Below are 72,089 nucleotides of genomic sequence, written 5' to 3'. Positions count from 1 at the left end.
GCCTCAAGATGGCAGTATTAACAACCCCAAAAAATGAATAATACCACCTTTTGGCAGGTTGGGCATCATATTTCATATTACCTACTATGATAAGAGTGAAAACTACTGGTAGTTATTATTGTTAAATGACAACAGTGTACTAATACTTCTGCTCAGTCCAGGAAGCAAGTTGATAACCTCTTTGAACGAAGTTAGATATCTCTTCCTGGTGTTGAATCGACCAACATTAGAATTTAAGGATGTTACAAAAAAGAAACCTGGCCAATATTCAGAGGTGAAATGTTTAGAACAAAGAAATCTGTTCAGATAAAAATGTTACTAATACAGCTGACAATCCCTAGTCTACCTGACACATAATCATATCTTCTCCACAGTTTCTATCTCAATGTTCTATTATGTGGCACCGACCTGAACAGGCCTCTGATGTTGTACTACTGTAACTCCAGGAACTGTTCTAATGATCCCTGATGACAACTCACTAAAGCACTTGTGTCCCAAATGGCACCCTATTCCCTGTACTATGTCTGTCCCAAATGTCATCCTATTCCCTGCATAGTGCATTACTTTTTACCAGGGTATGTTTTTATCAGAGATTTACCCCCAGTGGTTTACCCAAAAGGCTCATACTTTTCTGTAGTAAGACATGGCAAATTTTCTGGTTGATGATCACCAGTCCTCAAGAGTGCCCCACTGACAAGGGTATGTATGGTGAGGTAATGTCTAGTGCAGGGCTCTCCAACCCTGTTCTTGGAGAGCTACTGTCCTCTAGGTTTTCACTACAACGCTAATCTAGTGCACCTGATTCTAATAATTAGCTGGTTAATATGAATCAGGTTAGTTACAACTAGAGAGAGAACCCAGAGGGTCGTAGCTCTCCAGGAACAGGGTTGGAGAGACCTGGGGCCTTATTTATAAACCGTGCGTATGTACAAAATGTAACCTCCCCACAAACTTTAGACCAGGAGTATTCAACTTTTACCCTACGAGGGATGGAGACTGCTGGTTTTCTGTTCAACCTGATCATTAATTGCACACACCTGTTGTTCCAGGTCTAAGTCAGTCCCTGATTTAAAGGGCAACAATGAAAAAATGCTGTGGAACTGGCTTCAAGGTCCAGAGTTGAGTTTGAAGGGTTTAGACCAGGGCTCTCCAACCCTGTTCCTGGAGAGCTACCATCCTGTAGGTTTTCACTCCAACCCTTATCTAGTACACCTGATTCTAATAATTCGCAGGTTGATAAGCTGAACCAGGTTAGTTACAACTGGGGTTGGAGCGAAAACCTACAAGATGGTAGCTCTCCAGGAACAGGGTTGGAGACCTCTGGTTTAGACCATGCGTATGCACATCTGCTAATGGTTGAAATATTGTATTGCAAGCTGGCAAGTAAATATTTTGTGCAAATAGGGGATATGATGATAAGCTTATTCATGACAAACTAAAAACAGGAAAACAGTAACAAGAATTCCATTAGATAGGAGTGAAAATGTATGTGTTTTACTTTTAGACCCGTGTTCAATCCCAGGCTGTGTCACAACTGGCTGTGATCGGGAGTCCCATAGGGCGGCACACAATTGGCCCAGCGTCGTCCGGGTCAGGGGAGTGTTTGGCTGGGGGGCTTTACTTGGCTCATTGCGCTCTAGCGACTCCTTGTGGTGGGCCGGGCGCCTGCAGGCTGACTTCAGTTGTCAGTTGAACGATGTTTCCTCTGACACATTGGTGCGGCTGGCTTCCGGGTTAAGCGGCCGGGTGTTAAGAAGCGTGATTTGGCGGGTTATGTTTTGGAGGACGCATGACTCGGAGTTTGCCTCCTGAGCCCGTTGGGGATTTACAGCAATGAGACAAGATTGAAAAAGGGGGTAAAAAAGACAGGAATTTTTTACTATTTTATTTTCATAACCATTGCAGAATATATTCCTCACCTTTCTGGCTGTGATGGGTTCATATTCCCAAATGAGCCATAGCCTAAAACAAATGACCATGCACATCTCTCATTTAATTGGACCTAGTAGCCTAGTCATTAGAGAGGCTAGTTCAAGTTTGGCAATATTATTTGCAGCACATTGTATAATATTTATAATACTGGTATACAGTTGAATTTAACAGCTGTTCTTTTACATTGAAGTAGGCATATGTTTCAATTTTGTATTGTCATGTGCACAAGTATAGTGAAATGCCTTTCTTGCATGCTCTTTCCCAACAATCCAGTAGTGAATATCAGTAGTACTATATATATAAAAAAAAACAAGTCATGTAGAACAAAAATACATGAGAAATATTACTGTAAGATATGTAATTGCATTTTTTTGAGTAGCCTGTCCTGCAGGACTATGATTCAGAATTCGCAGGCAGTCCATCATATTTAGGTTGGCGGGAAAAGTCTATATTAAACATTGTTGAATTCAAACATTCTGCTGACAGGTCCACAACAATTTGCCATTGTTTTGATGTTTAGAAACCATCGCTGCGGGAAGTAGAAGCACTGAGGGTGCTCCAGCTCTACCTATATAATCTCAGATCCTATACCAAGGTAGAACATAGAAACCCAATAAATCTATTGAACAACTGTTGTCTTTTGCATGCTATGTCCTAATAATGCCAACAATGGTTCCAAATTATACAGCAAATAAAGGGCGTATTATGAATGAATGGAGGCGTTTTCCAGGCAGAGTTTTAATGCTTGTTCACAAGTGCACAGTTTTACAACAGGTCTGATTTATAACGGGAAACATGCATGCGCCAAGTTTATCAATCTCAATATTTTTGTATGTGTGCAGACTTTTCCGAAATTTACTCAACGATTATACATTTGGCCCCTGGTCTGGTGACTCAAAGGCAGAAACTCTGTGGTCTAGTAGTGTAATACCTCGCCATAAACTTGTCAGCGGGTGCTCTTGAGTTCAGCGCCAGAAAAGGGTGCATTGATTTTATTCTAGAAGAGACAGGGCAGTACTTTAGAGGTACGTTTTATTTGAACGAATGTTCTGCTAGTTAATCGATGTCGAGACGTTTAAGTGGCAGTGTTGGCATGAATTATCTGTAGAAAACGTTACGCTTAGCTACGCAGCTAACGTAAATGTGAAAGAAAGTGTGCATGAACATCACTTAGGCCTACCTGAACCAGAGACGTTGAATATGGCGATTCTCCTTTAAGCCTAGGAAGCAGCCATTCAACTTGCCATTCACCAGGTTTTCAAGCTTAATAATGTCAAAGTATGTTCGGTACTTACCAAAGAGTGGAGTTTCGCTGATCAATTATTGTCATTACTGCCGTCAGGGCTGGTATGTACTTCCAAAAAAGGTCTAAATAAAAAGTTACATGCTACTAAAAATGTCTTGTCTGGAAATAATCAAAGTTTATTGCGGCAAATTTAAGTGCGCCAAATCCACCTTTTCTGCACTTCCAATAAAATCAGTCATTATTGCCATTGTAGATTTCAACGCGCATACAAGTGCACACCAAGGGGCCAGGGTTCTGGTCTAGAAGCACGGTTTCAACCGCTCCTACAGTCTTGTTTCATACTGCAGTTTAACTGACGACTGGTCCAGAAAGACCATTTCCATGGATGGCCACAAAGAGAAATCAGATGAGAAATCCTTCTCCATAGATGCTGTATACCACATTTTGTAAAGACTGGTCCTGTGGTTCTGGAGAAAGGACATTATAACCACTTTAAAAAAAAAAATCCTAATAAATCCATCATTGGGGAAGTTAGGTACTGGTAAATGTATTCCTTTTATGGTTTTGACCCTTTTGCCTGTCCACTACCATTCTCTTGCCTTACCCTATTGGATTAATAAATATCAAGGTCTCACCTTGTGTCTTGATAGTACGAACTGGCCATGACAGACCCAGCAGACTTGGACCAGCTCCGCCAAGCTGTCTCCTTGCAGGGAGCCACCATTGAGAGACAGGAGTTGCTACAGGGCCTTTTGGAAGGGCTCAGTTCCTTGACGGAATGCCACGACCATGGGTTAAAGGCTATTCTGGAGCAAATCAGGGCGTTAGCTCAGAGACTGTTTGCCACCTCTGAAAAACCCCAATCACCCAGTAATTTTTTTCCCTATCTGTGGGGAGTTTGTACAGCCTATATCGAGTCCCCGTGAACCCCGCTTACCTCCTTTCAGAGCGATATTCGGGGAATCCTGTTACCTGCCGGGGTTTTCTTTCTCAGTGCTAGCTTATTTTTAAGCTACAGCCATCTTTGTTTTCTTCAGACCAATCGAAGATGGCATCCCTGTGGCTCAGTTGGTAGAGCATGGTGTTTGCAACACCAGCATGGTGTGTGCAACGCCAGGGTTGTGGGTTCGATTCCCACGGGGGGCCAGTACAATTTTATTTATTTTTTAAATAAAAAAATAAATGCATGAAATGAAATGAAAATGAAATGTATGTATTCACTACTGTAAGTCGCTCTGGATAAGAGCGTCTGCTAAATGACTAAAATATAAACATTTAAAATGATATTATTCCGCTAATGTCGGGAAGGGCACTCTCCTGGGCTACGGCAGTTTGGGAACAACAATCTGCCATTTGCAGTCATTTGGAGGAATTCATGGCAGAGGTGAGAAGTTTTTGAATCTCCGGTATCTGGGAGAAAGGCGGACAGTAAATTTCTTGACTTACGTCAACTTCCGTAGTGTGGCAGACTACGCGGTGGACTTTCGCACATTGGCTGCCGAGAGTGCCTGGAATCCGGAGTCTCTTTTCGATACTTTTCTGCACAAATTATCTGAGGTGGTAAAGGATGAGTTAGCTGCTCGGGAACTGCCGGTGGACCTCGACTCTCTTATTGTCTTAACCATTAAAATTGATGGACACCTAAGGGTGAGAGGAGTTCTGGTCTCGGGCACACTCATGCACTCCGACACCTCCTACGGAATCCGGAAGTTTCCGAAGGCAGCTCTTCCGAGAGGAGTCGATGTCACCCGAGCTCTTTCGTGAATCTACGACTGGTGAGTTGGATACTCCTGAGCCAATGCAGTTGGGAATAACTAGGCTATCAGTTTGGGAGTGCTCACGAAGGATGAATAATAACTGTTGTCTGTACTGTGTAGGGGCAGGACATTTTATAGCTACCTGCCCTATTAGGAAACCCTTGTCTCTAGTGGGTACCAGTACTATGGTGAGTCAGACTGGGAGTTCCCCAATTCCCATCACTCGCATACCCCTTTTTGCTCTTGTGCTGTGGGGAGACCAATCTAAGTCTCTCCGAGTGCTCATTGGGGTTACTGAATGTCTTATGGATGCTTCGGAGCTTGGTATTCCCACTTAGCCTCTCTCTGTGCCCATGGATGCTAGGGCACTGGACAGCCCTCTATAGGGGAAGTCACCCATAGTACTGTGCCTGTTCAATTACATGTTTCTGGTAACCACAGTGAGACCATACAGTTCCTCTTTATTGCATCTCCCCATGTTCCGGTTGTTTTGGGATTTTCCTTGCTCCAAAAGCACAATCCTATGATTGACTGGACCACAAGCGTCATCCTGGGATGGAACCCATTTTGCCATTCCCACTGCCTTCAAGCAGCACAGCCTTCCCCTGGTCGTCTTCCTCAGGAGGTTATCAAGACGGTGGATGTCTCTGTTATCCCCACGGAATACCATGACCTCCTGGAAGTGTTCAGTAAGGCACGTGTTACTTCCCTTCCCTCGCACCGTCCTTATGATTGTGCCATTGATCTTCTCCCAGGCACTACACCACCTCAGGGTCAGTTGTACTCTCTGTCTGGAACAGAGATCATTGCTATGGAGGAGTACATAGAAGAGTCTCTGGCCACTGGGCCCGTCCGCCCTTCTGCATCTCCTGCCGGCGCAGGTTTTTTCTTTGTGGAGAAGAAGGACAAGACCTTGTGCCCGTGCATTGACTACCGGGGACTTAACGATATCACTGTCAAAAATCGTTATCCCCTACCTCTCCTCGGCATTTGAATCTCTCCAGGGGGCTACCATGTTTTCCAAGTTGGACCCTCGGAATGCCTACCACCTGGTTCGGATACACGAGGGGGATGAGTGGAAGACAGCCTTCAACACAGTCAGTGAACATTATGAGTACCAGGTCATGCCATTTGGACTCACCAATGCCCCCAGTGTCTTCCAGGCTTTGGTCAATGATGTGCTTCAGGACATGCAAAACCAGTTTGTGTTCGTCTACCTGGACGACATCCTGTTTTTTTTTCCTGACCTGCCCAAGAACATGTACTCCATGTCAGACAGGTACTTCAGCGCCTCCTGGAGAACCAATTGTTTGTGAAAGCCAAGAAGTGAGTTCCACTGCTTTTCTATCACCTTTCTGGGATATGTCATTGCTGAGGGCAATGTTCAGATGGATCCTGGAAAGGTGAAAGCAGTGGTGGATTTGCCTCAACCAACATCCAGGGTGCAGTTGCAATGGTTTCTTGGTATTGAAAACTTCTACCGCCGTTTCATTCGGGACTACAGCACCCTGGCGGTCCCCCTCTCGGCACTCACCTCCCCCCAAGGTACCGTTCAAATGGTCTCCAGCTGTCGACAAAGCCTTTGTGGACCTGAAGCATTGGTTCCCAACAGCACCCATCCTCATCCATCTGGACCCCTTACGTCAATTTGTGGTGGAAGTGGATGCTTTGGATGTTGGCATGGGGGCCATCCTGTCCCAGCGATCTGCCCAGGACCAGAAGCTTCATCCCTATGCCTTCCTGTCCCATTGTCTCAATCCTGCTGAGATGAACTATGATGTTGGCAACCGAGAACTCCTGGCGGTGAAGATGGCGTTGGAGGAGTGGAGGCATTGGCTGGAAGGAGCAGAACAGCCATTCCTGGTCTGGACCGGCTATAACCAGGAATATCTCCGTACAGCCAAGTGCCTCAACTCAAGGCAGGCCCGGTGGGCCCTCCTGTTTACCAGATTCAACTTTACCATTTCCTACGGTCCTGGGTCAAAAAATGTGAAGCCTTATGCTCTCTCCCGCCTATACAGTTCCTCTGCCACACCCTCGACCTCCGAAACCATTCTTCCTACCTCATGCCTTGCTGGCACTGTGGATTGGGGTGTTGAGAACCTGGTTCGTGAGGCGCAAAGCTCCCAACCTGGATCTGAAGGGGGCTCGGCTAACCGGCTGTTTGTCCCTAACCCAGTCTGGTCCCGGGTCCTGGACTGGGCTCATTCCCCCAGGCTGACCTGTCATCCAGGGTCCCGCTGTACACTAGCCTTCCTTCGACAACGTGGCCCACAATGGTCCCTGATGTCTCTGCCTTCGTCACTGCATGCACTGTGTGTGCTCAAAGCAAGACTCCACGGAAAGCTCCCTCTGACCTCCTGCAGCCCCTACCGTTTCCTCATGAGACCAGAGACGATATCTCTGGACTTTGTCACTGGGTTCCCTCCGTCTGATGGCAACACTGTCATTCTGACGGTAGTCGACCGGTTCTCCAAAGCCGCCCATTTCATCCCTCTCCCCAAACTACCTTCTGCCAAGGAGACGGCTCAGTTTATGGTGCAGCATGTCTTCCGGATCCATGGACTCCCGGTAGACATGGTCTCCAATCGTGGTTCTCGTCTCAGTTCTGGAAGGCATTCTGCACCCTTACTGGGTCGTCGGCCAGCCTGTCATCGGGATTCCAACCCCAAACTAACGGGGCAGTCGGAGTGAGCCAACCAAGACCTGGAGACCACCATAAGGTGCCTGGTCTCAACCAACCCCACTACCTGGAGCCGTCATCTGGTCTGGGTGGAGTATGCCCGGAACACTCTTCCCAGTTCTGCCACGGGACTCTCCCCTTTCGAGTGCTCCATGGGGTATCAGCCTCCACTCTTCCCTGAGCAGGAGGTCAGCATACCCTCGGCCCAGATGTTTGTCTGCCACTGTCGATGTACCTGGAGAAGAGCCAGGGCGGTTATTCTCAAGACCAACTCCAGATATCGTCGACAAGTGGACTGTCGCCAGACCCCAGCTCCCCGCTACCGCATTGGGCAGAGGGTATGGCTTTCCACTCGGGATCTGCCCCTTCGGGTAGAGTCCCGCAAGCTGTCTCCCCATGGGACAGGGGTTTCCAGTACCTGGTTGACTGGGAGGGTTATGACCCGGAGGAGAGGTGCTGGGTCCCTGCTAAAGACATCTTGGACCCGGCCCTCATCGCCGATTTCCAACACCCCGGTCAGCCAGGTGGCGTCCCTGGGGGTGTGTGGGGGGGTACTGTCACGTCCTGATCTGTTTCACCTGTCCTTGTGGTTGTCTCCACCCCCTCCAAGTGTCGCTTATTCTCCCCAGTGTATTTAACCCTGTGTTTCCTGTCTCTCTGTGCCAGTTCGTCTTGTATGTTTCCAAGTCAACCAACGTGTTTTTCCCGTTCTCTTTTTGATAGTCTTCCCGGTTTTGACCCCTGCCTGACTCTGGACTACTTTCCTGCCTGCCTGCCCTGACCTTGATTCTGCCTGCCCTTCGGTACCTTTTGGACTCTGAACTGGTTTTGACCCTTTTGCCTGTCCACGACCATTCTCTTGCCTTACCCGATTGGATTAATAAATATTGTAAGACTCTGCCTCCTGTATCTGCATCTGGGTCTCACCTTGTGTCATGATAGTAAAAGCACATCGACGAAACGGTAAGCAAAAAGTTTAAATTTGGTCATAATGCAAAATATATGCCAAGACCATTGTGAAATAAGGTGAGCTGTCACCTGCTTTTATATGAAGCCTTGAGGTGGTACCACCCAGCATCTAGAAGGGAGTGTATTTCATACCGAATCCCTCCCTTGAGATGACATAGAGGCACGTTCTCAAGGTGCTTCTAGGTCACAACTTCAATGGTAGAGTTGAACCGCTAGGGGCAAAAAGAGAAATGTATTACTAAAAGACTAACATATATCACTTTTGCAACGAACTGTCAAAATGAAGACCAGAATTGATGTATTTCACTAACTAAGCCTAAAATATTTGATTTTCAAAGTTACCGCTTATATCTTTTTGGTCTTTAGCTATAGGCCTACCACTAATATTTTTATTTTCCGTGGGATAATGCCACTTGCTTTATATTTAAAATTCAGGGTTTTTATAGGCCTACCATGAACCCATGTTGAGGCTGAGCAAGACCTGTAATAGGAGAGTAGACTATGCAGAAAGCTTTTCAGAGTTAATCATTGTTATAGCCTAGATCTATCAGAATTCAGGATAAGACCCAGATGCAGACAGTTTGAATCACAGACGTTTATTTATATAACAGGAGGCAGGCAAACGACAGGACAGGCAGAGGTCGGTAATCCAGGGCAGAGTCTGTAAGGTACAGAACGGCAGGCAGGGTCAGGGCAGGCAGAGGTCAGTTATCCAGGGCTGTGTCAAAGGGTACAGAACGGCAGGCTCAGGGCAGGCAGAATGGTCAAAACCAGAAGAACTAGAAAACCGGGACTAAGGAGAACAGTACGGAAAAACACGCTGGTAGGCTTGACGAGACAAGACCAACTGGCAACAGACCAGTCGCGATTTTAGCATGTAGATCTTGGTGAGGCAAACTCAACAACAAAAAAGTTAGATGCATGCCAGCAAAGACACTACACAACACTAAACAATACATTTATTGCACTATGGCATAAGGGAACGATGAGCGGATAAGAGGCATTCCGTAATTTCGATTAAAACATTAATGAGGGAGCGACGATGGACGTAGTCAATATAACTCTCCCTTTGTTTGGGTACAGCCCAGTGTTTTAGTATACGTGTTTGTTTTGGGTGTATTAAAAAAAAACTATTGTGTATTCCTGCACCTGTCTCCAAATCCTTTATACCAGCATGGCAATGCCAAAATAACATGCAAAACAGGCAAGCCCCCCCCACAATTTTTTCACAAATGTATAATTGTTTTGCTAAAAATGTGGGGCTCAAGAAAACCCTGGAACGAGTAGGTGTGTCCAAACTTTTGACTGGTACTGTATATCAGGGTAGCCTATTAAACTCTTACACTACGAGGTCCGGAGCTTGCTGGTTTTCTGTTCTGCCTGATAATTAATCGGGCAGAAGTGTGAAGTGGAAATGTCTAAGAGCAACAACGGCTCAGCCGCGAAGTGTTAGGCCTCACAAGCTCACAGAAAGGGACTGCCAAGTGCTGAAGCGCGTAGCATGTAAAAATCATATGTCCTCGGTTGCAACACTCACTACCGAGTTCCAAACTGCCTCTGGAAGCAACGTCAGCACAATAACTGTTCGTCAGGAGCTTCATAATCAGCCGCACACAAGCCTAAGATCACCATGCGCAATGCCAAGCGTTGGCTGGAGTGGTACAAAGTTTGCCACCATTGGACTCTGGAGCAGTGGAAACTCGTTCTCTGGAGTGAATCACGCTTCACCATCTGGCAGTCTGATGGACGAATCTGGGTTTGGCGGCAGCCAGGAGAATGCTACTTGGCCCAATGCATAGTGCCAACTGCAAAGTTTGGTGGGGGAGGAATAATGGTCTGGGGCTGTTTTTCATGGTCCGGTCTAGACCCCTTAGTTCCAGTGAAGGGAAATCTTAACATTACAGTATATAATGACATTCGAGAGATGATTCTATGCTTCCAACTTTGTGACAACAGTTTGGGGAAGGTCCTTTCCTGTTTCAGCATGACAATGCCCCCATGCACAAAGTGAGGTCCATAGAGAAATGGTTTGTCGAGATCGGTGTGGAAGAGCTTGACTGGCCTGCACAGAGCCCTGACCTCAACCCCATAGAACACCTTTGGGATGAATTGGAACGCCGACTGTGAGCCAGGCCTAATCGCCCAACATCAATGCCCAACCTCACTAATGCTCTTGTGGCTGAATGGAAGCAATGTTCCAACATCTAGTGGAAAGCCTTCCAAGAAGAGTGGAGGCTGTTATAGCAGCAAAGGGGGGACTAACTCCATATTAATGCCCATGATTTTGGAATGGGATGTTCGATGAGCAGATGTCCACATACTTTTGACCATATAGTGTATTTCACCTTTATTCAACCAAATCGGTCTAATTAAGATGAAAATGGAATAATAACTTATTTAATATTTTTTTTCTCTTAATCTTAAATGTAACTAAATGTAATCTACATAATCCCCAAAAGTAATTATCATGAGGGCCATAAACAATAACTAATAATACTGCATACATAAGGACTGACGCCGGAGATGAGAAGCAGGTACGGGGAGTCAACATTTTAAAAAGGAACAGACATGAAGCAAGGCAGGCACAGCGTTAGCACACGGGCAAAACAACGACAATCGACAATCAATGCAGCAGCGGGGAACAGAGATGGGGAACTGACAAATATAGGGGAGGTAATAAACAGGTGATTGATTCCAGGTGAGTCCAATAATACGCTGATGCGCGTGATGGGGAAAGGCAGGTGTGCGTACTGATGGTGGCAGGAGTGCGCAATGCTGGGGAGCCTGGCTCCTTCGAGCGCCAAGGAGGGGGAGCGGGAGCAGGTGTGACAGCATAATCCAAGAAAAGTTAAAATCTCACATTTCTGGTAAAAAAAGGTGGTGTAGTCACTTTTGAAGTGCACAGTACAAATATGATAAAAATATGAAATATTTTATCTGATGTATTTCGTAATCAACAAAACTGTATGAATAAGACTTGAAATGACATTTTCATCTAAAAATAGTGTAATTGTGATAACATACAAAAACTCAAGTCCTTTTGTTCTTAAGACGTACCTCAACAGCAAATACCGACCGTATTACTTCCCAAGAGAAATCTCTTCGGTTATAGTCAGAGCCGTGTATACAGTGAGGGAAAAAAGTATTTGATCCCCTGCTGATTTTGTACGTTTGCCCACTGACAAAGAAATGATCAATCTATAATTTTAATGGTAGGTTTATTTGAACAGTGAGAGACAGAATAACAACAAAACAATCCAGAAAAACGCATGTCAAAAATGTTATAAATTGATTTGCATTTTAATGAGGGAAATAAGTTTTTGACCCCTCTGCAAAACATGACTTAGTACTTGTTGGCAAAACCCTTGTTCGCAATCACAGAGGTCAGACGTTTCTTGTACCCACACATACATCATTAATCTTGCTTCAATAGGTCCTTTTTCAGAGACAAAAGCTTGGGTTTAAGCATTTTCCCATAATCCAAGCCCATCAGGACTTTCTTTATGAAGTCAAAAGTGTGGATCAGCTGCTTGGGATAACTCAGATGCAAGGTGTAAATCAAACCAAATAACAACATAATGCATCAGCCAACCTGGAGACATCATTCATTACAATGTCACCTTCTAGCTAGCACAACACCAATCCTTGCTGAGTTGAACAGGACATGATCAGTTTAGTTCTCGCTGACGACTGTGAGGAGAGCGACAGGTGTGTCTGTAATGTCTGGCTTTTCAGTTTCCTCCACCTGAAAAATGCATAAATGTAAGTGTTTTACCATACAAGTGAACAAACTTCAGATGTTAACTGTTAAGACTGTATGCAGGAAATACTTACATTCCAGTGGTTTCCTCAGGAAGGGAGATGGGGAGACCACAAAGGGCAGCAGTGCGCCTGGTGTTCACGTCAAGTTGCTCCTTTTATGAGTGACACACATGGTGTAGAGTTTAAAATATAGCTTGTCTATGGTCATGCACTGTTATGGTGAATACAATAAAATGAATGTTTGAATGCTCAGAGTGGTATTACATTTTTACCTACCTGGAGATCATAGATCCTTAAGACGCTTCTCATAGCCTCTGCTGCATGGCCTGTCCGTGCTGCCCTCTGCCTGAACAAGGCAATCAGTCGGGGGGGGGGGGTGTCTGTCTAGTTCGGCGTTGAATTGGCTCTTCAGATTGATGTTTGTTATGCGGTGGAACTCTGCATACACCTGCAAAAAAATACAACAAACCGCAAACAAAAGCCACAATGAACACAATGTTTAGTGAAAAAGATCTTACAAAGGGGAAGAGGGTTAAAGGGTAGCGAGACAGAAACAGAGACAAAAAGAGAGAGGAGTATCAGCTGTTTTACCTGAGACTCAAGGTGAAGGGCTGGCCAGTTCTCTAGGAACCCTTTCACTGGCGGTCCATCATTGATGATCTCATTTCGTCTGCCTCAGTTTGCCTTTTAATGTTAGGTTTCTCTGTCTTTGAAACTTTGTTGATGATTTGCTGTCTCAGCTGCTTAAGAGACTCTGGGTCTTTCCCTCTTGGGAAGTATGGCAGGAAGTTTACCTCACCTCGTCTGGGTCTCTTGATGTTTGAGGAGTGACTCTCTCTCTGGGTTGTTTATGCTCCTCTTCACTGTATTCACAGAGACCTCAGGAACTCCAGCTCTGCTCAACTTGGTCCGATAGTTCCCCATCTTGAACTTCTGACTAGTCATCCATGCATACCATCCGGACTGACTCCCTGCTTCTTTGAGACATGGGTGCTTGGTAACAAGCACTTAGGCAGTCTTGCCTATTTCTCCCCCACTTGGATAGGCCTTGAAACTGTGTATTGCTTTAGCTACAGTATGTTCTCAAGAATGCCATGCTTCTGGGCTCTTGTTGATTTAAGGGTCTTTCGAGTTCTCATAGCAAGTATTTCCCTGTCTAAGCAGGTGCTCAATATCATAAGAAAAAGCCATCACGCCACTTCTCTGGGCGCTCTGGAGACTCTCTGGCGTGGGGCAGTATCTCTGTTTCCAGTTTCGGTTGAGCTGGCATCACTTTCTGATCTGATTACCTCCAGGACAGCTTTCTCAGGAAGCTCCTTAATGTCCTCTAGACAGCACAATTGTCCATCCAAGTTAGGGTCTTCTTCTTGAAGGGTGAAGTCATAGTCCAAATGAGTTTGTTTTGCATGATGATCTTCAGGTCATCCGCCGACTGTGGACAGAAGGGTCATCTTCCTCACCATATCCGTTGCTACACGGACACAAAGTAAGGTTTGGGGTGTAGGTTCTGCCATCTGAGGGAGGAAAAATATACATAATTTTATGCTCCATCATACTCCATTTAACAATTCCTTTTTTATGAGTAAGGGAAAATATCAGTCACCTTTTCAGTGTCAGTAGCAATCTGAGCCGGTGTTGTATGCTGAGATGGTGGATGTATCGTTGAACTCTGATATTGAGTGAACCGACAGATTGCCTGATGACAGTTCATAGGACCGAAGATGTTCCACGTAGCGGGACTCATACTTTCATCAGAGAAAGGAAACATTATTATTCACAAGGAAGATCTGTTCAATTCTGCAGAACTGAGGGAGTCCTACATCCAGTCCCACTGATACAAACATGCCATTGACATAATCAGTGCTATCAATAGTGACTTTCGATGTGCAGTAAACAGTGTTGCTTTCTGTCTCTTGTTCAATGAAGTCCTTAGCTACTTCGGGTAGTGTTGAAACAAGGGCAGAGGTGACACTAGTCTGTATGTGGTTTGAAGAATGATAATGCACTGAGGTAATATGCCATCATGTGTCTGTTGACATATTTTTCAGGACATTCTTCAAGTTCTGAGAGTCATGCACAACCCTTTTGAAAAAGTGGTGTTTACCCTCAAACCTCATGGTCCAAAGGTATACAAGAGGCCCATAACACTTGATGAGTTCAGAATAATGCTCAACATAATGGTGCTTGGGTCAAAGCCTAAACCCAGGAAAGACCTCTTGCAGAGTCTGTCTATGATCACTGATTTTAGATTGCAAATACTGGACAGTTTCAGCTGTAAATGTTGGTGACGAGCTCAACGAATGCTATTCATTGACTACAGCTCAGCATTCAACACCATAGTGGCCTCAAAGCTCATCAATAAGCTAAGGACCCTGGGACTAAACACCTCCCTCTGCAACTGGATCTGGACTTCCTGACGGGCCACCCCCAGCTGGTAAGAGTAGGTAACAACACATCCGCCACGCTGATCCTCAACACCGGGGCCCCCCAGGGGTGCGTGCTCAGTCACCTCCTACTCCCTATTCACTCATGACTGCACGGCCAGGCACGACTCCAACACCATCATTAAGTTTGCCGATGACACAACAGTGGTAGGCCTGATCACCGACAACGATGAGACAGCCTATAGGGAGGAGGTCAGAGACCTGGCTGTGTGGTGCCAGGACAACAACCTCTCCCTCAACGTGATCAAGACAAAAGGAGATGATTGTGGACTACAGAAAAAAAAGGACCGAGCATACCTCCATTCTCATCAACGGGACTGTGGTGGAGCAGTTTTAGAGCTTCAAGTTCCTTGGTGTCCACATCACCAACAAACTAACATAGTCCAAGCACACCAAGACAGTCGTGAAGAGGGCACAACAAAACCTATTGGGTCCTCAGATCCTCAAAAGGTTCTACAGCTGCACCATCAAGAGCATCTTGACTGGTTGCATTGCTGGCTGGTGTGGCAACTGTTCGGCCTCCGACCGCAAGGCATGACAGAGGGCAGTGTGTACGGGGCCAAACTTCCTGCCATCTATACGAGGCGGTGTCAGAGGAAGGCCCTAAAAAGTGTCAAAGACTCCAGCTACCCTAGTCATAGACTGTTCTCTCTGCTACCACACGGCAAGCGGTACCGGAGCGGCAAGTCTAGATCCAAAAGGCTTCTAAACAGCTTCTACCCCCAAGTCATAAGACTCCTGAACATCTAAACAAATGGCTACCCAGACTATTTGCATTGCCCCCCCCCCCTTTACACCACTGCTACTCTGTTATTATCTATGCATAGTCACTTTAATAACTCTACCTACATGTACATATTACCTCGACTTACCGGTGCTCCCGTACATTGACTTTGTACCGGTACCCCCTGTATATAGTCTCGCTATTGTTATTTTACTGCTGCTCTTTAACTACTTGTAACTTTAATTTCTTATTCATATTTTTTAACCTGCATTGTTGGTTAGGGGCTTGTAAGTAAGAATTTCACTAAGTTCTACACCTGTTGTATTTGATGCATGTGACTAATAAGATTTGATATTTCGAATCCATTAACACTGCCCGCTCCCCCTCTCCGGTGCTAGGCTGCCCTTCATTACGCACACCTGTCACCATCATGAGGCGCAGCTGAGCAATATTGGACTCACCTGGACTCCATTACTTTGTTGATTACCCCCTCTATATCTGTCTGCTCCTCAGTTTGTTCCCTGTGTCAGCATTGATGTCGTTATTTTTCCCCTGTTCCTGTTCTGTTTCATGTCTGTTGTTATATAGCTGTGCACGTAAGCTTTGACATCGGTTTTTCACAACGCCGTTAAATTATAGACATCGGGCCGATACCAATGTTGGCATTTTTTGCTAATATTGTCTGATTCCGATATGTTCAATATTTTGTGCATCCCTATTTTCTTGTGCTAGAAGTTGACATCTCTGCACCTTCAGCAGTGGCAAAAACATTGCTGTCCATGGCTGCCTCAACTACCTCGCAGCATCAATAATGGTGTGTTCATTTTTCAGTAATACATATTTTATTGCTTCCTTGACCAGAGGTTGAGAAAGAGAAAATATATGCCCCAAGTGCCTAACTATTTCCTGTTGCGCAGTCAGAAACATGGAGAACACTGTATTTTTAAGAATAGAGAGGACACATTTTTATTTAACTGAGCTCTCAACTAATTTGTGTCAAACTGACACTCGGGGGTCAAAAGTGTCTGCACTCTGAGAGGGACATTCTTCATCAGGGTCAACTGAGCTAGTGACTGGGAGACTTTCACTTTCCACACATACAACATATTCACAAGTCAGAACTATCAGCAACTGCATGTTTCCTACTCTTGTGGGCATTAAATGAGGAGTATACATTAGTGCGATAATCACAATTCTTAAATGGGCATGTGACCATCTCACGGCTTTTTAAATGTCCCCTTAAATGATATAAGAGTGTTACCTCTGAGAAGGATGGTTTGAATCCACACATAGGATAGGTAAAATACACATTCTTCCTGACCTACATCTCTCGCTGTCAGGTGATGGAATCGAGATGCACTCAAAATGAATTTATTGATGGATTGAAATGTGCACATACAATCATGATAAAGACATGGCAGTTGGTTTATTCTTGAGTAAAAACTGCGCTTCAAACGCTAGTGTTTAAGTAATTTAGCTCTGGTATGAAAGGAGGCAGCATACAATTTACATTCCCATTTAACCAAATGCATTTGAGATTGCATTCAAAATGTCTCACTGGATACTGGACCTTAGCTAATGGATATTTAAAAAAAGCCATATAAGTACATTACCATTTAACCAACATCTCTTAACTGAGTAATACAAAATTAAACAATCAGATGAAGCCACAGGTCGACGCAACAAATGCATCTAAATAAGAAAATAGAGCACTCGATGGACTTAGTCAACAGAACTTCGCCTGATGGCTAATGTTTAATAGCATTATTTTTCATAACAAACCAAACCATAACAAACCAATGCAATTTTAAATACATTGTGGTTATGGTAGTATGATTTCATTTAATTAGAATTGTTTTAACACCAATCATAGTCAAACTATCGCAAACTGTTTGACTTGAAAAAATACAAAACATATTTTTTTAAAAGAGCCGTTTGGGAGCCAAAAGAGCCGGCTCTTTTTGGTGAGCTAAACCGAGTGAGCCGGGTCACTGAAAAGAGCCGGAATGCCCATCACTACTGTTAACACCAATGGCACCAACTACTTTCTGCTGTACATTAATGATTAATAATACTCCCAATGAAAATCCAAAAGAATCTGTATACATCAGCCCAGCCAACTTCCAATATGGATCTTTTCTTAGACAATGTCGCAAACATTGCTAAGAAGATAGATAATGATTTCTGGGATTTTTGTGATGATGAGTTATCTGAAATTGAGATAAAGGACTGTATTCAAAGCCTTAAGGACAATAGGTCCCCTGGAAATGATGGTTTAATAAGCGAGTTTCATAAAGCATTCAATGATAAATTGATTCCTTTCATTCTTGCTATGTTTCAAGAATCAATAGAATAAGGGGAGTAACCGGCTTCCTTAAAGCAAGGTGTAATTACTTTGATTCCCAAACCTAATAAGGATACTCTTTATAAAGACAACTGGAGACCCATTAGCCTGTTGAATAATGATGGTAAATTATTTGCCCTTGTATTTGCTAAGAGATTGAAACAAGGCTTGAATCATATAATTGATGAAGAACAATCTGGTTTTATGCATGGTCGACACATTAGTAATAACATCAGGTTGATCTTAGATATGATTGACTATAATGACCTCATCCTTGATGATAGTTTTCTTATGTTTGTTGATTTTTATAAAGCTTTTGACACTGTAGAACATGAGTTTATGTTCAGAGCAATATGTTTTTGGGGGTTTGGTGACTTTTTTTTGAAAGCAGTCCAAACTTGATATAGTGGTTGTACTAGCTCTGTAAAATTATCTCACGGGACATCCCAAAGATTTCATATTGGCCGTGGAATTAGGCAGGGCTGCCCAATTAGACCATTTTTATTTGTTACTCAAATTATGGCTCTTCATATCAAGAAAGGGAATTTTCAAGGTGTTTCAGCACTCGGCAATGAATTTAAACTATGTCAACTGGCTTATGATAACACCCTATTTTTAAGAGACAGGAATGAGGTTTCTAAAGCAGTTTCCTGTATTGAAGACTTTTCCTTAGTATTGGGTTTGAAAATTAATATCAATAAGTCAGTCTTATTTACACTCAAGGATTGTGTTTTACAGGAAGTATATGGTATCCCAATTAAAGATAAGGTTACTTATCTTGGAATTGTTATATGCAAGGATGAAAAACAAAGGAGTGAATTGAACTTTAACCCCATTATTGAGAAAACAAAGAAGAAATTGAACCTCTGGTTGATGAGAGATATTTCGTTACAGGTCGGGTTTTATTATCCAAAGCTGAAGGGTTATCCAGATCGGTTTATGTCTCGTTATCACTTGACTTACCCCCTAAAATTGTAAAGGACTTAGATAAGATTCTTTATAATTTTCTGAGGAACAAGCCTCACTATCTACGAAAAGATATTCTCACTAATACCCAAGAACAAGGAGGTCTTGAGGTTTTAGATTTCAATACTCTAAATAATACTTTTAAAATAAATTGGATTCTGAAGTATGTTACGAACCAGAACAGTATTTGGAATGTCTTCCCTAAGTATCTATTTGACTCTGTTGGTGGTTTAGAATTTTTTGCTTCGATGTAATTTTGATATTGATAAAATCCCAGTAAAGTTGGCCAAATTCCATAAGCAGGCAATTTTAGCTTGGATGTTAGCATATAAACACAATTTTTCCCCTCACAGATACTTTTTATGGAACAACAAAGATATACGATTTAAAAATAAGTCTGGTTTGAGAATAAAATTATTTTGGTTGGTCAGTTACTGAATGAGGATGATATCTACTCTCATATGGGGAATTTCTTGATAAATTTAAAATTCCAATAACCCCGAAAGAATATGAAATTGTTTTTGATGCGATTCCAAGGGGGGTTGTATCTCTTTTAAATTCCTCTGTGGTTGATGTAAGTAACATAGATTTACATTAAAATATATTCATTGGCAATAGTAACATCAAAGATAAATGTAGTAATAAACAGATTAGGAATATTGTTTGTGATACTACAATTCCCTCAGCAAGATTCTTTCAGTCAAATATCTATGGTGATATAGAATGGGGGAAAGCATGGAAAATTGCTAACAAATATTGTATCAGTAACAAAGTAAAGGAAGTTTCATTTAAAACGTTACATAGAATTTATCCTGTGAGACATGTTTTGGAAAGAATTCCAAAACAGAATTCTTTGGATTGACATACAGAATTTTGTTACAAAAAAATAGTACTATTTAATGGTTTTGATATAATGATTTATTTCAGAAATTCTGACATAGATAAAGATGTAGTATATTTAATTCAACTGCTAATAATACTAGGTACATTTCATATTCACAAATGCAAATTGTCTAATTCAAAACCTAACTTTTTTCACTTTATAAATGAGTTTAAACAATATGGAACTACTTTAACTAAAATAAAAAACAAAAAGGCAATTAAAACTTGTATTATTAATGAATATGATTTGTTTGTTTAGGATTCCTGGCAATGTAAATAGTTTGTTTGTATGCTTGTTTGCATGTGACTATTCCTCTTTTGTTTGTTGATATTTGTTAATAAAAAAAATAAAAAAATAAAAAATAAAAAAAACTTTCTGCTGCATCTCTTCAGCGCGTGCACCCTTGGCATAACGTTAAAACCATGCCGTCGCCGTACGGCACGCGCGGTCAATACATGCACTTGTCAAGCAGCGCGTTAACATAACCTAGACTAACGTTATCTAAACAGAATTGCACGACATCTTCATAGAACTCGATAATAACTAAGACTCAATCAATATGCAGACGTTAACTGTCCAATGCTAATATAAAATCATCTGTTTGCTAATTTTCCTCTTCGGTTTGACGTTGCCAATACCGGTGCAGTGCCAAAAAACACCCCCTGCCAGAATTCCCTCCCCCTCCTTCGCGTGAACGCGCACGCACTTAATTCTTCATTGCTGCGACTTGCTTGAACGCGCACGCACTCAATTCTTCATTGCTGCGACTTGCTTGCTTGTTGAGATTTCTGATCACGTTAAGCTGCGTTTCATTTTATTTTTTTTAATGTCGGTTTGATCGCCGGGGAGCCACTAGTAATGTCTGCAGTTTTCGGTTTGGCCATTTGTTTCAAGTGTATTAGTCTATAAATAAATCTCTTTGCCAAAATTCGTCATGTCTCCCATGTCCTTTCAGCTAGTAGTTGTTCTGGAATGCTTGCCTACATTTTACTCCCTCTCATTGGCGAAAATCTGATATCAACTTTGGAGGGGACAATTACATTAAATTTTACCAAGAGCAATTCCTGAGGGGGACACCAAAAGTAGTGCTGTAAAGCATAGCCTACATTGTAATATGGTAAATGTATATTGAGGAACCAAAGAAATAAGGTGTTTGCCGTACTCCTAACTACCGGTACCCAAAACTACACAACTAATCACAACAGCAATACCATTGCCTTTAACAAATCTTAGTTCAGTCACCAGTTTAAGTTGAGAGTGGGGGTATCCATGGCATTTTCCAATTATGTTCCTATTTTACAAGTAAAAAAAATTGAGAACCTTTCATAATGTTGCCAAACAAAGACTCAACAAACTTACCTGAGACTCCCTGTCTCTGCCAGTCTGTCCCTGCATATCTGTCCCCAACTCTGCTGTCTGTGTGCCATCTGTTGCCTGCTCTGCCTAATGACGTCATTGTGAAACATTTCCATTAGAATTTCATTTCTTTCTTATGAACATTTTATCAACTAGTATTTGAGATATTAGGATACTAGGGTTCTTACTATGCTTTTTGGTGTATTGAAAAATACTCTGATGTCCGTCTTTTATTTTTCTGCCATTTTTCTACCTGGCTGGCTGGCTGGCTGGCTACACACACAGTGTGTAGGTTATTTACAGTAGGAGATGGGCTTCTATCATCTTCAATCATTCTATTTGGGCTTCGATCTAAAAGGTAGCTAGCAAATGTGAAACGTATTAAAATGACAAGAGTTGACAGCTGTATAAGTTCACCATTTACACAACATATGCTGCAACCTTTTGTAATTTTAATAGTTTGTTTCATATTGGCTGGCTTCCAACAATAGCTGAATTTGCAAAGCTAGCGAGCACCAATTCAGTTTCAGTGGTGTTTGCTATAATCTTTGCTACCCGGGTTAAATAAAGGTGAAATAAAATAAATAAATAAAAGTTCACTTGCGACAATTTAGCTTTTGCAACGAGACCATTAAATATATTTAAGACAATGGTAGAAGAGAGTGTAGTTCTGTTCAGTTTGGATTTCAGTTTATCGCTAACCTTATTACAGGGACTTTGAAGCACTAACTTACATCATCTGCATGCTGATTCCATCTTTGACGACGCCACATAAATGGAATAGGTACTAGCTAGCTTAATAGTTAATATTTGCGCGCTAGCTCTGCATATTCAGCTAGTGTGTGTGCGCGATTGACTGGATTAACCTCACGTCAGTTACGTTCATTGAGTGCCTTTCAGACAGTAGATACGACCTCTCTGTTACCTAGCAAGCTAAGGAACTGGTAGTGGATCAAACCATTGTGAGGCAAAGGGTGGGGGGGTTGCAATCTTTTGAAACTTAAAAACGCGCTATTAAGTGTCTATAATCAGCACAATTGCTTTCATTGCGCATTATTAATATTATTTAAATTACATAGTTATGTTTCAGTGATATATTGGGGGGGACAAATCATATTTTTCCCAGGATGGGGGGGTCGTGTCCCCCCCGGGATTTCCGCCCCTGCTCCCTCTGTTTAATATAACACACATACATTAATTAATCATGTCCGTTGCCTACCTTGATGTGAAGTTCGTTCTATAGAAAGTATTTGACTCTGTGTGCCAAAGAAAGTATTTTGCTCTAGCCACAAAATTAAGGAAATTAGAAGGGGGGGAGGATTTCGGCAAGGCCATTTTCTTGCCTGCCGAAATTCCCCCCAACCTCCTATCGTGGGACTGCAAGGCCTGGCACACTTCAGGATCATTTTGGTGACCTATCATGCCCTCTGATGTGTGCCACATGAAGTAATAGACTCTAGTCACAAAAGGAAGTGGTTATTTCAGCAATAATAGTTTTCAGAGCCCTCTACTGTTCTCTCTACCCGTCCCTCAATACCCCATCCCATTGTGCTTTTCCCTCTTATGGCTTTTCCTAAATTTTTTTTGAACTTTTTCTGTTTTAGTTTTTAAGAATGTACAGTTCTATGTATGTACAGTAGTAATGGGAGACGTCGAAAATTCTTGCCCTCTGCGTCCTGCCATATAGTTACGTTAGTAGTGCCCTTCCAAGAAGGCTCAAGGTCATTGGCCACAGATAAAATCATGCTATTCAGTTGAAGTCGGAAGTTTACATACACCTCAGCCAAATACATTTAAACTCAGTTTTTTCTCAATTCCTGACATTTAATCATAGTAAAAATTCCCTGTTTTAGGTCAGTTAGGATCACCACTTTATTTTAAGAATGTGAAATGTCAGAATAATAGTAGAGAGAATGATTTATTTATTTCAGCTTTAATTTCTTTCATCACATTCCCAGTGGGTCAGAAGTTTACATACACTCAATTAGTATTTGGTAGCATTGCCTTTAAATTGTTTATCTTGGGAACGTTTCGGGTGGCCTTCCGCAAGCTTCCCACAATAAGTTGGGTGAATTTTGGCCCATTCCTCCTGACAGAGCTGGTGTAACTGAGTCAGGTTTGTAGGCCTCCTTGCTCGCACACGCTTTTTCAGTTCTGCCCACACATTTTCTATAGGATTGAGGTCAGGGCTTGTGATGGCCACTCCAATACCTTCACTTTGTTGTCCTTCAGCCATTTTGCCACAACTTTGGAAGTATGCCTGGGGTCATTGTCCGTTTGGAAGACGCATTTGCGACCAAGCTTTCACTTCCTGACTGATGTCTTGAGATGTTTCTTCAATATATCCACATAATTTTCCTACCGCATGATTCCATCTATTTTGTGAAGTGCACCAGTCCCTCCTGCAGCAAAGCACCCCCACAACATGATGGTGCCACCCCCGTGTTTCACAGTTGGGATGATGTTCTTTGGCTTGCAAGCCTCCCCCTTTTCCTCCAAACATAACGATGGTCATTATGACCAAACAGTTCTATTTTTGTTTCATCAGACCAGAGGACATTTCTCCAAATAGTCCGATCTTTGTCCCCATGTGCAGTTGCAAACCATAGTCTGGATTTTTTATGGCGGTTTTGGAGCAGTGGCTTCTTCCTTGCTGAGCGGCCTTTCAGGTTATGTCGATTAGGACTCGTTTTACTGTGGATATAGACACTTTTGTACCTGTTTCCTCCAGCATCTACACAAGGTCCATTGCTGTTGTTCTGGGATTGATTTGCACTTTTGGCACCAAAGTACGTTCATCTCTAGGAGACAGAACGCGTCTCCTTCCTGAGCGGTATGACGGCTGCGTTGTCTCATGGTGTTTATACTTGCGTATTATTGTTTGTACAGATGAACGTGGTACCTTCAGGTGTTTGGAAATTGCTCCCAAGGATGAACCAAAATTGTGGAGGTCCACAATTTCTTTTCTGAGGTCATGGCTGATTTCTTTAGATTTTCCCACGATGTCAAGCAAAGAGGCACTGAGTTTGAAGGTAGGCCTTGAAATACATCCACAGGTATACCTCCAATTGACTCAAATTATGTCAATTAGCCTATCAGAAGCTTCTAAAGCCATGACATAATTTTCTGGAATTTTCCAAGCTGGTTAAAGACACAGTCAACTTAATGTATGTAAACTTTTAACCCACTGGAATTGTCATACAGTGAGTTATAAGTGAAATAATCTGTCTGTAAACAATTGTTGGAAAAATTACTTGTGTCATGCACAAAGTAGATGTCCTAACCGACTTGCCAAAACTATAGTTTGTTAACAAGAAATTTGTGGAGTGGTTGAAAAACGAGTTTTAATGACTCCAACCTAAGTGTATGTAAACTTCCGACTTCAACTGTAGATACAGTAGTAATAGTAAAATAATAATACATCAAAAATCTGTACTGTGGGCGAAAAAGAAAGTTTAAATATATAATTCAACATGAGTGCATATCCATAATCACAGTAACTGTTATAATAATAGAAAAAAACAAGAAGAAAATGTATAATAATATAATAAACAAAACTATGACTGAATGTGCCTCCATGAAGAATCCCCTTCCCAATAGGTCCCTTCGCCCTCAATAGGACACCCTCAGCACCTCCACCATCCCTATCTACCTCCCTCCACCCCTCCACCCCTCAACCACAAAACACGATATGGATAATAATAATTGAAATTTTAAAAAAAATATTAAAAAAAATATATATATACACACACACACACACACACACACACATGTACATGTACATATACATATTCACAGGACACTCAACTTATCTCATCTCTTTTCCTACATCAGATATGTAGGTGACACTTCCACCTGGATGACAGCACATAATCAGCAAGACGGAGAGGCTCTTCATCCGAGGGAATGCCTGCCCATTCTCAGATGTTAGATAATCCCAGGTGATCACATGTCATTTACATTTCAGCCCTAACCTGAACGTTCTGCTTCTTCCTCCACACCATCCAGCGTTGCCCCCAAGATTCTAAGTCAGAGCCTTGCCAGCTCCAGATTTGACTACTTCAACTCACACCCTGCTGGAATCCCTGCATTCTCAGATTCCCCTCTGTTATTAATCTCTAAATTGAAATCAATAGTGTTTCAAAATGCTGTACTTGTATTAACATATATGTTCAGATCCTTCCTGAGAGAGAAGGGGTGTAATATCTTCAGATGGGTGTGTGGTATCCTTCCTCACCCATGCCAACAAGATGTTACTTCTTGTGGGGTCTTTGCCTTGAAAGTAAGTATGAGAGTATAAGTAATGTATAATTAACCTACTGGAAGTATACTGACTAAAAGGCAAAACAGAACTGTCAAATTCTATTATAGCTGTGTTGTTGCATACTTGTGAATTAGAATCTTAAGTGTAACATAATTTTGTTGGGGAAAACTGAAATTCCCTTCAAATTTTTTTCCCAGTTTGCTGAATGTGTTCTGAAGGAGGAATCAATTGTCTTTTCAAATACGGACAAAGATGTTAACATCATGAGAGAAGAAATAGTAGTCACTCTCCTCCAAAACACAGGTATGTTCAATTTCTAATTTAATATAATTGTAGATAAAAAAATCATTTATATGGATATTTCAAGGCTATCTTTGATCCAACTTCTGACTAGAAGGCCACTAAAACACATGTATTTAAATAATCCTGTTACAAGAAACCTATACTATTCCCTTGTTCCCTGTTCCCTGTTTGCTCAGAAAAATACATTTAAAGATGTATGGACTACTTGATATTATGTTTTGCTCGATGACCTGAGCCAACTGTGCCACTTCTGTGGGGAGGTGGACAATAATGAGGAAGACACTAACTGGGTAATTGCTTGTTCCCTTCTAAAGGCACATTTTTAGGAGCACGAATTTGTATAAGTAGTAATGTTTCTAGACGTAGTATCATCCACTTTGTCTGATAATGAAATAATTATCATTCAAGAAAATGTATTTAATGTTTTTAATATATTAACATTTTCATCATAAATTTCAGATTGGTTGTGACCGCTGCCCACAATGGTTCCACCAGTTCTGTATGAAAACCATCCCATCATTAGAGGATTATGTCTGCGCTGCCTGTCAGGACTAGGTTAGGATTGAGTTCCAGGCGACAGTATCGCCTGGAAAACTTTCCATAAAAAGTGGACTAAATGTTCAGTCAAGCTGTTGCAGCTTTCCAATATTTGTTTATGTTATTTATTGTCATTTTATATTTCATTTATTGTCATTTTATATGTTATTATGCATAGACTGAAATTTGTATTTCTTATTTAATGTTTTTTAACAAACTTAACTTTCTGTGATGTTTTTGTGTTATTGTGTGATAATATTTGTGTATTATCTTCATTTTCTTAAACATTACAAAATGGTTATAAAATAAATGTTTGTTTCTTTATACTCTAATTTTGCTGTCTGTGGCACACACTACTGTTCAACATGAGCTACCAAAATGATTCTGACGTGTGCCAGGCCTTGCAGTCCCAAGATAGAAGGGGAGGAGGGGGATTTCGGCAGGCAAGAAAATGGCCTTGCCGAAATCCTCCCCCCCTTCTAATTTCCTTAATTTTGTGGCTAGAGCCAAATACTTTATGCGGGAAACACATCAGAGTCAAATACTTTCTTTAGAACAAACTTCACGTCAGGATAGGCAACCGAAATTAATAATTAATGTATGTGTCACGCCCTGACCTGAGAGAGCTGTTTTTCTCTGTTTAGTTAGGTCAGGGTGTGATATGGGGTGGGCATTCTATGTATTGTATTTCTTTGTTTTGAGCCGAGTATGGTTCCTAATCAGAGGCAGCTGTCTATCGTTGTCTCTGATTAGGAATCATACTTAGGCAGCCTTTTCCCACCTGTGTTTGTGGGTAGTTGTTTTGTGTTTTACCTGACAGAACTGTGCGCTTTCGTTTCCATTGTTTATTATTTTGTTTAGTGTTCTGATTTAAATAAATAATAATGAACACGTGCCACGCTGCATCTTGGTCCCCACATTGCGACGGTCATTACAGAACTACCCACCACAACTGGATCAAGCAGCATGCCTGGGAGGAGATGGATTCCTGGTCTCTGGAAGAGTGGGAGGAGAGAATAGCCTGGACTTGGGGGCAAGTATTGGACAGAATCTCCCCGTGCGCCCCCCCCCTCAGGGTTGAGACCTGAGCCAACTCCCCGTGCTTATCGTGGTGAGCATGTGCCTGCTTCTCGCACTGTCCCTCCAGTGCGCCTCCACAGCCCAGTACGTCCTGTGCCTGCTCCTCGCACTCTCCCTCCAGTGAGTCTATTAAGCCTGGTGCGCCCTGTGCCTGCTCCACGTACCAGGCTGTCAGTACGTCTTCTCAGTCCGGTGAGACCCGTTCCAGCTCCACGAGAGAAGCCTCCAGTGATGATCCATGGTCCGAAGCCTCCAGTGATGATCCATGGTCCGAAGCCTCCAGTGATGATCCATGGCATGAAGCCTCCAGTGATGATCCATGGCACGAAGCCTCCAGTGATGAGCCATGGCCCGGAGCCTGTAGGGATAATCCATGGCAAGAAGCCTGTAGAGATGATCCATGGCCCGGAGCCTGTAGAGATAATCCATGGCAAGAAGCCTGTAGAGATGATCCATGGCCCGGAGCCTGTAGGGATGATCCATGGCACGAAGCCTCCAGTGATAATCCATGGCCTGGAGCCTCCAGTGATGATCCATGGCACAAAGCCTCCAGTGATGATCCATGGCACGAAGCCTCCTGTGATAATCCATGGCCCGGAGCCTCCAGTGATGATCCATGGCACAAAGCCTCTAGTGATGATCCATGGTGCGGAACCTGTAGTGTTGATCCATGGCACAGAGCCTGCAGCGACGGTCCCCAGTCCGGAGCCTCCAGCCACGCTCCCCAGTCCGGAGCCTCCAGCCACGCTCCCCAGTCCGGAGCCTCCAGCGACGCTCCCCAGTCCGGAGCCTCCAGCGACGCTCCCCAGTCCGGAGCCTCCAGCGACGCTCCCCAGTCCGGAGCCTCCAGCGACGCTCCCCAGTCCGGAGCCTCCAGCGACGCTCCCCAGCCCAGAACCTCCTGAGACGGCCTGCAGCCCGGAACCTCCTGAGACGGCCTGCAGCCCGGAACCTCCTGAGACGGCCTGCAGCCCGGAGTCTTCAGCGGCAGTCGGCAGTTCAGAGCCTCCGGCGATGATCCACGGTCTGGTTCCTCCGGCGACACAGAAGCGTGGGGATCAACGGGCGGGGTCGGGGCTATGCCCCGAACCAGAGCCGCCGCCAAGTATTGATGCCCACCCGGACCCTCCCCTATAGGTTCAGGTTTGCGGCCGGGAGTCCGCACCTTTGGGGGGGGGGTACTGTCACGCCCTGACCTAAGAGAGCCGTTTTTCTCTGTTTAGTTAGGTCAGGGTGTGATATGGGGTGGGCATTCTATGTATTGTATTTCTTTGTTTTGAGCCGAGTATGGTTCCTAATCAGAGGCAGCTGTCTATCGTTGTCTCTGATTAGGAACCATACTTAGATAGCCTTTTCCCACCTGTGTTTGTGGGTAGTTGTTTTGTGTTTTACCTGACAGAACTGTGCGCTTTCGTTTCCATTGTTTATTATTTTGTTTAGTGTTCTGATTTAAATAAATAATCATGAACACGTGCCACGCTGCATCTTGGTCCCCTCATTGCGACGGTCGTTACAGTATGTGTGTTATATTAAACATAGAGGATAGAGTAGCTTCCCTGTGGCTCAGTTGGTAGAGCATGGTGTGTGCAACGCCAGGGTTGTGGGTTCGATTCCCACGGGGGGCCAGTACAAGAAAAAAAGGCATGAAATGTATGCATTCACTACTGTAAATCGCTCTGGATAAGAGCGTCTGCTAAATGACAAAAATGTAAAATGTTGGCAAGCAATAAACATTTCAGAACAACTTCTAGTCGAATGAGAGATGATGAATTTTGGCAAAGAGATTTATTTATAGACTAATACACTTGAAACAAATAGCCAAACTGAAGACATTACTCGTGCCTCCCCCGCGATCAAACCGACATAAAAAATAAATGAAACGCAGCCTAACGTGATCAGAAATCCCAACCAGCAAGCAAGTCGCAGCAATGAAGAATAGAGTGTGTGCGCGTTCACGCGAAGGGGGGGATTCTGGCAGGGGGAGCTTTTCGGCACAACACTGGAGCTAACAAATGGGACTATTTAGGTCCAACCACACACTAAATGCTGTTTGAATATACAGCAGTTGTCAAAACAGTTAATTAGCCCCTTACTTCAAAATACTGCGCCAGACGTTTGTTCTTCTTCCAGGGAAAATACTTAATGGTATTTGAAATTCCCTTGCTTGAATCGAGCAGCCATCTTTGTCAATACATTTTGAGACGCACCACAGTGCAGAACGTTGTTGACGCACATGACGTCAGATGTCGTCGGGCTGTACAATTAAAATATATTGAGTACAGTTACAGTATTCAGATAAAATAGTTGAGTTCAGGAAATGTAAATGCTACATGCATTTTAGGGTAACCCAATACTTTAGTCAGGACAACGACTTTCCACGTAATGAGTTTACATCATTCAGTTTTTTTTACTGCATGACACTGTTAGGGTTTACAGTGTACCCACTCAGCCCCTACCCAGATGGTCATGCGTCGTCCCAATCTTCGCTCTCTCTCTCCCACTACTCTCTCCTCTTCTATCCTATCATCTCTCCCTTCTGCTAAATCCTTCTCCCTCCTGTCTCCTGATTCTACCTCTTCGACCCTACTCTCCTTCCCTTACTGAACCTACGACTCGCAGTGTCCTCTTTACTCCTGGCTGGCTAGGCCCTCCCCTCCTGCTCCATGGCTGCTCTGTATTTGCTGCTAAAGCCACTTTCTATCACTCTAAATGTCAAGCTTCTGCCTCTAACCCTAGGAAACTCTTTTCCACCTTCTCCTCCTCCTTAATTCTCCACCCTCTCCTGCGATTAATAAGGTTCGGACACCTTCTCCCATTCCTCACATCCCTGACCACTGGCTGTGTCCCCTTTGATTTCAAAACTGCCAGTCGCTCCCCACCTCAAGAAACCAACACTCGACTTCTCTGATGTCAAACTACGGACTGGTATCCCATCTTTCTCTTCTTTCCAAGACACTTGAGCTTGCTGTCTCTGACCAACTCTCTTGCTATCTCTCTCGGAACGATCTTCTTGACCCTAACCAGTCAGGCTTCAAGACGGATCACTCAGTCGAGACTGCTCTCCTCTGTGTCTCGGAGGCTCTCCACACTGCCAAAGCTGACTCTCTCTCCTCTGTTGTCATCCTCTTAGATCTATCTGCTGCATTCGACACCGTGAACTATCTGATCCTCCTCTCCACCCTCTCAGGCCTGGGCGTCACAGGCTATGCACACTCTTGGATTGCACCCTACCTGGCAGGTCGCTCCTACCAGGTGACGTGGAGAGGATCTGTGTCTGCACCACATACTCTCACTACTGGTGTCCCCTAGGGCTTGGTTCTAGGCCCTCTCCACTTCTCTCTATATGCCAAGTCACTCGGCTCCATCATATCCTCACATGATCATTCCTATCATTGCTATGCGGATGACACTCAACCTCTTTTCTCCTCCCCCCCTTCTGATACCCAGGTGGCGACACGCATCTCTGCATGCCTCGCAGATAGCTCAGCTTGGATGTCGGGCCACCACCTCAAGCTCAACCACGACAAGATGGAGCTGTTCTTCCTCCCAAGGAAGGCCTGCCCGCTCCAAGACCTCTCCATCACGGTTGACAACTTAGAACAGCATAGAAATAATGTACATAGAACATATCTACTGCTTCTTAGACTTGCTTTTAAGGATAATGACAGACCTATAACTCACATTTCAATGTGAATTTGGTCAGGACACCCAGAAAGTTACATATTGCAGCTTTAAAAAAGATGCTGCTTTGCAGTGACTAGGGAAGCTGTCCGTACAGAGCCTCTCACTACTCAACAGTATCTCTCACCACATTGCTAACTTCCCAGGTCTTGCCTTGTAAGGCTCCTTTGAATAGGGCTCCTGTTATTGAAGATCATGACATTTTTTACTTTTCAACTGAAAGTGAAACAGGAAAGGGATCTATTTCTCAACCTTCTTACACTGTTTATGGACCTAACTTGCCCAAAATGGGACCATTTTAAGGGAGGTTACTCTACTTTAAGGGTTTACAAATAGGCTAATTAGACAGTTAACTAATTTGTAGTTTATGAATTATCAATAAACAGTTATTATTCATTGATTGAAATTGTATGTTGTTTGCCAAATAGTGATCTATTTGTACGGTAACAATAGGCTTATACAGGTAATAATCCATTACAGCTCAGCCATAAAACCCATCATTTAGCAAACACAAAACTGACTCACACATTTATACACAATGAGTTGAAAAAAAAGAACACAAACTAAGAATTCAATCACTGTCAATAAATGACTTTTAGACCATTTAAAACCTCACTTAGACTAATCTATAACATTTATGTAGACCATGACTGTGCACTTCTACCCCTAATAGTGTACACTGCTAGGCCTACTACTACCCCCCCCATCCCTTTCTGGGGAATGCAATGTTTCCACAATATAACCTGCCCTAACCTTTTTTTGGTTCATGAAGGAAAGGAGATAAGGAAAGGAAATGTTTAAAGATTTTTGGAACCTGGACAATGTCATGCAGTGAAGCATGGCAAGGGCACCCCTCCACACTGTTGCTATCAATAGCTAACCATATCAATCTTTCACTTTCTGAGAACCTAACACTCAGGCTTGACCGAGAACAAACCTTGTGCAAGACATGGAGCATGGACTTATGAATAGTTTTGTGCCGTTTCCTGATTAGTTATATGCAGTCTGTTGGACTCTGACCCTAACTGATGTTGGTGGAGTGGACAGTTTGTATGAATAGAGCTTATTCTTCTTCCTCCTAATTTCGCGCTCTCAGACAAGGGCCTGAGAACAGTGAAGAATTTGAATAAGACTAAATCCACGGCATAGGCTTGTATAAGCAATTCATAATTATTTGAAGAACTCGACATGTAGAATCCCGGATAATTCTTCGTCAGACCATTTTGAGTGACTTTCTGACTGAGGCGGGCCGCGGGCGACTCTATCGGGCTGTTGGAGTCAATCGGCCCTATCTGCCACTCCCCATTCAGCCCTTCACGGGAGCGCGCCGACTGGCTGTGTCAAGCAAGCCTACTACCGACAGGCGAGCCACAGGCACGGAATTCCCGAGGAGGAAGTTACTGGGATTGGGGAAAAACAACCTCAAAACTAACTGCATGAATAAAGGTGTAGGGGCGCTCCTCTGTAGGAATACAAAAGTGTTGGGTACTATGGACTAGTGGTGGTCGCAATCGATGGAGGCGGCGAGAAGTTTTCTGTTTCTCCGGTTACTGCTGGTCGGACTTTCGGGCGCATTGGGCAGAGAAGGTGGGTCTCTCACGTTGGATCCTCTTCTTTTTAAAAACATGTTTTTACACAGTGTCTGGAATAATTAAATGAATCAAATGTGATAGGCCTATGTAAAAACCTTGGAATAGTTGAAAACAATGTGAATTCTCGAAATTGTGGGGAGTTCAACTCGACCCAGAGAGCATGACTTTGTGCTCCGACAATAGACCGCATTCCTATGTGAGTCCAACCACCCCCTCGCACTGATTTCAATGTTGTGGCTCCAGATTTATTAGCCACTATTGATAACGACAAAACGGTTAAAATGGAAGCGCGCTAAAAGAGCTGGAGCTCGCGCTTCATTTGGTAATGCTGTTACAATTTAACAGTTGTTGTTGTTAAAGTGTATAGTGACACAGAGTAGCCTATAGTAAGCTAATAAATTGGGAGTGAAACAAGTAGGCCTTAAGTAGCCTACGCCGCCAAGAAATATGAGAACCTGCTTAGCAACTTTGTGTGAAAATGGCACACAACGAATAGTTGAGAAGAGTTCACTTTTGTGGTAAACAAAATCAAAACAACAGTGATTGCATTGTATGCTCCATGGGCTCATGACGAGGTCAATTATTCACTGCTTGCGCTAAAGAGGACATTGTCTCATAGAACAGACCACTTGTCACTCTTGAAACTGCAGCACTTCAAATATTAACCAGTGAAAACTGAAAATGGAAGAGCAAAAACATTCTGCAAACACACAGGACTACATGTAGGCTACCTCTTTCCAAAGGGCACCATGCATTCACTCACAACAACCAAGCTATTACTGTACAATTGTATTGATGAAATTGTTGTGTCACCAACTTTCTCATATCAAATTCTGTCTTTGTAAGAAGACTTAAAAGAATCACAGATACAAAACTGAGATTGGAATTGAATCGGAAATCAATTCTGTTTGGAAAAAGTGGTGCGGGTTTCATTAGTTGTTTTGGTTCAAAAACATACACACGTAACTACTCGCCACAGGTGACATGGTTACCAAATACAATTGCATTGTTGTCTGTAACAGGTCTGTACAGTTTTTGTACCAATCAGTCTCTTTCTTCTTTGGAAGCAAATCATTACCACATTGGTGTTCATAGTAATGTTTTCATTGCACTCAAAGCACCACATTCGAGTCACGTAAATATATTCATATTTTCACTAAAACACTAATAGAAACTGAATCTTACTGAGCTAAAGCGGGAAGACAAATGCACACATACACACACACACACACACACACACACACCCTTGTTTTTGAAAGGTCGATATTCCAAAGGTCAGCTGTTGGGGTTTGATATGCAACTGTGTCAGGGTTCCTGTTATACAGGTGGGAGCACACTGAAACCTTTGGCTCTATGTCAATGTGCACACTCAGATTAGAGCATCTAGCTTTGTGTGTGTTTGACAGTCTTCACAACCCTTTCACTCTCACACTCCGGTGCACCCATTGACTGAAACTCACTTGGAGGTGATTTAAGCCTCTCAGGTTAGTATCACTCACTCTAGTTAAAACTCAATGAAGCATGATGACTCGCTAGTCTGGACACCATGCAACTTAACTGACTAATGACTAGTGTATCCTCTTATCTGTAGTGTCATCCCCAAATTTCCCGGCCTCAGAATACATTTTTAAAATACATTGGTAATACTGCAGCCTGCAGGTATAATTCTAATAGTAGTGAGCTCCAGAAGTATTGGGACAGTGACACATGTTGGTGTTGTTCTGGCTCTGTACTCCAGCACTTTGGATTTGAAGTGATACAATGACTATGAGGCAGACTGTCAGCTTTAATTTGAGGGTATTTTCATCCATATCAGGTGAACAGTTTAGAAATTACAATAACTTTTGGTACATCGTCCCCCCATTTTAGGGGACCAAACGTATTGGGTCAGATTTACTTATATGTGTATTAAAATTGTCAAAAGTTACGTATTTGAGGGCCTCCTGAGTGGCACAGTGATCTAAGGCACTGTCGAGTCCAGGCTCTGTCGCAGCCGGCTGCGACTAGGAGACCCATGGTGCAGCGCACAATAAATATCATAACCCCAAAATGCTAACCTCCCCTGTTATTGTAATGGGGAGAGGTTAGCATGTCTTGCGGGGGAGTGATGGGGTGATATTTGTGCGACTGTAACTGATTTATAAATTGTTTTAAGTATGTATTGGCCTTCAGAATGCCTTTTTATAAGTAGAGCCATGCTTTTTAGGCACTTTTTGAGGCAGATTGCTTTTACCAATATTTCCAACATTATCCACTAGTGTCGCTGCAGGTAGAAAATCCTAGGAAATACACTATATACACTACTGTTAAAAAGTTTGGCGTCACTTATAAATGTCCTTGTTTTTGAAAGAAAAGCACATTTTTTTGCCCATTAAAATACCATCAAATTAATCAGAAATACAGTAGAGAAATTGTTAATGTTGTAAATGACTATTGTAGCTGGAAACTGCAGATTTTTGAATGGAATATCTACACAGGCATACAGAGTCCCATTATCAGCAACCATCACTCCTGTGTTCCATTGGCACATTGTTAGCTAATCCAAGTTTATCATTTTAAATGGCTAATTGATCATTAGAAATCCCCTTTGCAATTATGTTAGCACAGCTGAGAACTGTTGTTCTGATTAAAGAAGCAATAAAACTGGCCTTCTTTAGACTAGTTGAGTATCTGGAGCATCAACATTTGTGGGTTCGATTACAGGCTCAAAATGGCCAGAAACAAATACTTTCTTCTGAAATTCATTAGTCTATTCTTGTTCTGAGAAATGAAGGCTATTCCATGCGAGAAATTGCCAAGAAACTGAAGATCTCGTACAACGCTGTGTATTACTCCCTTCACAGAACAGCGCAAACTGGCCCTAACCAGAATAGAAGAGGTGTGGGAGGCCCGGTGCACAACTGAGCAAGAGGACAAGTATATTAGTGTCTAGTTTGAGAAACATGCCTCACAAGTCCTCAACTGGCAGCTTCATTAAATAGTACCTGCAAACACCAGTCTCAACGTCAACAGTGAAGAGCCAGCTCCGGGATGCTGGCCTTCTAGGCAGTGTTCCTCTGTCCAGTGTCTGTGTTCTTTTGCCCATCTTAATCTTTTCTTTTTATTGGCCAGTCTGAGACATGGCTTTTTCTTTGAAACTCTGCCTAGAAGGACATTTCTAAGTGACCTCAAACTTTTGAATGGTAGTGTATATACAAAAGTATGTGGACATCCCTTCAAATTAGTGGATTTGGCTTTTTAAGCCATACCCATTGCTGACAGGTGTCTAAAATTGAACATTGGCAGTAGAATTGCGTTACTGAAGAGCTCCGTGACTTTCAACATGGCATTGTCATAGGATGCCCCTTTCCAACAAGTCAGTTCGTCAAATTTCTGCCCTGCTAGAGCTGCCCCGGTCAACTGTAAGTGCTGCTATTGTGAAGTGGAAACATCTAGGAGCAACAACTACTCAGCCGTGAAGTGGTAGGCCACACAAGCTCACAGAACGAGACCGACGAGTGCTGAAGCGCGTAAAAATCATCTGCCCTCGGTTGTGAAACTCAATGCCTAGTTCCAAACTGCCTCTGGAGGCAACGTCAGCACAAGAACTGTTCGTTGGGAGCTTCATCAAATGATTTTTCATGGCCGAGCTGCCGCACACAAACTTAAAATCACCATACGCAATGCCAAGTGTCAGCTAGGGTGGTGTAAAGCTCACCGCCATTGGACTCTGGAGCAGTGGAAATGCGTTCTCTGGTGTGATGAATCACGCTTCACCGTCTGGCAGTCCGACAGACAAATCTGTGTTTGGCGGATGCTAGGAGAACACTACCTGCCTAAATGCATAGTGCCAACTGTAAAGTTTGGTGGAGGAGGAATAATGGTCTGGGGCTGTTTTTCATGGTTTAAGCTAGGCCCATTAGTTCCAGTGAAAGGCAATCTTAACGCTACAGCATACAATGACATTCTAGTTGATTCCGTGCATTCAACTTTGTGGCAACAGTTTGGAGAAGGCCCTTTCCTGTTTAAGCATGACAATACCCCTGTGCACAATGCAAGGTCCATACAGAAATGGTTTGTTGAGATCGGTGTGGAAGAACTTGACTGGCCTGCACAGAGCCCTAACCTCAACCTCATCAAACACCTTCAGTATGAATTGGAATGCCGACTGCGAGCCAGACCTAATCGCCCAACATCAGTGACCGACCTCACTAATGCTGAATGGAAGCAAGTCCCCGCAGCAATGTTCCAACATCTCGGGGAAAGCCTTCCCAGAAGAATTGAGGCTGTTATAGCAGCAAAGGGAGGACCAACTCCATATTAATGGCCATGATCTTGGAATGAGATGTTTGACGAGCAGGTGTCCATATACTTTTGGTCATGTAGTGTATGTCTCCAATCAATGTCTGGTTTGTGCGTGTGCGCTTGGCGGGGGGATGGCCTGAGCCAGGGGAAGCGTAGCTCTGCAAATCTTAATCACACACAACCTAATATTTGGGAGGGAATACTATTTGTAGATCAGTTATTCTACACCTCGCTTTCCTGAAGCTGATCCTCTCCAACGGACTCGAAAGTTGTAGCTAAAAATAGATGAATTAGGGGCAGTTGAAGGGGAGAGTCAAACCAACACCTTAACCGTTACTCTGAGAGGTCTGAACATCTTGACTTGACACTCGCTTGATCAGGATTCAAGTCCCAGTCGGGGCTACCCCCCCCCCCAAATTCTATACATTGGTGTCAGAAGCGCAATGAGGCCATCTGAAAGGCATGTGATGAACTTGGTATAGAGGAGCGAAGGATGGGGGTAGTTTAGCGACCGTAATCCAACACCTAGCGAGCTCATCAAGAGGTTTGGACCTCTTGGCGTGATGGTTAAGGTGTTGGCTTGACAGTTGCTGGAGCCAGGTTCGAGTCCCGGTCGGGTCTACCCGGGATTCACTACAATACACTTCTATGGTTGGTTTCATTGACTCTACTCTTTAACTGCCCCTAGTTGACCCATTTTTAGCTACAACTTCCAAGTCCGTTGGAGAGGAAAGTCAGCTTGAGCAAAGTGAGATGTAGAATCACTTACCTACAAATAGTGTTCCCTACCAAATAATAGGCTTTATGTGCAGAGCTACGCCTACCCTGGCTCAGGCCATCACCCCCGCCAAACACGCATGCACAACCAGACAATGATTGATTGGGCACAGTTTGTGCCGTTTTAAATAACATTTCCTAGGATTTTATACCTACAGCAACTCTAGTGGATAATGCTGGAAATACCGGTAAAAGCAAAGTGCTCCAAAAAGGGTCTAAAAAGCATGGCCTTTATTATAAGCTTAATATGTTATTTCATAACAGAGCAAAAAAGGACACTTTTGTTATTTCTGTACTTGAGTATTTATTTCTATGCGTATGAGCATTGAAATTATTGAACATATTGGTAACACATTACTTAAAGCCTGCAGGTATAGTGCTTTACAAGTTGTTATAAGCATATGAGCCTTTTTATTAACATTTTTATTTAACCTTTATTTAACTAGGCAAGTCAATTAAGAACTAATTCTTACAATGACGGCCTACGCCGGCCAAACCCTAACCCCGACGACGCTGGGCCAATTGTGCGCCGCCCTATGGGACTCCCAATCACGGCCGGTTGTGATACAGCCTGGAATCGAACCAGGGTCTGTAGTGACGCCTCTAGCACTGAGATGTAGTGCCTTAGACCGCTGTGCCACTCAGGAGCCCCAATGTCTTTCTAATGTCTTATTTTAAAGTTTCACAAGACATTATAAGGCAGTCAGTCAAACATGCTTGTATGACAAGTTTTACAATGCATTATAACTGCCTGCTTAATGTTTGATTGGCCTACAGTAAAATACATCCACGTTTTACCTGTTGATGGAGACGGAGTGAAAAAAGACAAGGATACGACTGGACTGACTGTTGGATGGATGCTACTACAGCATTCCATTTCAGTTTTGTTTTTGAAGCAGATGCGTTTTGCTGCAACGTTTCCGTCCTAGGACCTTCCACAGGCTGCGTGCAAAACTAAAATGAACAATCAAATGCAATAGAGCTACATTTTGTGTATTGAGCTTCTCAACGGAAGGGATGTCTACAGTGAAAAGTTGTACGAGCAAGAGACTCTTTCTGATACCGGTCCTCAGATTGGTTCGGAGGAGCACTCATGCATGTATTGTGTGTGTTGCACTCTGCCTGCCATTGTATTGACGTGTGTGTGTGTGTGTGTGTGTGTGTGTGTGAGACAAAGAGTGAATGTTCATGCGCATAGAGTACGCTCTGCACTGCTGCAACAGGTACAGATCCTGTTCTTCCTGTCAGTTGAGCAATACCTGTTTGTACTTGGCAAGGGAAAGGAGGAGGAATGCTTTTGGGGGGAGTTAGAATAGAAATGTATGTTTATCCAAGGCAAGTTGCTAGGATTAGGGTTGTTGGGGAGGCAAAGCCCACCTGAAGGTGCAATCTGTAATTTAGTTTCTGTTATTGAGTGGACTATATACAGGACTGAGTGGGAGGGTCTTTGTGGGCGGGTGTACTGATTGGCTGAAATAGAACTATGTTTGTTTTTGTGGTTTTAAAAAAAACGTTTTTACTAGCTTTGATTGTGCATTTGTCCTGTGGCCAACAGAGTACAAAGGAATTCCAAATTTCCCCTTTAAATGATGTCTGTTTATCTGTCAGACAATACTAGGTTTGAAAGGAAGACGTTGAAGTAGTTGAGTATCTTGGGGTAGGAGATGATTAGGGTTCCAGTGAAGGAGGAAGTTGAAGTGGAAGGGGCGGTACAGCAAAGGGAATTGTTTTGGTGTGTCTCGGTGGTGGCAGCCTTTCCGGGTTGAATGAACCTACACCTGCAGTAACATTACTGGCAGCCGTGAACGTTGTTCTTGTTAGTCAGTGCACACAACACACACACACACACACACCCTTTGCTGACTGGCAGGCTTCCCGTGCAGGTTTGGTTGTGTTTGCTTTCGAAGGCTCCTGCACTACAGGTATAGGTCACATTCAATTTACATTTAGTAGGTACCCTACTCAAGCTGTCCCAATTAACCTGTGAGTCATGTTAATGGTTGAAAGACATTTGGTACACTCCAACAATGACAAAGCAGTTGACTTGAGAGCTTATCGTGAGCAAACGATTTCCAAGTTTTACGTGGGAAGAACATTTTTTTGATTTGAAAATGTAATCCAATCAAAATATTTGTCTTGGATGACTAGCAATCACATTTCATTAGACGTTGACGGTTCCCAAAGGTATAGCGGCCGATGGTTTGAAAAGACCCTGTGACTTGAATCTTGATGTATGCTTTACAAGAAGTAGGACACATTAACTTGTAACATTTTATTTTTCAATTCAAAACCTCAATGGCGTTCCATCCTCACTTTCATAAAGACAAATGTAATCCAGAAAGTATACCCACAAACACTAATAATTACTCTCTCAAAACTAACGTGTAGCTTCATTTTAAAGCAAATGTGTGTTGACAGTTGCATTCAACTGTCATGATAGACGTGGAATAGTCCGGGGTACGTTGGCTCTCATCTTTTCCCCAGAAAACTCCACCACCTGGGTGGTTACAGCAGAGAGCGTTTGGCAAATGGACGTTTCCAAGTGAAGTTGCTAGGATACGGTGTAGAGAAGCGCTATGTAGCCAGCATTAGCCAGCATTAGCGATTAGCGAGCACCTCGGTGAATGTGTGTTTGTTTAGGTGTCAGTGGCATTCCTTTATTGGGCACTGACACATGCATAACGCCGGCACTTGTGCCCGTCTGAGAAGGAAGGGAAGAGAGGAAGGGAAGGAGATGGTGAGGGAGATCTGAAATGAGGAGAGAGGGAGTAGATAAGGAGAGATGGAGTAGATAAGGAGAGAGGGAGTAGATAAGGAGAGAGAGAGCTGGAGAAGGAGAGAGAGAGTGAGAGTATTTACAGTAATTGGTTGGATAGGGAAAGGAAGGGGTGGGTTTCTACTCAAGGCCAAAGCCGGACAATGAACAAAACACATACACTCACGCGTGTGTCCATGCGAGTGGGAGTGAGTTTCGGCTTGATTTAGTTGGTCAGTAAAGAAATGAAAGCAGTTTAGAAAAAAATCTAACAAACTCCTCTTTAGCTCCCTACGAAATATTTTATATGACCAAGTCAGTATAACATAAGAAGTTTAAGTATAAGAAGTTTAAGTCATTTGATCTACACTGTAGAAAATAATTTGTTTCAACTTATTATTTACAGTCATAAAGTTGTGTAACAGTGTAGGTTCCGTCCCTCTCTTCGCCCCAACCCGGGCTCGAACCAGGGACCCTTGCACACATCAACAACTGACAACCCACGAAGCATCGTTACCCATCGCGCCACAAAAGCCACGGCCCTTGCAACGCAAGGGGAAACCCAACTTCAAGTCTCAGAGCGAGTGACGTCACTGATTGAAACGCTATTAGCGCGCACCACCGCTAACTAACTAGCCATTTCACATCGGTTACAGTTGCATGGCCTTTTCAAGCTCAATCAACTTTACATGTCAAGCGATCCTTACTTACACAAAATTTACTTTTGACTAATAAAAGATAGTAAAGTCAACTTCAACATTTGTCAGTATAACCTACTATTCCTAGTTGAATCAATTTCAACTTTAGTTATATCAACTTTATCCTAACTAACACCTAATTTAATAAAACAAAGTCAAGTCAACTTTACAGTTTGTCAGTGTAATGTACTATTTATTGTTGAATCAATGGAGGTTTTAGTAGAGATAACTAGCCTCCATTTTGAAAAATGACGTAATATTTTCAATTAATCTAACTTACTATCCAGTTAAGTAGACTATATATGCATTGACTAAACAACCATAACTCTAGCAATGATAGAGATTTCAGTGGGGACCATTATACCCCCATCTGTCTCTTAATCATGTGTGAGCTTTTTCACCAGCCAACAGGCCACTTTAACTACAATAACATAACCAGTTTCCGTTTTACTTGTTACTTTTTACATGTGATTGTTTATCTACCTGCATTGAATGCAGTAACTGAAGTCGCTCTGGATTAAAGCATCTGCTAAATGAGCCATGGTCAAAAGTAGTGCACTATATATCGCTGAATGATGTGTCTTGTCGTAGAGATCCGGCATTTACAATAAGGGCGCTATAGTAATCAACTGAAATTGCAGACTTTGAACAAGAAGATGTCCTGTTTGAGCTACAGTCATGGCATTTTGTACATAAATTAATATCATAATGTGAATCAAGTTTATCATAAGGATCTATAAGCTCCGCCCCTTCACAAGTCACAACAGGGAATCGATTTGAATATTTCACAGTCAGTTCATTGACATCGACTATTCTGTTACTATAAGTATAGTCTAGCGAGACTACTATCAGTATAACTGTCCCTTGTCTGCACATAAAAATAAATAGTGTTTTATATCAGTGCATCTCTCTTTCAAGCAGTGGAGTCTCTGACATCCCATCCATTGTGAGCTATCATAGTTTTGATTTCCAGTGGGGGGAAAAAATACTTCATTGTTTTTTTTCTCTCTCTCATCAATCCATGCAACATATGTTTGGATAACGACCTGTTTACTGTTGCCTTGTATAGCATCTAGCATCTCCCACAGTCACACAGTCTTTAGATTAACAAACGTTTCCCTTTTTACAACCCCCTTGTCTGTGCTAGCTTGTTAACGTGCAGCTAGGGCTGTGGCGGTCATAACATTTTGTCAGCCGGTGATTGTCAACCAAATATGTGCTGATCTCACGGTAATTTGACATTAACACATTTAGCATCTCCTGTCCTCCACGCATAGCCTACAAGCCACTGATGCAGACCTTTGGAACATCTACATTTTAAAAAGTCTAATAAATCCATGTAATATAGCCTACACCATCACAATAAATACGTTATTTATTTTAGACAGGTCTAAAGAAACATGATATGAAGAAAATGTAGTCTATTTGAGAAGAACAGAATAGCATACTCTGCGTTGTCCTTATGTTAGGCCCTGATCTGCCTATGCCATATGGCTGTGGGCTACACTAGTTAATTTAGCAGACAAGATTTGTTTAGAATTCCGTAGCATTATTTTATAGTATGAAGAATACAATTGAACAAAGCTGAATAAAATAGAAAGGATATTTTCTCAATGATTTGAGGGAGTGAGCACATGCGGCTATTCTGTGTTGAGCGATTAACAAAGAAACAGGTCCTCCTAAATGTTTAATTTTAATACATTCTAAGGCTGCATGATGCGACTAATGATGATTTGAAAAAAGTCGCAGGAAAGGCATGAGCTCTGCTTAGTTTTTTTGCGCAGCCTGTACGCACTTCATCAGTCTCTCATTCACAATTTGACAAGCCACTTGATAATGCGTTGAATTTCCCGGCTGCATCCCCTTTGTGTGGCCATAATCCCCCTAAAAAAAAAAACATGCCTTTTGCGGCCAGTAGCCGTTATGCCCTTGGGCTGAATATAATAATTATAATCCCCTTCTCCCCGCTGCGTGCCGAAGGACCTCTCACTCACATGGCTCTCAGTCACGTGATCGGGTCTTTCTCACATGCTACAAGTGAAGACAGACACATCAGGGACGCAACTGCGCTTCCTTATCCAATTCCAAGGCGCATATTGAAGATATTGGAAGAACTGTCCACATTTACTTTTCGTCAGCCAACAAGATGACTAGGCCTAACGAACAGCAAAAGCACTAGCCTATGTTAATCTACTATCCCCCATAGTACAGAAGTTTACCTATTCTGTGCAAGAAATAAATATTCCAAAGAAAGTCCGGGACAGTTGTGGGATGCGATAGATCCCAAGTTAATGCAATGAGCCTGATGCAACAGATGTAAATGTTTACCTTAAAATGTTGATAAACTATTAGGCTATTTCTTGACATTATAAACACAGCAATGCACACACGGAAGTAGGCTATAAGCACAAATGTTCCATTAGCAGGAAAACACCATTCTCACAAGTGACCACTAATGCGATTATGCATGTAATGCCTTTTTATGGTGAAAATGTATCTTCCCCAATCTTGAAACTCACATGCTGCGTATGTATGCCAGTTAGGCTCTACAACCATTGTAAAGCGGATTGATGTGCTTCATTTTAAGAAGTTATTTGGCCACTTTAGTTGTGATACGTATAGGCTAGGCTACATGAGGTGTGTGACTATGATTTGAAAAAGATGCACAAAAAAAGCATTCACTGTTTGCCTTAAGCTGGGCATCATTCACAAGTGATAGGCTGATATTGTCACCCATCAGACTATTCTTGATGTAATCTTGTTTTTACAAATACTAAATAATGTATGTGTGAAATTTGTTTTGATTTAGAATGGATCATTATCATGGACTTGTCTCGACCCGGGAGCAGCGGGGAAAAATATATGTCATCTATGCACTTAAATAGTGAATAGAGGATGCTTTTCCCATGGTTCATTTTCATGCCAGCCAGGTAGGCTATACTCCTGTTGTTAAGAGAAGCAATGTGCTTAATATTAGGAAAGTTGTGAAATAAACATAGTAGACCTAGCCTATAGAAAGCTGATGGGATCCTCCTCTTTTTAATAGAGGCCATCACTCTGTTTTCTCACGCAATTGCATAGCCTATAGAAATGTTGCGCAACATGAGCTCACGGGCTCTCGTGAAGTGTTTGATTCGATTTTTGATTACATTTGCATTGATGTCAGAGTGATTAGAGGGACAATAGAGTGCTGAGTACCAGGCAGTTGTCAAGTTTGGTAGGCTACTAATGACCATCAGCAGCATCAGAGCTTGGGGAAGCATAATTACCGTGACTAAACGGTCACATGGAATTTGACTGCCATCGTGACTCGTGACCGCTGGTGTGGCGGTAATACGGTCACCGTAACAGCCCTAGGTGCAGCTGATATTATGTAGGTCACTGTGAGAACACTGGGCTGCGTTTAGAACACACTACACGTTACATAGCATGTGATAAGAGCTCGTACACGGTACAGTACTACAGGTGCGATAACGACTCGTATCTCGTTGGCTGCGTCCCACTACATTGCCTATATAGTGCACTACTTTTTACCAGAGCCCTAGGGGCATCTTCTCGGACATCTTCAACCTGTCCCAGGCTGTCGTCCCACATGCTTTAAGGAGACCATTATCGTGCCAGTGCCCAAGAAAAACAAGGTGACATGCCAAAAGACTATTGCCCCATCGCGCTCACCTCCGTCATCATGAAGTGCTTTGAGAGCCTGGTCGTGGCCCACATCAAGGTCAGCATGCCAGGCACACTGGACCCACTCCAATTTCCTTTCCGCTCCAACAGATCCAAGGAAGATACCATTTCCATCACTGTACACACGGCCGTAACCCATACAAGAGGAACCCCTATGTGAGAATGCTGTTCATTGATTTCAGTTTGGTCTGGACACCCCTCTCTGCTACTGGATCCTGGACTTCCTGATGGGCAAACCACAGGCTGTGAGGATTGGCAACAACAACACCTCCATTCTGACTCTTAACACAGGGGCCCACCTGGGGTGTTTTCTCAGTCCTCTGCTGTACTCCCTGTTCACACACGACTGCGTGGCTTTGCACAACACCAACTCTATCATCAAGTTTGCTGACAACACCACGGTTGTAGGACTGATAACCAACAATGATGAGTCAGCCTATAGGGAGGAGGTAAGTGAACTGCCATTGTGGTGTCATGACAACAACTCCCTCCATGTCAGCAAAACAAAGGACTTGATTGTTGACCTCAGAAAGCAGAGGAGGGAACATGCCCCGATCCACATAAACGGGACTGCAGTAGAGGGAGTCACAAGTTTTAAGTTCCTCGGCGTTCACATCGAGGACTTGTCATGGACCACCAATACCACCACTCTTGTCAAAAGGGTGCAACAGCGTCTCTACTTTCTAAGGCGGCTGAAGAAATTTGGCATGCCGCCCCGTATCCTCTCAAAATACTACCGCTGCACCATCGAGAGCGTCCTGACTGTTTGCATCATAGCATGGTACGGGAATTGCTCTTTCCACAACCGCAAGGCCCTCCAGCGGGTGTTGAAGACGGCCCAGTATATCACTGGGACCATGCGCTCACCCGTCCAGGATATCTACTCAAAACGGAACCTGGGGAAGGCACTCGGCATCATCAAGGACCCCACACACCCCAGCTAAGAGCTGTTCTCTCCATTACTGTCGGGCATGAGACTGATACCAACAGGCTCAGAGACAGTTTCTATCTACAAGCAATCAGACTGCTGAACACTTGAACAGGTCTGACCACCTGCTCTGATTCTCCACACCTTAGCACACATGCACTCACTCATGCACACACACACACCCACAGACACACATTTATATACATACATACATACATACATACATACATACATACATACATACATACATACATACATACATACATACATACATACATACATACATTAAAGCTACACACACATCACAACTTCTGCTACCAGACTCTTACTACACTGCTCAATTTATACACTTGACCCCATCCTCCCCTTCCACAATACACAAGTAAATATTGGACTATAAATTGTGCCTTCCTGTATTACAATTAAGCTAAAATATTTATTATATTCTACTGACATTTGCTTGTTCGTATTCGTGTGTTTTGATTATTTCTTGTTTGCTTGTTTGCATTGTCGACTCAACAAGTAAGCATTTAGTTGGACGGTGTATACCATAATTATCCCGCACCTACAACTAATAAAAACTTGAATCTTTAAACTTGATGGGCCCTGGTCAAAAGCAGTGCACTATGTAAGGAAAAGGGTGCCATTTGAGACGAAGCCATGCACTTTGGAGACCCTTGGCAGAGGCTCAGCCATTGGCCAAATCATCTTCCTCTCTCTCTCTCTGCATTTCCTGTGTCCCTGTATCCTGTGTCACCCAGTGTCCTGCTTGCTGTCTCCAAAAAGAGGGAAAGTGATAGCCCTGGAGGAGGGAGGAGAAGGAGGGAGAATGAGAGGGAGGGGGAGGAGGGAGAGAGGGGGTGGAAGTGAACTTCTGGAAGGAGGGTTGAAAAAAGTGTTATGGGAGTCTTCCAGGGATCTGGGGAAGTAATTTAATGTGTGTGTGTGTGTGGAGGACTCAAGGCTCTCCTTTCTTTCCTGTCTTTAGGAAAAATGATGTCAGTGTGCACACTATACAGACAATATGTATTCATGCTATGGTAGAGGGATGAAAACACCTATAGTGAATCTTAAAGTGAAAAAAGACATGTATTACATGGTGTACTGTATATTGTCAGTTGTTGATACACCTGCAGTGTATGTGACAATAAAACACCACCATTTGTTTTCTGCACATGCAACAGAAATGGCACACCTGATTACCAATTTACCCAAAGGCGTCAAGATGCGCGGAAACACTGGTTGACACAAAGCCCTGCTTCAACTCAGGATCCTGTCCTTTAAATTAAAGGTAACATGTTTTAACGTATCTATATTTGTGCGTGTGTTGTCAGTGTGCCTGGGCACAGACATGAAGCTGGCCCTGCCCTCCAGTCTGGAGAACCACTATGAGACACTGCGGCTGCTCTACACTGACTGCCAGGTGGTGCACGGCAACCTAGAGATCACACATCTTCGGGGCAAGCCGGACCTCTCCTTCCTACAGGTATGTTGTCTTTGCCAGATTTTTTTTCTTCCTCACCTGTTAAAAATGCTAACATCCCTCCCTTTCCCCCTTTCTTCCCTCCCTCCCTCCCCCTCTCCAGGGTATCGTGGAGGTGCAGGGCTACGTCTTGATTGCCCGTGTGTCTGTGAGTGTGGTGCCGCTGGACAACCTGCGCATCATCCGGGGAAGCCAGCTGTACAACTCCAGCTATGCTCTGGCTGTCCTGGACAACACCCTCCCTCAAGAAGGGGTGGGCCTGAGGGTGCTCCGCCTCCGCAGTCTCACAGGTGAGGGAGGGGCCAGAGAGTGAGAGGGAAGTCTTTTTGGGATACAGGAGGGATGTAATCGTAATTGAATGAAGGGATGGATTGGATACTTGTAGGCCCTTTTTTAAATTCTTTAAAAGTGCATCTTTCCTTCTTTGTCGTAACAACTAATTAGACATGATTGAACAGGTGAATGCAAGGGCTTTACCACATGGCTTTTTCCTGTCCAGTCATTTCTCATCAGTGATTACTTCAAGGAACATAACCTCTTGTTAGGTTTTTTTGTCAGTTCCTCTGTGAACATTTTGAACTGAGCCTTCCCTTCCTGTCATGTTAACCCCATAGAGATCTTGCTGGGTGGAGTGCACATTTGGGGAAACCACCAGCTCTGTTTCCCAGACCCCCAGCACATGGAGTGGAGGGACACACTGGATGAAAAGAACACGCATGCCAAGCAGCTCCGCCTGCAGGCCCGGGCCCCCAACTGTGAGTGTTCCTGTTATGGGAGTTTACACACACACGTACACTCACACGTGTACACACACACACACACACACACACACACACACACACACACACACACACACACACACACACACACACACACTCACACGTGTACGTACACACACACACACACATACACACAGTGCCTTCGCAAAGTATTCAGACCCCATTACTTTTCCCACATTTTGTTAGGTTACAGCCTTATTCTAAAATGCATTATTTGTTTTTTCCCCTCATCAATCTACACAATACCCCATAATGACGAAGCAAAAAAGTTTTTTTTTATTTTTTTTTATTTTTTAGAAATTGTTGATAATTTATACAAAAATAAAATACATTTACAGAGGTATTCAGACCCTTTACTCTGAGCTTTGTTGAAGCACCTTTGGCAGCAATTACAACCTCCAGTCTTCTTGGGTATGACGCTACAAGCTTGGCACACCTGTATTTGGGGAGTTTTTCCAGTTCTTCTTTGCAGATCCTCTCAAGCTCTGTCAGGTTGGATGGGGAGTGTTGTTGCACAGCTATTTTCAGGTCTCTCCAGATATGTTCAAGTCTGGGCTCTGGCTGGGCCACTCAAGGACATTCAGAGACTTGTCCCGAAGCCACTCCTGCATTGTCTTGGCTGTGTGCTTAGGGTCGTTGTCCTGTTGGAAGGTCAACCTTCACCCCTAGCCTGAGGTCCTGAGCGCTCTGGAGAAGGTTTTCATCAAGGAACTATCTGTACTTTGCGCCGTTCATCTTTGCCTTGATCCTGACTAGTCTCCCAGTCCCTGCCGCTGAAAAACACCTCCACAGCATGAAGCTGCCACCACCATGCTTCACTGTAGGGATGGTGCTGGGTTTCCTCCAGATGTGAAGCTTGGCATTGAGGCCAAGGAGTTGAATCTTGGTTTCATCAGACCAGAGAATCTTGTTTCTCATGGTCTGAGAGTCTTTAGGTGCCTTTTGGAAAACTCAAAGCGGCCTGTCGTGTGCCTTTTACTGAGGAGGGGCTTCCGTCTGGCCGCTCTACCATAAAGGCCTGATTGGTGGAGTGCTGCAGAGTTGGTTGTCCTTCTGGAAGGTTCTCGCATCTCCACAGATGAACTCTAGAGCTCTGTCAGAGTAACCATCAGGTTCTTGGTCACCTCCCTGACCAAGGCCCTTCTCCCCCAATTGCTCAGTTTAGCCAGGCAGCCAGCTCTAGCAAGAGTCTTGGTGGTTCCAAACTTATTCCATTTAAGAATGATGGAGGCCACTGTGTTCTTGGGGACCTTCAATGCCTCGACACAATCCTGTCTCGGAGCTCTACGGACAATTTCTTCAACCTCATGGCTTGGTTTTTGCTCTGACATGCACTGTCAACTGGTGGGACCTTATATAGACAGGTGATTGCCTTTCCAAATCATGTCCAATCAATTACATTTACCGCAGGTGGACTCTAATCAAGTTGTAGAAACAGCTCAAGGATGATCAATGGAAACAGAATGCACCTGCACTCAATTTCAAGTCTCATAGCAAAGGTTGTGAATACTTATGTCAATAAGGTATTTCTGTTTTTTTTCTCCCTAAAACCCTGTTTTCACTTTGTCATTAGGGGGTATTGTGTGTAAATTGCTGAGGACTTTTTTTAATTTACGCCATTTTAGAATAATTCTGTAACGTAACAAACTGTTGAAAAAGTCAAGGGGTCTTAATACTTTCCGAAGGCACTGTACATCCCAATTATCAGTCAACTATCACTATGATTGGAATGTGGTCAGTCTCTGCAACAGTCTGTCTCCAGAGGTCAATGTTTGGTCAACGTCGGTGACCGTCTATCAAGGTGTTGTTGACCGTCTGTCTCTTGTCCCAGGTCCAAAGTGCTCCCCTGCCTGTGTAAAGCGAAGCTGCTGGGGAGAGACGGAGAAAGACTGCCAGACCCGTGAGTCTGTCTCTTTCCATCATTTCTTCTCTCAATCGGTTTGTCTTTGTCTCCATTCTGTCTATGACCCTCTCTCTGTCTCACACACTTTCTCTCTTCCCTTATAGTGACCCATGTGCACTGTGCATCGGGGTGTCTGCGCTGTAAGGGACCCGATCCCAATGACTGCTGCCACATGCAGTGTGCTGCCGGCTGCACTGGGCCCAAAGACTCAGACTGCCTGGTGAGAATACTGCCATTCCACACACACACACACACACAGCAACTCCCTGTCTTGACTCTTGCCTCCAATGTGTCAATTTTCCACTGTATTGGTTCCTACAGTTGCGCCACGAGAAAATACGGTGGTGTGTAACATACGGCGTTGCGGCAATTGTTCTGCCAGTACTGCAGCAGAACCTAACTCTTTCATTTCCTTCGGACACATTTCTAAAGAACTGCCTCTGTTTTACAGTCGTGCCGTCACTTTAACGACAGCGGGACATGTAAAGACAACTGTCCGCCCCCCACCATCTACGACCCGGTCACCTTCGTGTCCAAACCCAACCCGAACAGGAAGTTCAGCTTCGGGGCCACCTGCGTCAAGACATGTCCCTGTAAGCTTGGCTTACTTTCCTGTATATATAAATGTCCCTTTTTCTATGTTTGTCTCTCTCTCTTTTCTCTCTGTCTCTTTAAGGAATTATATTGTCTCTCTATCTCTATCGCTCCCTCTCACCTATTTCTTCTTAACAAACACTCTCTCTCTCTCTCTCAATTAATTTTAGGTCAATTCAAAAGGCTTTATTGGCATGGAGAGTGTAGCGACACATACTGTACATTGCCAAAGAAAACATATAGAAACAGAAATATCGAAATTATATTTTAAAATCAACATCTCTCTTTCTATAGATAACTACCTAGCCATGGAGGTGGCCTGTACCATGGTGTGTCCTAAAGCTAACCAGGAAGTGATTATCACCCAGCCCGACGGCAAGGAGACACAGACACAGAAGTGTGAGAAGTGTGAAGGGGAATGTCCAAAAGGTTTGTGTGTGTTTTTGAGTTCGTATGTGCTCATATGTTAATAACATGTGTTAACATTTGCGTGTGTGCTTATTCACCCTGACTGTATCTATGTGTGTTCCAGTGTGCTATGGGCTGGGCATGGGTGATCTCCAGAGCTCCTCCTGGGTGAGCTCCTCCAACGTGGCCCAGTTCACTGGCTGCAATAAGATCTATGGCAGTCTGGCTTTCCTTCCACAGAGCTTCACAGGGTAACTGCTTTACGGCTCTTTTTTTTACCTTATATCTGGCCCACTAAGAGAGGTGGATTTGTCTGTTACCAACAGCCACTAAAAACCTGGGTTCGACCTGGGCGAGGTTTTCAGTTTACAGGCAAGCTCAATCCAGCAGTCAGGTCCGAGCCTCTTGCCCGAGCCTCTTGCCCGAGCCTCTTGCCCATTATTGTGCCATCTCCATGCAAGCCATTGCGTGCTAACACCAGAAAGACTCAACAAGGGACTTCTTCCTGTAAATAACTAGTATGGAAGAACTTGTCACATTCACGCTTCCTCACGGGAAGCAATCACTTGTGGAGTCTCTCGGTTTCAAACCTTTCTGGCACTAGCACGCACTGCCTCGCACGGATATGACACAATAATGGGCAAGTGGCTATTGTGTAGCAGTATTACCCTCCAGGGTGATGTCACAGCAGCTATTTTATGCCTGAAAGCTCACCTCACATTAGCTGTCACATGTTCAGTTGTTATGGTATTGTTCATGTCCATATTGACCACAGTCAACGTGTGATCTCTGTGTTCCTTTGTCCAGGGACCCATTGGCTAACATGACAGGTCTGACCCTTAGTGAGCTGGATGCATTTAAGGATTTGGTGGAGATCACAGGTACTGAACACACGCGTACACATACATGTACACATTAACACACATATACACGCACACACTCACACACACACGCACGCACACACTCTTTACTTTCACTTGGGATAGCATTGATTCTGTATGCGCGTTTGTGTGTGTTTCTGTTCCCTACAGGATATCTGTACATTGATGCGTGGCCAGCCAACTGGACTAACCTGAGTGTGTTTGAGAACCTGAAAGTGATCCGAGGAAGGATGCTCTATAAGTAAGTCTGTAGAACTGTCCATCGGTCTGTTCGTGTCCGCCATATCATTACTGTATTATGTCTGTTTGTCAGTCCGCCGGCCAAGTCCGTCTGTCCACTAGTTTTGGTCTACTAATGTTTCATGAAGTCTGTCTTTATATAATAATCTTTTTTTTCTGTTTGTCTTGCCAGTCAATATCAATTCTATCTATCTACCTGTCTCGCTGTCTCTTTGTCTATCTGCCTGCCTGTCTAGGTTTGTCCTCATATGTGTCCATGTTATATGTATGTCTGCCTGTCTGTCTGGTCAAGGATCCCTTGAACTTTGGGTTATAAAAGCTAATGATTACCTAGCACAGCTGCCTGAGGCTGCAGGGTGATGTTGTAAATATTGCAGGTTAGTGGATGGAAGTCTGTGCAATTGCTACTGGTATGGCGTTTTCTGTTTTCTGTGTTTCTGTCAAGCTATCTACTCTTTCACTCCTCCCCTTACCCTTCTTTTACCATCCTATCTCCTCTTAACCCCATTTTCTCCTCCAACATTGTTCACACCCAAAAATACATTTGAAATGTTCTAAATAACAGGAGCTCTCATACTATACCGATTTGCATTGTGTGTGGTGCTTGTATCGCGCTGTAACTAAATCTGCTGTTAAACTAAACTTAAAGCATAAGTCACGCTGCAGAATATAACTTGACGTACAGTGCGTTAGCTCACAGCGCAAGTGTCTTCGCCCATACTACTAAATGAGTAAATGTGCTCCCTCCTCTCTTTCCTTTTAGAGGAGTGTTCTCTCTGGGGGTCCAGTCAATACAGATCCGTTCTCTGGGTCTGCGGTCACTCAGGAGCATCAGCGGGGGTCTGGTCCTGCTCCACAACAACTCCCAGCTCTGCTACACCCAGGACCTGCCCTGGGGGACCCTGCTGCACCCCACCCAGGGGCCCCACCGAATCGTCAATGCCAACCAGGACCCCCAGGAGTGTGGTATGCGTAACGCGCACACATTCATAAATGAAAACAAGCAGCACACGTGCATGCTAATATGCACATTTGGTGGATGTCGATGTTTATGCGTATGTGTGAATGGTGGTTGTGTGTTGAGAGGGAAGAAACATCAGCGTGTGTGTGTATTCATGTGTGTGAATGTTAGTATTTTCCATGTGGCACCAAAAGCGGTGTCCTTGGTGATCAGTAAAGTTCATTGAATCTAATTGAATTCTCCCTGTCTTCTCCTCCTAGTGGCGGAGGGCCGTATGTGTCACCTGCTGTGTGCTAATGGCTGCTGGGGGCCAGGGCCCAGCCAGTGTGTGGCCTGTGTGAAATTCCAGCGTGGGAAGGAGTGCGTGGAGGAGTGCGACATCTATCAGGGGTGAGAGACGGTCAAACAATCTGTCATACGCACATGAACACGCGTTCTCCCCGCTTCTATGGCTGGAGAATAAGTCGGAGGAGTGTGTGGAGGAGTGCAATATCTTTCAGGGCTGATTGACGAATGGGATGCCGTTAGTAACAACCGTATGTTATGAAAAAGGTGCATTTTGTGCCATGAAATGCAAACATTGCCATATTTTGCTTCCACAAAATGGAGATGGTCAAAAAATGAATAGGGAGTGTACTCTATGTCAGAGCAAATCCATACAAATGTGGAAATGACAAGTGGATCAAGTGATAAAGCATTTAGTCAATCAATCGAAAAGCTTTTATTGTTGAATCTGCCCTCTGGTTCCTTTGGTTGATCCAGACCAAAGCAGCTTGTACAGTATTACATGCTGACTACACTGGCGATCCCGCACATGTTGATTTTGTCCATCATGACACACAGGTTAAAATATCTAAACCAACTGTGAACCAAGTATATTAATTTGGGGGCATGTCGAAAACACACATGACACATTGACCAGGAGTCATACAAAAGTGTGTGTTTCTGTACTCTGACTATTAACACTAGAAAATCTGGGGCGTTGAGCAATCCCGTTCATGAAGCTGGTTGAGAGAATGCCAAGAGTGTGCAAAGCTGTCATCAAGGCAAAGGGTGGCTACTTTAAAGAATCTCAAATATAAAATACATTTTGATTAGTTTAACACTTTTTTGGTTACTACATGATTCCGTATGTGTTATATCATGTCTTCACTATTATTCTACAATGTAGAAAATAGTAAAAAAAAAAAACTAAAAAAACCCTGGAATGAGTAGGTGTGTACAAACTTTTGACTGGTACTGCATCAAATCATATTTTTTCTTTTAAAGAAAAATTGTATTTGCCCGTACAGATTCTCTACATGGAACAACAGATGGTGCCCCCCCCCCCAGAAAAAATCTGAAGGAAGTTTATTTTGAGGTGTCTAATACCAAAGGCTAATACCAAAGTCTCTTTCAGATAGTAATACATGTAATATAGATGATGATGATGATGATGATGATGATGATAATAATCAATAATACTATAGATACTCGGTGCTACTGCTATAAGAAAGGATAAGAGATTGAGTGGTTAAAAAATTATATTTTATAAAACCTAATATGAAGCCGTGAGGGGTGAATATAATAGCAGCAAAATGCAACCAACAATCAACTGGTAGAAAAGCAGCATAGAATTCTGGTTCCGCGCGCAAAAATAACTCCCGTTGTAAGGGCCGTTATAAATATTGTTTTACTTACGCTTGTATGCACCTGAAAACCAATGAGGAGATAAGAGAGGCGGGACTTGCAGTGCATCAAGCATCTCAAATAGGACCAAGTTGTGTTTTAGCGCCTGGCTACGCAGACACCTGTTGACGCGTGCGGCCAGTGTGGATGAAATGATTGAATAACATGTATGTGTACATTTATTTTGCAACGCTTGCGCACGCAATATTTGGATGTTAGCTATATTTGTTGCACGAGTGTTGGCCACAATCTCCCAATAGAACGGAATGATGTTTAAAAATACAAGAGAGACCAAGTTGTCATGCAACACAGAGTAAATCAAATTGTATTTGTCACATACCCCGAATACAACCGGTGTCAACTTTCCCATTAAATGCTTACTTACGTGCCCTTTCCCAACAATGCGGAGTTAAAAAGAAAATTTGCACAAAAATAAAAGGAAAGAGTAACACAAGGCTATGTACAAGGAGTACCGGTACAGAGTCAATGTGTGGGGGTACGAGGTAGTTGAGGTGATTGAGGTAATATGTACATGTAGTTGGGGTAAAAGTGACAAGGCAATCAGGATAGACAAACAGAGTAGCAGCAGCGCGTGTGTGGGTTTTGTTCATTAGGACACACTATGTTAAACATTTTGCAACAGAAAACATAAATCCAGCCCCGGTAGTTCCTCCCTGTTTCAGTCTGTTTCATTCTGTTTGGTGTCTAATGAACACAACCCAGTATTATGTAGCTCTGGTCAAAAGGAGGGCACTGTATTGACTGGTGGGTCATCTAGCAACAAAACTGATGCGAGCACAACTTTGGGGCAAAACAGACAGGGTTGGCTTCGTTTCAAAGGATTATTGACAACGTGAGCTATATTTTGTCTCCAAATGTTTATTGAAAACACAAAACAATTTGCACAATACGCACTTGTTGTCTCTCAAATGCATCGCTACAGTCGTTGGTTAGCTAGCTAGCAAATTCTTGCCATATTAGCATAAACATGAAAAAGTAAGTCAAAACACCTCAAAACAGGATATGGTATCAAGAATAAGATACAACTAGCTTAAAAGAGCCACCTATGATTTAATGATCATCTTGAGATCATCTTGTGATGCAGGTAGAGTGTGTGGACTGTTTGGATGTGTAAATAAGGCGATGATGTTGATGATTTGTGATGATAATGATAACAGTGTTAATGACTGTGACAATGGTGATGAGGACGATGTTGCTGATGATGATGCGTTTGGTGCAGTTCCCCGAGGGAGTTTTTCGACAGCTCCGAGAGAGTCTGTGGCGCCTGTCACTCAGAGTGTCACCCCATCAATGGCTCTGCCTCCTGCCTAGGCCCGGTAAGACGTGTGTTTTCGTATATGAGTGGGTGTTTGTGTGTACACTTTATTTTCCTCTGTTTGTGTGTATTTTCATTCATGAGTTTTTCTTTGTGTGTTTTCATTTACAGTGCTGTGAAAAAGTAATTGCCCCTTTCTAATTTTCTCTACTTTTGCATAGTTTTGATCCCGAATGTTATCAGATCTTCAACCGAAACCTAATAATAAAATCGACGACCTACGAGGAAGATTAAACTAGCAACTGGACATTAAAAATGAATATCTTACGCTTCACGGAGTCGTGTCTGAACGACGACATTATCAACATACAGCCGGCTGGTTATACGCTGTATCGGCAGGATAGAACAACGGCGTCTGGTGAGACAAGGGGGGGCGGACTATGTCTATTTGTAAACAACAGCTGGTGCACGATATTTAAGGAAGTCTCAAGGTTTTGCTCGGCTGAGGTAGAGTATCTCATGATAAGCTGGATACCACACTATCTACCTAGAGAGTTTATCTGTATTTTTCGTAGCTGTCTACACACCACCACAGACTGATGCTGGCACTAAAACCGCACTCAATGAGCTGTATTCCACCATAAGCAAACCGGAAAACTCTCATCCAGAGGCGGCGCTCCTAGTGGCCGGGGACTTTAATGCAGGGAAACTTAAATCCTTTTTACCAAATTTCTATCAGCATGTTAAATGTGCAACCAGAGGGGGAAAAAAACTCTAGATCGCCTGTACTCCATGCACAGAGACACGTACAAAGCTCTCCCTCGCCCTCCATTTGGCAAATAACACTGAGAGCACCAGCTGTTCCGGACGACTGTGTGATCACGCTCTCCGCAGCCAATGTGAGTAAGACCTTTAAACAGGTCAACATTCACAAGGCCGCAGGGCCAGACAGATTACCAGGACGTATATTGCGAGCATGCTCTGACCAACTGGCAAGTGTCTTCACTGACATTTTCAAACATCTCCTTGTCTGAGTCTGTAATACCAACATGTTTCAAGCAGACCACCATACTCCCTGTGCCAAAGAACACTAAGGTAACCTGCCTAAAGGACTACCGACCCGTAGCACGCACGTCTCTAGCCATGAAGTGCTCTGAAAGGCTGGTCATGGCTCACATCAACACCATCATCCCAGAAACACTAGACCCACTCCAATTTGCATACCACCCCAACAGATCCACAGATGATGCAATCTCTATTGCACTCCACATTGCCCTTTCCCACCTGGACAAAAGGATCACCTATGTGAGAATGCTATTCATTGACTACAGCTCAGCGTTCAACACCATAGTGCCCTCAAAGCTCATCACTAAGCTAAGGACCCTGGGACTAAACACCTCCCTCTGAAACTGGATCCTGGACTTCTTGACGGGCTGCCCCCAGGTGGTAAGGACCTCTCCCTCAACGTGATCAAGACAAAGGAGATTATTGTGGACTACAGGAAAAGGAGGACCGAGCACGCCCCCATTCTCATCGACAGGGCTGTAGTGGAGCAGGTTGAGAGCTTCAAGTTCCTTGGTGTCCACATCACCAACGAACTATCATAGTCCAAACACACCAAGACAGTTGAGAAGAGGGCACGACAAAACCTATTCCCCCTCAGGAGACTGAAAAGATTTGGCATGGCATCCTCAGATCCTCAAAAGGTTCTACAGCTGCACCATTGAGAGCATTCTGACTGGTTGCATCACTGCCTGGTATGGCAAATACTCGGCCTCCGACCGCAAGGCACTACAGAGGGTAGTGCGAACGACCCAGTACATCACTGGGGCCACGCCTCCTGCCATCCAGGACCTCTATACCAGGCGGTGTCAGAGGAAGGCCCTAAAAATTGTCAAAGACTCCAGCCACCCTAGTCATAGACTGTTCTCTGCGCTATCGCGCGGCAAGCTGTACTTGAGCGCCAAGTCTAGGTCCACATCTAATCAAATGGCTACCCAGACTATTTGCATTGCTCACCCCCTGTTTTACGCCGCTGCTACTCTGTTATTATCTATGCATTGTCACTTTAATAACTCTACCTACATGTACATATTACCTCAATTACCTTGACTAACCGGTACCCCCTGTATATAGTCTCGCTATTGTTATTTTACTGCTGCTCTTTAATTACTTGTTCCTTTTATTTCTAATTCGTGTTTTTTAAACTGCATTGTTGGTTAGGGTCTTGTAAGTAAGCATTTCACTGTTGTATTCGGCGCATGTGACTAATAAAATTTGATTTGATTTGGTGGTGGTTGTGTGATGGTTTGAGGATGCTTTGCTGCCTCAGGTCCTGGATGACTTGCCCTAATAGAACGAACCATTAATTCTGCTCTGTATCAGAAGATTCTACAGGAGAATGTCAGGCCATCCGTCTGTGAGCTGAAGCGCAGCTGGGTCATGCGGCAAGACAATGATCTAAAACGCACAATTAAGTCTACATGAAAATAGTTAAAAAGCGACACATTTGAAGTTTCGGAATGGCCTAGTCAAAGTCCAGACTTAATACCAATTCAAATGTGGCTTGAAACGAGCAGTTCATGCTTGAAAACCCACAATTGTTGCTGAGTTAAAGCAGTTCTGCATGCAAGAGTGGGCCAAAATTCCCCCTCAGTGATGTGAGAGACTGATTAACAACTTCAAGAAGCATTTGGTTGCAGTCATTGCCATTAAAGGTGGCACAGACAGTTATTGAGTGTAAGGGGGCAATTCCTTTTTCACACAGGGGAATTAGGTGTTGCGTAACTTTAATTAAATAAATAAAATCATTTAAAAAATGTGGTTATTTGTAAACTCAGTTTCCCTTTATCTAATATTAGGTTTTGGTTGAAGATCTGATAACATTCAATATAAAAAAAAAAATATGCAAAACAGATCAAATCAGGAAGGGGGCAAAAACGTTTTACTATATATGCGTTTTTAAATACTGTGTGTGAATCTAAGCTCTCTCTTTCGTCTTACCTATAGGGGGCCCACCAATGTACAGATTGCCTGCACTACCAGGATGGGGAGGTGTGTGTGGAGAAATGTCCCAGTGGGTTGAAGGAGGAGCAGCACACTGTGTGGAAATACAGCAACGCCACGGGCCACTGCCTCTCCTGCAACACCAACTGCACACTCTCGTGAGTGTACACACACACACACACACACAAACTTAAACAGACACACACACACAGATGTGACATGAGACATACACACACACACAAACACACAGGCGTGTGAACATACACACACAGGCATGTGATCGCATACACACACACACAAATGGGCATGAGACTGCAAACACACACGCAAACTTAAACACACACACAGATATGACGTGAGATATACACATACAAACAGGTGCGTGAACACACACACACCACCACCAAACTGCACAATGCTAATGCTGCTTTTTCTTCCTTAGGTGCACTCAGAAGGATGAAAGAGGCTGCCCCATCCATACTAAAACAGGGTAAGGTTTTCCATCACATATCTGTCATGTTCTGCAATACTCTGATATCCTATTGTCTTTCTTTTTCAATGCGTTTCTTTTTTCTCCAAGCCACACCCACCGCGTTGCTGCTGTTTCTCCCCTCTATCCAACTCTCTCCCGTTCTCTCTTATCCAACTGTTGTAAAAAATGTAATCTTTCATCTCTCCTGCTCTATAACTGAAGTTCTCCAGTGTCATCTTTGAGCCTTTTGTCCTGTTGGTCGGAGGATTACTTCACCTGCTTCAATGCATTCACAAAATATTCACAAGGAAGCCAAGAGGTTTATGAATGTGTAGTAGCATTAATAAAAGTAGTAGGTACTTGATGAATGTGAATGTTGCTCTCTGTCTTTCCAGGCCGGGCACTTCGATCGCGGCTGCGGTGGGCGGGGCGGTGCTCTTCCTCATCCTATTGGGTCTGCTGGTGTTCTACCTACGCCGACAGAAACAGCTCAAGAGGAAGGAGACATTGAGGAGGATCCTCCAGGAGCATGAGGTGGGTGTGGGCACTGCCATGACACATGGGGCTGGCGCGAAGCATCATGGGGGTTGTTGTTCAAAAGACAGAATTTGAAAAATGATTCATGCGAAGCTTGTAAATTCTATCTTTGTAATATCAATCGGTCGCTACTTGTAGAGATCATACAATATGTTGATAAGCTCTCTGTCTTATAGTTACAGGGGTTAAAGTTCTCTGTCACTGCGACGGATTTCCTTCATGGATTCGTCTTCTTTTTTTAATATCATTGAAAAGTTTCATTCATGTACAAAATTATCCTCTTGCCCGAGGAACATGGTCATGCTTTTTTTTTTTTCGTTTATTTTGAACATGAAAGGGGAGGTTAACTTGGCCCCAGACAAATTTTTTTTCTTCTACATTCCCCTGTAGTTAATGTTATTAGTGTTTCCCAGGGCATTATCAATGTCGTAGGTCTTGTAGTAACACAAAGCCTGATACAAGTTTCAGTTCTAAGTGAAAGAGTCAGTGATTGCAGTTCTAGTTTTAACTGCAAGCGTGATGGGAGTCTTCTCTCTGTCTGTAGCTGGTGGAGCCTCTGACTCCCAGCGGAGCCCTGCCCAATCAGGCCCAGATGCGCATCCTCAAGGAGACCGAGCTAAAGAAGCTAAGAGTTCTGGGCTCAGGAGCCTTCGGCACTGTCTACAAGGTGCGCGCGCTTGCATCTGTCTGTCTTTGCATTGTCTATAAGATACCCTCATACCAATCGAATAGTTTGAAATTCAATATAACATTGACGTCAACGTACTTTATTGAAATTAAAACTTTTTCTAAAGTTATGTTATTATAGCGTAATTATAATGTGAATATACTCATTCCAGGGGGCGTGGGCTCCTGATGGGGAGAATGTGAAGATCCCGGTGGCCATCAAGGTTTTGCGGGAGAACACCTCGCCCAAGGCCAACAAGGAGATCCTGGATGTGAGTTTTGGTATCAACCCATCCTTCTTTTTAATGAATTCTTACACACAGACTCTCACTCTCTTTCTCACTCTTTCTCTCTTTCTTTAACACACACACAGGAGGCGTACGTAATGGCCGGTGTGGCCAGTCCCTATGTGTGTCGTCTGCTGGGCATCTGCCTGACCTCCACAGTGCAGCTGGTCACCCAGCTCATGCCATACGGCTGCCTGCTGGACTACGTCCGAGAGAACAAGGACCACATCGGCTCCCAGTACCTCCTCAATTGGTGTGTGCAGATAGCGAAGGTGAGGCTACGAGAGATATGATCTATCCATCTGTCCATCATTCATCCGTTCGTCCGTCTGCATGGGATCATAATGTCTATGGGTAAAATGTCTTATTTTGTGTCTGTGTGTGTACGTTTAGGGGATGAGCTACCTGGAGGATGTGCGTCTTGTGCACAGGGACCTGGCAGCACGTAACGTCCTGGTAAAGAACCCCAACCACGTCAAGATCACTGACTTCGGCCTGGCTCGCCTGTTGGACATAGACGAAACAGAGTACCATGCTGACGGAGGCAAGGTATGGCTGTGTGTGTGTTTTTATATATATACACACACACACACACACACGCACACACGCACACACACACGCACACACACTGAGTGTACAAAACATTAGGAACACCTGCTCTTTCCGTGACAGACTGACCAGGTGAATCCAGGTGAAAGCTATGATCCCTTATTGATGTCACCTGTTAAAGAGCTGCAATCTGACCTTGTTACCTTACAGAAAGCCCTAGTTGGTTTAAAACTTGTACTTAATGCGTGTAAGACTAAATACATGTTGCAGGGCTGCCAATGTGAATTTCATTGCCCAATGACACAGCCCCTAGTTGTGCCAATTTCCTGCAATTCTACATATTCTGGCATGGTTTAGGCCAATGACCAGGGTGGATTTTTTAAATAGATTTTTTTTTACCACAAGTCAGGTGTATTTAGGACTACTGTTACTTTGAGTATGCTACTATTTTTTTGGGTGGTTTGACACTTTTTCAGACATTAATTAAATGAGATGGGGAGACAGGAAAATGGGAGAAACATTGGGAAGGTTGGGTGCAGGGATTGATCCCTGTTCTCAGGTGGAAAGCTGTATGTGACATGTGCCGGGGAGTGTTACCACTACACCAAAGCTCTGCACAGGAAATAATCATATTAATAGTTGATGGCAGTGTGTAACCAAATCATAAATTGTATTATCCTTGTCCATAGACTACTTTTAAGGTAAGGACACAATCATTTTGTATTTTGGGTAAACTATCTCTTTAAAATAGGGCTGAAAGATAATCCCGCTTGCTCTCCAGGATGGTTGGCCACCCCTGATGTTTCCCAAGTGCTGAGTGTTTAAAAATGTTCTTGTAATAACAATTCATTTCTCAAAATCACCCAACCTTCAAGAAAAGTCTAATGAATGTCAATATTCAGGTGGTTTATGCAGACTAGTTCAATATCCTTGCAATCATCTTATTCTACATATACAAAATATGACGTGTTTATGAGTTGTGAGTCCCCCTAAAATGTCAAAAATATTTTTTGGGTTCCTGGAGCATTCAATATCCAATGCTTATTTGTATGACATATTCAATGGTGGTTCTCCCATTGATCAGGTTCCCGCCTACAAATTTGCGCATTTGGATTAACAAAGACTTCATGTTTAAAAAACAAATAAGGATGAGTTAGTTAAAAAGCTAAGATTTTAGAAAAAGCTAATTTTTTTTAGAAATAGATCTTCCCTCTCCCTAAATTGAAAATTGTACAGTCAACTTTCCTGCCAGTTCATGATTATGGTGACACCATTTACCAGATTGCAGCAGCCACTACTCTTAAACTTTGTATGAAGTTTACCATAGCGCCATTCGTTTTATCACTGGTGACACTCTTAATACTTAATACCACTGCATCCTGTATCAAAAGGTGGGCTGGTTCTCTTTAAAGTCCTGTCGATCAATGTATCACTCCCTTTTTGTTTACAAAGCCCTACTACACAAGCTTCTAATTTAGCCTAACTTTGTTGTTAAAGTTTTTTAAAAAAATATGAGAGAACCAACCCTGTGAGCGGATTTGGTAACTCTTGAGGTTTCTCAGGTCTCTACCGAATTAGGTAAATCCGCTTTTAGTTATAATGCACATCATTGCTGGAACCAACTGCAAAATACACTGCAATTGGATGCTCTGATGCCGCTTGGGCAACTTATAATATTAATTGGGGGACTATTTGCGGAGGAATATTACTGTTTTTCTTGATTGTTTGTTGTGCTATATTTTAGTTTGTTTTTGTACCGATCTGATTTTTATTCGATTTTGTCTATGAATTGTATGTGCAGGGCTCCCTTGAGAAAGAGACCCTGGCCTCAGTGGTGAATCCCTGTTTTTAAAAAATGAGATGAAGGGGGGAGACGGGTTAAAGAAGGAATTTTAAGCCCTGAGACAATTGAGTCATGGATTGTGTATTTGTGCCATCAGAGGGTGAATTTTTGCATTTTATTTAACTAGGCAATGGGAAAGACAAAATATTTAAGTACCTTTGAACGGGGTATGGTAGTAGTTGCCATGCGCACCGTTTTGAGTGTGTCAAGAACTGCAACGCTGCTGTTTTTTTTAACGCTCGACAGTTTCCCGTGTGTATCAAGAATGGTCCTCCTCCCAAAGGACATCCAGCCAACTTGACACAACAAACTGGGGGGATCCCTGTTGGCCCTGATGAATTGAGGCTGTTCTGAGGGCAAAAGTGGTGCAACGCAATATTAGGAAGGTGTTCCTAATGTTTTGCACACTCAATGTAATGTATCTGTGCTCTTCAGGTGCCTATTAAGTGGATGGCGTTGGAGTCTATCCTCCACAGGAAGTTCACCCACCAGAGTGATGTGTGGAGCTACGGTCAGTCTAGATACTTCTAACCCATCTTGCTACACATACTTAATATATAAATAATGCCACTAGGCATTTAAATATTCACTAAGACAGCAACGTCGGCTGTATTATTTCAGACTCAACAGTACCTCTGTACATTTGTGGGCAATAAAAAGTTAAGTCGTATAGGCAGAACAATTGCCATAATGCGTATGCAACAAGGCACTCTATCGAATAGCAATAGTTTGTTTACAATAACCTGTACCACAGGTTTTAGTGCCCACAACTGTTTATCTATGGCTCTGAATAAAGTCAGCGAACTGAGTGTGAGATATAACATTTAAATGGGCGTCATGTTGGCACCAAACATTCAAAGACTACCTTCTAGTTTGAATAGAGTGTTATTGGCATAATGTCCCACATGATAAAACAACAGGTTATTATAGAATACTACAGTACTTATTATAGAATTCTATAGTATACTGTAGAATACTATACTACACACTGCAGTATCCCTCGATCATGTGTAGCACTTACTGTAGAATGTTGTAGTATAGTGTAGAATATTACAGTAACTACATCAGTATTTTATGCAAATAAAATTACAGTAATGTCCGCAAAAACACAACACTTTTTTTAACTATAGTAAATGCTAAATTGTTCCCTGCCAATTCCCCTCCCCCATATCACAATTTGTGGCACCCATAAGTGATAAGCCTACATGCCAAAGATAGACCACATTGTGTTCCCTACAGGTAATAGAAATAGGGAGCAGAAGCTCTGAACTATCCATTCAGACCTAAAAGTTAAGGAAAATTTGCTCTCTTAGTATTTCTCTAGTACGTTTCCTGAAGGAGAAAGCCTCCACTTTTATGTAAAAGATAATACAGCAAAAACACTATAGTAAATACTACATTTATGTCTGCAAAAACAGTACAGTAAACACTACAGTATAATACAGTCCGCAAAAACACTACAATATAGAACAGTCCGCAAAAATACTACCGTGAATACTACAGTAAAGTCTGCAAAAACACTACAGCATTTATACCATAGTACACTATACTGTTTTTTAATGTTGGATGGAGCATTTGGAACCATCTCTATCTACAACTGTATCTCTCTATCTCATTAGGGGTGACTGTTTGGGAGCTGATGACCTTTGGGGCCAAGCCCTATGACCTGATCCCGGCACGAGACATCCCAGAGCTGCTGGAGGGGGGCGAGAGGCTCCCCCAGCCCCTTATCTGCACCATTGATGTCTACATGATCATGGTCAAGTGTAAGTGGCACTGGAACTGTAGCGTTTCTTCCATACAAACAGAATGGGGGGGGGGGGGTTCCCTTTAAGAGATGACCTCTTAGATGGGCGGTTCACCCCAAAAATCTACGTTTGTAGATACAGCTCATATGCCTAAACTCCAAGTAAATGGTAAAGTCTCATCCATTCAAGTCTTTTTAAAAAAGCGCAACACAAATGAAATGTGTTTCATTGATTTAGTATAGCTCAGACCTGTGTCTGCGTTTGATACACAGGCTGGATGATTGAACCAGACAGCAGGCCTAAATTCAAGGAGCTGGTGACAGAGTTCAGCGCCATGGCACGAGACCCACCTCGCTACGTAGTCATCCAGGTGTGTGTGTATGTCGGTGTGCCTGTTGGTGTCTCTGTGTATGTTGCTGTCTGTCTGTCTGTGACTGGGTGGTTGTGTGTGTGTGTGTGTGTGTGTGTGCATGCTTGTAGACATGCTTGATGCGTGGATATTGTTTGCCAGTCTGTGAGAGGAGTATGAGTGGAATCTGTGTGCATGTGTGTTTGTTTGTTCAAATACCAAACCCTCACCATCTGTTTGCTTACCAGCTTACTTCATTTCCTAAATAATTCCTTTCTTCCTCTCCCTCCACCTCTTTCTCCCTCCACCTCCCTTCTCTCTCTCTCCAGAATGATGACAAGATGAGTTTGTCCAGTCCGGTTGACAGTCAGTTCTTCAGGATGCTACTGGAGGAGGAGGGAGCAGAAATCAGAGACCTGCTGGATGCTGAGGAGTACCTGGTGCCCCAGCCCAACTTCTTCAGACCCCAAGCGGAGACCTCGGGCCCCAACGGCCCCTCACGACACCACTCACACAGGGTGAGTACTCAACTCACTTTGTCCTCTCTGAATGACTTCTTCTGCTTTTTCCTCCCATTTACTCTTTTCGTCTTTGGAACGATCACTTACCCTCTACTAGCTACCTCTCCTGTTCTTCCCTCATTTCCTTCCCTTCTCCATCTTTCCCCCTCCTCCTGCCCCTTCCCTCTCCCCTTTTGCCTCTCCTTCCCCTAATAGTAAGTTTCCTTGAGATCTACTCTCTCACACACACACACACACACACACTCTCTCTTTCTCTCACACACAAACTCTTCTTCCACCCCCACAGAGTACGGACCAGGGATTGGACAGCGAGCCCTCCATGGCGGGCGGCCCGAGAAGCATGTACTCCTCGGTGAGCACCCTGGGGCGCAGCCAGTACCCCACTCTGCCCATGGGGGCCAGCGCCATCTCCAACGGGCCCTGGAACCCCCATTACCCCTCCCTCCTGGCCCGCACCACCTCACACCTCTCTACGGGGGGACACTCGGACTCTGTGTTCCTGGACGGGGGTCCCGATGACGCCCCAGCGAGCCCCGGGCGCTATTGCAAAGACCCCACCTTCCCCAATGGAGGAGAGAGCGACCTGGAGACGGATGGACCGTCACCGATGCATCATTATAATCATCTTAATCATCACTCGCTGCCCCGTAGGGGTAAAGCGTATAATCATAATCACGCGTTACCAGGTGAGTTAGGTCATAGACAGAACACAATAGACCTGTGCTGCTTTGCTTGGTCCAATGGAACCAATGGATAAGCAGTGGTGTAAAGTACTTAAGGCAAGCTCTAGGCAAGCTCAAACAAATGCTCAAGTATTTGAAGGAAAACAAATTGTATTTGAGCTCAGGTCTGAATACACACATTCATCTACTTATACGTGGTACTGAAAAACATCTGTGCAAGTCATAATCAGTCTTTGTGTGTTGTCCCTATTAATTTGTCATTCGCCTAATGTGGCTGTGCCTACACCTGTACTTCTTTATGTTCAAAGACTACCGTTTAAATATAATATCATTAAATCTGTATATCTCCATGTGAAACTGCATATCTGAACTACTCTCCTCTCCTCATTCTCCTCCCCCAGAGTACATCAACCAGGAGGTGCAGGACCTCCGGCCGGGGGCCGTCGAGCGCCCCAGCACCCTGCCCCGCAAGGGGGCAGCCGAGAGGCATCGGCACCTCCCCAATGGCCTGAGCTCGGGACACAGCGTGGAGAACCCGGAGTACCTGGTCCCCATGATGACCCCCGGCTCCACCTCGCCTGCCTTCGACAATCCCTACTACCTGGACCTGGTGGCTAAGGCTGGGGCCGGAGGGGGTGGTGGTGGGGAGAGGGATGGGGGCCCTAACCCTCCTCCCAGGCAGGTGAATGACTTTGTGACGCCCACGGCAGAGAACCCAGAGTACCTGGGCCTAGCAGACACCTGGAGCGGCCAGAGAGAGCACACCTGATGAGACTGACAGGAAGTGATGTGGGGAGGCATGAACCTGGGTTACGGACAGGGGATAGGGGCGCTACTGCTGTAGAAAAGGAGGAGAGGGGGAGGGATGGAAGATGGGAACGAGTGTGTGTGTGTGTGTGTGTGTGTGTGTGTGTGTGTGTGTGTGTGTGTGTGTGTGTGTGTGTGGGATGCAGGGGTATGTGAGGACTGTGTGTGTGCCTGTGTCTATGCATTTGAGAGAAAATGCATTAAGAGTGAATGCACGTTGAGTGTCTGAGGTTAAGTTAGCATGAGTGGGAACTAGTGTGTGATTGAGTGAATGGAGGTGTACTGTTTGGAGTAGCACTCACAGGACTGCCAGCCAGAGGATGTCCAGCTTGTATCTCCTGAAAACCTGGGGTGTTACACAAAACCACCCAATACAACGTAGCATTATCGGAGGGACGTTTTTATTAGCGTGTGTGTGCTGAACTTGTTTCAACGCGCACCAAGGTTTCTTTCTTCCTTGTCTCCCCTACGGTAGCACCTCAATGTCAACATTTTTAACACAGCCTCGGAAACAACACTGAGTACTTTGAAGGCCGAGGAAAGTCACTCACCGGAAATAAACAGTTCTCAAATCCTGACTATATGGTACTGCTAGCAGGCAAAAGACGGACAGCACCACAATATCAAAATATTTTAAGTAATCTCATGATAAATGGGAGAATAATCCAAGTAACACTGGACTAGGGATATAAAATTTGAAATATTTTAGTTTTTAGATTTATTTTATTGAAAGTTATCATTGATGTTTGTGTGGTATATTGTCATATTTGTGCGTGAATCATTATGTGAGTGTCTGATTCCCTTATCCTTTCCTTCTTGTAATCATACATATAAGACATTGCTCGTCTTCCCGGTTTTATGGGGGGGAAATGTACAACACACAAATGTGTGTGGGGTTTCAGACAAAAACAACCCAGTCGGCAAAGCTGGTTGAAATGTATTTAACCTATTTTAGTCCCATTGAGACCAAGGTCTCTTTTGCAAGGAAGCCCTGTATATGATGTCTTTTCAACCATTTTTCCCCACTGGTAAGCCATTTTATATGCTTATGAGGAAGAAGTTTAATATTCTGGTGAGCAGCTCGAAGACCTGATGGGGCTCGGTACAATCAAAGCCATTTTGTTTGGCCAAGAGAAGGGCTTTGCTGACCATCTGACCGACATCTGTACCCCATGAAAGAAATACATTATGCATTTAGAAGACAGCCATTGTGGCCAGGGAATACATGTGTTCATTAATGTGGCTTTAAAATGGAATATTGACATATAGAAGACCAAGGGGGTTTGTGTAAACTTGGACTTTGTGCAGTATGCAATGTTCTTGATGTTCTTACAACATACCAGTGACATTTCTGGAAAAGGTACTACTGTACGAAGGAATTCCAGGTTTTCAGCTGAATAGTGGAAAACCACATTGGCAAAGGTTTCACATTTTCATTTGAAAAGGTTATTTGCGTTTTAATTTCAGTTGCTTACAATGCAGTATGTGCAATACATGCACTGCATAACTCCCAACGTTTCCAAGATGGGGTCCAGTGTTATTCTTCCACTGTGTCCCAAACTTTGATCATGGACACCCAAGAAAAGTGAAGATTGAGTTCTAGTACTACGGTTGAATATTTTGAGAATTTGTTTGGCCCTGAAGTTGGAAGAAACCAATGTATTTTTATGATTACGAGACATGTTTTTATTCTTGCTGAGTGTGATTCTGAAGAGGGAAATGTGTCCCTCGTTGTTGTTTTTGATAATCAATGCATAGTTCAGATTCCTCTGGGCAACAAGCCCACACTTCTAGTTAATAATCGGCCGCATTTTTTAAACGGCGATTTCCATGTTAAAGGCCCAGTGCAGTCAAAAATGTGATTTCGCTCTGTTTTATACATATTTCCACACTGAGTTTGGAATAATACTGTGAAATTGTGAAAATTATGATAATGCCCTTTTAGTATAAGAGCTGTTTGAAAAGACAGCCTGAAATTTCAGCCTGTTGTGGTGGTATGGAGTTTTTACATGCCTACTACCAGGCAGTAAATTTGTTAATAGACCAACAAGAACGAGTTCCAAAATTCTGCCAATGACAGCTAGTTTTCAGTTTTCCCCTCCCCACTCAGACCACTCCCAGACAGCCCTAGCAAAATTCTTGTTTGAGAAATTGCTCTTTGCTAAGAATTTATTTTTGACCATTTTAATTGAAAACAATCACAGTAAGGTTCTAAATTGTTACCCAGAAATGATTTAATATTGTGATAAAAATGGCTGCATTGGACCTTTAACTTCTCTGGCTGTGAGGGGGATATTGACAAGTCAATGGAGCCATTGTTTCTTTATGGACGTGTGCGAAGATCAATAACTCCCCTACCAACTGTCCCCTCCACCACCAGTGAACATGTTCCTGCTTTGAAAAGAGGGAGAAATCCTAGGTTTTCTGGTGTGAAAGTTTTGGAGTTGGCATGGAGGAACTATCCAACATTTTTGAAATGGGGGGGCGGAGGGGTTTTATGGATTCAGAGACTTTTAAACACGTGACCTGAAAGGAATGAATAGCTGCATCGCTTTCGACAGGAAATCACCATTTTGCCCCTATTCAGCCAAATGTTTGTTCCCAAGATCTATATTGGTTCATCATGGATTGAGGTGCTTGCACATTTTTGTTATGAGAAAACACTCCTGGAATCCAATGTACTTTGAGGGTGCCAATTAATCTTTGCTGGTTAGTTTCCTGATAGTGACCAAAACAAAAGAGTTATTTGTGTCAGTGTCGGGTGGGGATGGTTAAAGTATTCATAGATTATTTTTATTTTTTTTATGACTTAAAAAAAATACATCTTCCCCGCGGTATTGGCAACAGCACTAGCCACATTTGCTTTGGAATCTTGTTGTCCTCATATGGGTAAGCTTAGAATTTTAGCCGCTCAAAAATGTGTTGCTTTTGTTTCTGAAGCATTTGGGATGTCTTAACAAATTTGATAGATATTGATTATACAACTCTGAAGTTACGGCCAATAGCTTTTCATACAACCAGCGGTTTTGTACTCGTAGAATTTAGACAAGCTTTGTCAGCAGTTTCTGATGAGCCATTGACAGATCTCATATCGTTTTTGTTTTTTTACATATTGACAGTCATTCCCTTCCACGTGCTGTAAAAGTTTCATGACTCTAGGACCAATCAAAGTCATTCAAAATACCTTGAGGTTCCAAAACTATAATAAAACATTTTTTTTGTTCAATTCCTGAAAAGTTAACTTTTTGGAGATACAAGGTTTTCCGCTGACGATATGAGAAATCTGGGGCCTATTAAAGAGTTAAGTGCTATTTTACAACGCCAGACATTTCAGACAAGGGCAAAAAACACAACTCCAGTCCTCAAGAGATACTTATTCCTATCCACATCGGTTAATTTAGGATTGGGAAGCCTTAATCAGTGGCCTCATCAGCCAATCAGCAACTAAGTTAATCACAGGGGCGCAAGCAATCCAAGCTGACCCTTCAGGACTGGGGTTCCCTCCCCCCTACATGAAGCTCTGCAGTCTGACACTGTATCTGTGTGCGTGTTTGAGATCGTCTACATTGCTGTCGGAGACTGCAGACTGACTGATCTACAAATCAATTTGCATCCTAAATGACTACTCATTGTGATTTGTGGATAAATCAGTCTGCAGTTGCTAACTGCAATGTAGTTGATCTCAAAAACACACCATCTCAACTCTCCCCTTATAACAAATTAATGTGAGGTTGGGACCGCAGGTGGCATTTTGTACTTTTTCTTGTGAATATTTTTCTATACAGTACCAGTCAAAAGTTTGGACATACCTACTTATTCAAGTGTTATTTTTTATTTTTATAATTTTCTACATTGTAAAAGAGAAGAGATCAAAACTATGAAATAACACATGGAATTATGTAGTAACCAAAAAAGTGTTAAACAAATAAAAATATATTTTAGATTCTTCAAAGTAGCCACCCTTTGCCTTATGACAGCTTTGTACATGCTCAACCAGCTTCACCTGGAATGCTTTTCCAACAGTCTTGAAGGAGTTCCTACAAATGCTGAGCACTTGTTGGCTGCTTTACCTTCACTCTGCAGTCCAACTCATCCCAAACCATCTCAATTGGGTTGAGGTTGGGTGATTGTTGAGGCCAGGTCATCTGATTTAGCACTCCATCACTCTCCTTCTTGGTCAAATGACCCTTACACAGCCTGGAGGTGTGTCGGGTCATTGCCCTGTTGAAAAACAAATGCTAGTCCCACTAAGCGCAAAACAGGTGGGATGTTGTATTGTTGCAGAATGCTGTGGTAGCCATGCTGGTTACGTGTGCATTGAATTCCAAATAAATCACTGACAGTGTCACCAGGAAAGCACCATCACTCCTTCTCCATGCTTCACAGTGGGAACCACACATGCAGAGATCATCTGTTCACCTACTCTGCGTCTCACAAAGACACGGCAGTTGGAACCAAAAATCTCAAATTTGGAGTCATTACACCGACAGTTTTCCACTGGTCTAATGTCCATTGCTCGTGTTTCTTGGCCCAAGCAAGTCTTGTCTTCTTATTGATGTCCTTTAGTAGTGGTTTCTTTGCAGCAATTTCACCATGAAGGCCTGATTCACGCCGTCTCCTCTGAACAGTTGATGTCGAGATGTGTCTGTTACTTGAACTCTGAAGCATTTATTTGGGGTGCAGTTAACTCTAATGAGCTTATCCTCTGCAGCAGAGGTAACTCTGGGTCTTGTGGCGGTCCTCATAAGAGCCAGTTTCATCATAGCGCCTCAAAGT

General features: G+C 43.4%; 1 protein-coding gene across 1 annotated transcript; it reads left to right on the top strand.

The window, feature by feature from the left end:
* Positions 1-31,834: 31,834 nt before the first annotated feature.
* On the top strand, positions 31,835-70,539 carry erbb2 (erb-b2 receptor tyrosine kinase 2). The gene is made up of 27 exons (XM_029713083.1): positions 31,835-32,518; positions 46,987-47,138; positions 47,239-47,425; positions 47,750-47,890; positions 49,746-49,814; positions 49,922-50,037; positions 50,269-50,410; positions 50,706-50,840; positions 50,944-51,070; positions 51,627-51,700; positions 51,851-51,941; positions 52,704-52,906; positions 53,162-53,291; positions 55,810-55,906; positions 58,855-59,009; positions 59,294-59,341; positions 59,719-59,857; positions 60,405-60,527; positions 60,700-60,798; positions 60,900-61,085; positions 61,207-61,362; positions 63,641-63,716; positions 64,825-64,971; positions 65,226-65,323; positions 65,632-65,820; positions 66,110-66,509; positions 66,908-70,539. The coding sequence occupies exons 1-27, from the start codon at positions 32,446-32,448 to the stop codon at positions 67,273-67,275; spliced, it is 3,921 nt and encodes a 1,306-aa protein (XP_029568943.1). The 5' UTR covers positions 31,835-32,445; the 3' UTR covers positions 67,276-70,539.
* Positions 70,540-72,089: the final 1,550 nt, after the last annotated feature.

This window comes from Salmo trutta, chromosome 2 (genome assembly GCF_901001165.1).
Source record: "Salmo trutta chromosome 2, fSalTru1.1, whole genome shotgun sequence".
Lineage (NCBI taxonomy): Eukaryota > Metazoa > Chordata > Actinopteri > Salmoniformes > Salmonidae > Salmo > Salmo trutta.
Note: the sequence above shows the minus strand (reverse complement) of the source record. Positions and strands in the feature narration are given on the sequence as shown.

What these genes read in the sequence shown, in the direction of transcription:
- erbb2 (XM_029713083.1), top strand. Translation starts at nt 32,446, where the DNA reads ATGGAGGCGGCGAGAAGTTTTCTGTTTCTCCGGTTACTGCTGGTCGGA. An exon ending in TGAAGGGGAATGTCCAAAAG is followed by an intron (nt 50,841 to 50,943) that starts GTTTGTGTGTGT and finishes TGTGTGTTCCAG; the next exon opens with TGTGCTATGGGCTGGGCATG. An exon ending in CTTCCACAGAGCTTCACAGG is followed by an intron (nt 51,071 to 51,626) that starts GTAACTGCTTTA and finishes TCCTTTGTCCAG; the next exon opens with GGACCCATTGGCTAACATGA.